This window comes from Brugia malayi (assembly GCF_000002995.4).
Source record: "Brugia malayi strain FR3 genome assembly, contig: Bm_013, whole genome shotgun sequence".
Taxonomy (NCBI): Eukaryota; Metazoa; Nematoda; class Chromadorea; order Rhabditida; family Onchocercidae; genus Brugia; species Brugia malayi.
In genome coordinates this window covers 12,076-84,164 of record NW_025062290.1, presented here as the reverse complement: position 1 = coordinate 84,164, position 72,089 = coordinate 12,076, and the positions used below count along the sequence as shown (strand labels likewise).

Genomic DNA, 72,089 nt, shown 5'->3' with positions numbered 1-72,089 from the left:
ATGGTATGAGTTAATGAATTAATCAAAACATCATCTGGCGATATTGTTATATCTGTTGAGAAATGATGTGAGTTAATGAAGTAATCAAAATGTCTTCAAATGATATTGTTGCATTTGCAGAGAAGTGGCATGAATCTATCGAAATATCTTCTAGTGATATTGTTATATCGTAGAATAATGGTATGAGTCAATGAAGCATATAAAATGTCTTCTAATGATATTGTTTTATTTGTAGAGAAATGATACGAGTTAATGAACTAATCAGAAATTCTTCTAATGTTATTGTTTTATCTGTAGAGAAATGGTACATGTTAATGAAGCAATTGAAATGTCTTCTAGTGGTATTGTTATATCTGCAGAGAAATTGTATAAGTTAATGAATTAATCAAAATGTCATCTAATGATATTATTATATCGGTAGAATAATGGCGTGAGTCAATGAAGTAAATAAAATATCTTCTATTGATATTGTTATATTTGAAGTGAAATGGCATGAATCTATCGAAATATCTTCTAGTGATATTGTTCTATTTACAGAGAAGTGGCATGAATTTATAGAAATATCTTCTAGTGATATTGTTATATTTACAGAGAAGTGGCATGAATTTATCGAAATATCTTCTAGTGATATTGTTATATTTACAGAGAAGTGGCATGAATTTATCGAAATATCTTCTAGTGATATTGTTTTATCTGTAGAGAAATGGTATGAGTTAATGAATTAATCATAATGTCTCCTAGTGATCTTGTTATATTTGCAGAGAAATGTCATGAATTAATCAAAATATCATCTAGTGATATTGTTATATTTGCGGAGAAGTGTCATGAATTAATCAAAATATCTTCTAGTGATATTGTTATGTTTGCAGAGAAATGGCGCGAATTATTCAAAATGTCTTCTAGTGAGATTGTTATATCTGCAGAGAAATGTCATGAATTAATCAAAATATCCTCTAGTGATATTGTTATGTTTGCAGAGAAATGGCGTGAATTATTCAAAATGTCTTCTAGTGATATTGTTTAATCTGCAGAGAAATGGTACGAGTTAATGAAGCAATTAAAATGTCTTCTAGTGATATTGTTATATCGGTAGAATAATGGTATGAGTCAATGAAGTATATAAAATGTCTTCTTATGATATTGTTTTATTTGTAGAGAAATGATACGAGTTAATGAACTAATCAGAAATTCTTCCAATGTTATTGTTTTATCTGTAGAGAAATGGTGTGAATTAATTAATTAAAAATGTCTTCTAGTGATATTGTTTTATCTACAGAGAAATGGTATAAGTTAATGAATTATTCAAAATGTCTTCTAATGATATTATTAAATCGGTAGAATAATGGCGTGAGTCAATGAAGTAAATAAAATATCTTCTATTGATATTGTTGTATTTGAAGTGAAATGGCATGAATCTATCGAAATATCTTCTAGTGATATTGTTATATTTACAGAGAAGTGGCATGAATTTATCGAAATATCTTCTAGTGATATTGTTATATTTACAGAGAAGTGGCATGAATTTATCGAAAATGTCTCCTAGTGATCTTGTTATATTTGCAGAGAAATGTCATGAATCAATCAAAATATCTTCTAGTGATATTGTTATTTTGCAGAGAAATGGCGTGAATTATTCAAACTGTCATCTACTGATATTGTTGTATTTGCGGAGAAATGTCATGAATCAATCATAATATCTTCTAGTGATATTGTTATATTTGCAGAGAAACGGCATGAATTTATCGAAATGTCTTCTAGTGATCTTGTTATATTTGCAGAGAAATGTCATGAATTAATCAAAATATCTTCTACTGGTATTGTTTATATCAGCAGAGAAATGGATGATTTAATCGAAATATCTTCTAGTGATATTATTTTATTTGCGGAGAAATGGCGTGAATTATTCAAAATGTCTTCTAGTGATATTGTTTAATCTGCAGAGAAATGGTATGAGTTAATGGAGTAAATAAGATGTCCTCTAGTGATATTGTTATATCTGTAGAGAAATGATATGAGTTAATCAAAATATCCTCTAGTGATATTGTTATATTTGCAGAGAAATGTCATGAATTTATCGAAATATCTTCTAGTGATATTGTTATGTTTGCAGAGAAATGGCGTGAATTATTCAAAATGTCTTCTAGTGATATTGTTTATCTGTAGAGAAATGGTATGAGTTAATGGAGTAAATAAAATGTCTTCTAATGATATTGTTTTATTTGTAGAGAAATGGTATGAATTTATCGAAATGTCTCCTAGTGATCTTGTTATAATTGCAGAGAGATGTCATGTATTAATCAGAATATCTTCTACTGATATTGTTATATCAATGGAGAAGTGACATGAAATAAAAAAAAATGTCTTCTAGTGATATTGTTGTATTTGCAGAGAAGTGGCATGAATTAATCAAAATATCTTCTAGTGATATTGTTTAATCGGTAGAGAAATGGTATGAGTTAATGAATTATTCAAAATGTCTTCTAATGATATTGTTTATCTCTAGAGAAATGGTATGAGTTAATGGAGTAAATAAGATGTCATCTAGTGATATTGTTATATCGGTAGAGAAATGGTATGAGTTAATGAAAAAATCATAATGTCTCCTAGTGATCTTGTTATATTTGCAGAGAAATGGCATGAATTTATCGAAATATCTTCTAGTGATATTGTTGTATTTGCAGAGAAATGGCGTGAATTATTCAAAATGTTTTCTAGTGATATTGTTTTATCTACAGAGAAATGGTACGAGCTAATAAAGTAAATAAAATGTCTTCTAATGATATTGTTTTATTTGTAGAGAAATGATACGAGTTAATGAACTAATCAAAAATTCTTCTAATGTTATTGTTTTATCTGTAGAGAAATGGTATTAGTTAATGAATTAATCAAAATGTCTTCTAATGATATTATTATATCGGTAGAATAATGGCGTGAGTCAATGAGGTAAATAAAATATCTTCTAGTGATATTGTTATATTTACAGAGAAGTGACATGAATTTATCGAAATATCTTCTAGTGATATTGTTTATCTGTAGAGAAATGGTATGAGTTAATGGAGTAAATAAAATGTCTTCTAATGATATTGTTTTATTTGTAGAGAAATGGTATGAATTTATCGAAATATCTCCTAGTGATCTTGTTATATTTGCAGAGAAATGTCATGAATTAATCAAAATATCTTCTACTGATATTGTTATATCAATGGAGAATTAATTAATTAAAAATGTCTTCTAGTGATATTTGTTTATCTACAGAGAAATGGTACAAGTTAATGAAGCAATTGAAATGTTTCTAGTGGTATTGTTATATCTGCAGAGAAATGGTATTGGTTAATGAATTAATCAAAAAATTTCTAATGATATTATTATATCGGTAGAATAATGGCGTGAGTCAATGAAGTAAATAAAATATCTTCTTAGTGATATTGTTGTATTTGCAGAGAAATGACGGTGAATTAATCAAAAATGTCTCCTACTGATCTTGTTAATATTGGTAAAGAAATGGTATGAGTTAATGAATTAGTCAAAATAGTCTTCTAGTGATATTGTTATATTTACAGAGAAGTGGCCATGAATTTATCGAAATATCTTCTAGTGATATTGTTATATCTGTAGAGAATGGTATGAGTTATGAATTAATCATAATGTCTTCTAGTGATCTTGTTATATTTGCAGAGAAATGTCCATGAATTAATCAAAATATCATCTAGTGATATTGTTATATTTGCGGAGAAGTGTCATGAATTAATCAAAATATATTCTAGTGATATTGTTATGTTTGCAGAGAAATGGCGCGAATTATTCAAAATGTCTTCTAGTGAGATTGTTATATCTGCAGAGAAATGTCATGAATTAATCAAAATATCTCTAGTGATATTGTTATGTTTGCAGAGAAATGGCGTGAATTATTCAAAATGTCTTTCTAGTGATTTTGTTTTATCTGGCAGCAAGACACGCGTTACTAGTTAATGAAGCAATTAAAATGTCTTCTAGTGATATTGTTATGATCGGTAGAATAATGTATGAGTCAATGAAGTATATAAATGTCTTCTTATGATATTGTTTTATTTTGTAGAGAAATGATACGAGTTAATGAACAATCAGAATTCTTCCAATGTTATTGTTTTATACTGTAGAGAAATGGTTGAGTTAATTAATTAAAAATGTCTTCTAGTGATATTGTTTTATCTACAGAGAAATGGTATAAGTTAATGAATTATTCAAAATGTCTTCTAATGATATTATTAAATCGGCTAGAGAAAATGGCGTGAGTCAATGAAGTAATAAAATATCTTCTATTGGATATTGTTGTATTATGAGTGATAATGTGATGAATCTATTCGAATATCTTTCTAGTGATATTGTTATATTTACAGAGAAGTGGCAATGAAGTTATTGAAATATCTTCTAGTGATATTGTTATATTTACAGAGAAGTAGGCATGAATTTTATCGAAATATCTTCTAGTGATATTGTTATATTTGCAGAGAAATGGCGTGAATTATTCAAAATGTCTTCTAGTGATATTGCTTATATCTGTAGAGAAATGGTATGGTTAATGAATTAAATCATAATGTCTCCTAGTGATCTTGTTATATTTGCAGAGAAATGTCATGAATCAATCAAATATCTTCTAGTGATATTGTTTATATTGCAGAGAAATGGCGTGAATTATTCAAACTGTCATCTACTGATATTGTTTGTATTTGCGGAGAAATGTCATGAATCAATCATAATATCTTCTAGTGATATTGTTATATTTGCAGAGAAACGGCATGAATTTATCGAAATGTCTTCTAGTGATCTTGTTATATTTGCAGAGAAATGTCATGAATTAATCAAAATATCTTCTACTGGTATTGTTTATATCAGCAGAGAAATGGCATGATTTAATCGAAATATCTTCTAGTGATATTATTTTATTTGCGGAGAAATGGCGTGAATTATTCAAATTTGTTCTAGTGATATTGTTTAATCTGCAGGAGAAATGGTATGAGTTAATGAGTAAATAAGATGTCCTCTAGTGATATTGTTATATCTGTAGAGAAATGATATGAGTTAATCAAAATATCCTCTAGTGATATTGTTATATTTGCAGAGAAATGTCATGAATTTATCGAAATATCTTCTAGTGATATTGTTATGTTTGCAGAGAAATGCGTGAATTATTCAAAATGTCTTCTAGTGATATTGTTTATCTGTAGAGAAATGGTATGAGTTAATGGAGTAAATAAAATGTCTTCTAATGATATTGTTTTATTTGTAGAGAAATGGTATGAATTTATCGAAATGTCTCCTAGTGATCTTGTTATAATTGCAGAGAGATGTCATGTATTAATCAGAATATCTTCTACTGATATTGTTATATCAATGGAGAAGTGACATGAAATAAAAAAAAATGTCTTCTAGTGATATTGTTGTATTTGCAGAGAAGTGGCATGAATTAATCAAAATATCTTCTAGTGATATTGTTTAATCGGTAGAGAAATGGTATGAGTTAATGAATTATTCAAAATGTCTTCTAATGATATTGTTTATCTCTAGAGAAATGGTATGAGTTAATGGAGTAAATAAGATGTCATCTAGTGATATTGTTATATCGGTAGAGAAATGATATGAGTTAATCAAAAATATCCTCTAGTGATATTGTTATATTTGCAGAGAAATGTCATGAATCAATCAAATATCTTCTTGTGATATTGTTATATTTGCTGAGAAATGGCGTGAATTATTCAAAATGTCTTCTTGTGATATTGTTATATCTGTAGAGAAATGGTATGAGTTAATGAAAAAATCATAATGTCTCCTAGTGATCTTGTTATATTTGCAGAGAAATGTCATGAATTTATCGAAATATCTTCTTGTGATATTGTTATATTTGCTGAGAAAATGGCGTGAATTATTCAAAATGTCTTCTTGTGATATTGTTATATCTGTAGAGAAATGGTATGAGTTAATGAAAAAATCATAATGTCTCCTAGTGATCTTGTTATATTTTGCAGAGAAATGGCATGAATTTATCGAAATATCTTCTAGTGATATTGTTGTATTTGCAGAGAAATGGCGTGAATTATTCAAAATGTTTCTAGTGATATTGTTTTATCTACAGAGAAATGGTACGAGCTAATAAAGTAAATAAAATGTCTTCTAATGATATTGTTTTATTTGTAGAGAAATGATACGAGTTAATGAACTAATCAAAAATTCTTCTAATGTTATTGTTTTATCTGTAGAGAAATGGTATTAGTTAATGAATTAATCAAAATGTCTTCTAATGATATTATTATATCGGTAGAATAATGGCGTGAGTCAATGAGGTAAATAAAATATCTTCTAGTGATATTGTTTATATTTACAGAGAAGTGACATGAATTTATCGAAAATATCTTCTAGTGATATTGTTTATCTGTAGAGAAATGGTATGAGTTAATGGGTAAATAAAATGTCTTCTAATGATATTGTTTTATTTGTAGAGAAATGGTATGAATTTATCGAAATATCTCCTAGTGATCTTGTTATATTTGCAGAGAAATGTCATGAATTAATCAAAATATCTTCTACTGATATTGTTATATCAATGGAGAATTAATTAATTAAAAATGTCTTCTAGTGATATTGTTTTATCTACAGAGAAATGGTACAAGTTAATGAAGCAATTGAAATGTCTTTAGTGGTATTGTTATATCTGCAGAGAAATGGTATTGGTTAATGAATTAATCAAAAAATTCTAATGATATTATTATATCGGTAGAATAATGGCGTGAGTCAATGAAGTAAATAAAATATCTTCTAGTGATATTGTTGTATTTGCAGAGAAATGACGTGAATTAATCAAAATGTCTCCTACTGATCTTGTTATATTGGTAAAGAAATGGTATGAGTTAATGAATTAGTCAAAATATCTTCTAGTGATATTGTTATATTTACAGAGAAGTGGCATGAATTTATCGAAATATCTTCTAGTGATATTGTTATATCTGTAGAGAAATGGTATGAGTTAATGAATTAATCATAATGTCTCCTAGTGATCTTGTTATATTTGCAGAGAAATGTCATGAATTAATCAAAATATCATCTAGTGATATTGTTATATTTGCGGAGAAGTGTCATGAATTAAATCAAAATATCTTCTAGTGATATTGTTATGTTTGCAGAGAAATGGCGCGAATTATTCAAAATGTCTTCTAGTGAGATTGTTATATCTGCAGAGAAATGTCATGAATTAATCAAAATATCCTCTAGTGATATTGTTATGTTTGCAGAGAAATGGCGTGAATTATTCAAAATGTCTTCTAGTGATTTTGTTTAATCTGCAGAGAAACGGTACGAGTTAATGAAGCAATTAAAATGTCTTCTAGTGATATTGTTATATCGGTAGAATAATGGTATGAGTCAATGAAGTATATAAAATGTCTTCTTATGATATTGTTTTATTTGTAGAGAAATGATACGAGTTAATGAACTAATCAGAAAATTCTTCCAATGTTATTGTTTTATCTGTAGAGAAATGGTGTGAATTAATTAATTAAAATGTCTTCTAGTGATATTGTTTTATCTACAGAGAAATGGTATAAGTTAATGAATTATTCAAAATGTCTTCTAATGATATTATTAAATCGGTAGAATAATGGCGTGAGTCAATGAAGTAAATAAAATATCTTCTATTGATATTGTTGTATTTGAAGTGAAATGGCATGAATCTATCGAAATATCTTCTAGTGATATTGTTATATTTACAGAGAAGTGGCATGAATTTATCGAAATATCTTCTAGTGATATTGTTATATTTGCAGAGAAATGGCGTGAATTATTCAAAATGTCTTCTAGTGATATTGTTATATCTGTAGAGAAATGGTATGAGTTAATGAATTAATCATAATGTCTCCTAGTGATCTTGTTATATTTGCAGAGAAATGTCATGAATCAATCAAAATATCTTCTAGTGATATTGTTATATTTGCAGAGAAATGGCGTGAATTATTCAAACTGTCATCTAGTGATATTGTTGTATTTGCGGAGAAATGTCATGAATCAATCATAATATCTTCTAGTGATATTGTTATATTTGCAGAGAAACGGCATGAATTTATCGAAATGTCTTCTAGTGATCTTGTTATATTTGCAGAGAAATGTCATGAATTAATCAAAATATCTTCTACTGGTATTGTTTATATCAGCAGAGAAATGGCATGATTTAATCGAAATATCTTCTAGTGATATTATTTTATTTGCGGAGAAATGGCGTGAATTACTCAAAATGTCTTCTAGTGATATTGTTATATCTGTAGAGAAATGATATGAGTTAATCAAAATATCCTCTAGTGATATTGTTATATTTGCAGAGAAATGTCATGAATTTATCGAAATATCTTCTAGTGATATTGTTATGTTTGCAGAGAAATGGCGTGAATTATTCAAAATGTCTTCTAGTGATATTGTTTATCTGTAGAGAAATGGTATGAGTTAATGGAGTAAATAAAATGTCTTCTAATGATATTGTTTTATTTGTAGAGAAATGGTATGAATTTATCGAAATGTCTCCTAGTGATCTTGTTATAATTGCAGAGAGATGTCATGTATTAATCAGAATATCTTCTACTGATATTGTTATATCAATGGAGAAGTGACATGAAATAAAAAAAATGTCTTCTAGTGATATTGTTGTATTTGCAGAGAAGTGGCATGAATTAATCAAAATATCTTCTAGTGATATTGTTTAATCGGTAGAGAAATGGTATGAGTTAATGAATTAATCAAAATGTCTTCTAATGATATTGTTTATCTCTAGAGAAATGGTATGAGTTAATGGAGTAAATAAGATGTCATCTAGTGATATTGTTATATCGGTAGAGAAATGATATGAGTTAATCAAAATATCCTCTAGTGATATTGTTATATTTGCAGAGAAATGTCATGAATCAATCAAAATATCTTCTTGTGATATTGTTATATTTGCTGAGAAATGGCGTGAATTATTCAAAATGTCTTCTTGTGATATTGTTATATCTGTAGAGAAATGGTATGAGTTAATGAAAAAATCATAATGTCCCTAGTGATTTGTTATATTTGCAGGAGAAATGTCATGAATTTATCGAAATATCTTCTTGTGATATTGTTATATTTGCTGAGAAATGGCGTGAATTATTCAAAATGTCTTCTTGTGATATTGTTATATCTGTAGAGAAATGGTATGAGTTAATGAAAAAATCATAATGTCTCTAGTGATCTTGTTATATTTGCAGAGAAATGGCATGATTTATCGAAATATCTTCTAGTGATATTATTATATATGCGGAGAAATGGCGTGAATTATTCAAAATGTCTTCTAGTGATATTGTTTATCTGTAGAGAAATGGTATGAGTTAATGGAGTAAATAAAATGTCTTCTAATGATATTGATTTATTTGTAGAGAAATGGTATGAATTTATCGAAATATCTCCTAGTGATCTTGTTATAATTGCAGAGTGATGTCATGAATTAATCAAAATATCTTCTAGTGATATTGTTGTATTTGCAGAGAAATGGCGTGAATTATTCAAAATGTTTTCTAGTGATATTGTTTTATCTACAGAGAAATGGTACGAGCTAATAAAGTAATAAAATGTCTTCTAATGATATTGTTTTATTTGTAGAGAAATGATACGAGTTAATGAACTAATCAAAAATTCTTCTAATGTTATTGTTTTATCTGTAGAGAAATGGTATTAGTTAATGAATTAATCAAAATGTCTTCTAATGATATTATTATATCGGTAGAATAATGGCGTGAGTCAATGAGGTAAATAAAATATCTTCTATTGATATTGTTATATTTGAAGAGAAATGCATGAATCAATCGAAATATCTTCTAGTGATATTGTTATATTTACAGAGAAGTGACATGAATTTATCGAAATATCTTCTAGTGATATTGTTTATCTGTAGAGAAATGGTATGAGTTAATGGAGTAAATAAAATGTCTTCTAATGATATTGTTTTATTTGTAGAGAAATGGTATGAATTTATCGAAATATCTCCTAGTGATCTTGTTATATTTGCAGAGAAATGTCATGAATTAATCAAAATATCTTCTACTGATATTGTTATAACAATGGAGAATTAATTAATTAAAAATGTCTTCTAGTGATATTGTTTATCTACAGAGAAATGGTACAAGTTAATGAAGCAATTGAAATGTCTTCTATGGTATTGTTATATCTGCAGAGAAATGGTATTGGTTAATGAATTAATCAAAAAATTCTAATGATATTATATATCGGTAGAATAATGGCGTGAGTCAATGAAGTAAATAAAATATCTTCTAGTGATATTGTTGTATTTGCAGAGAAATGACGTGAATTAATCAAAATGTCTCCTACTGATCTTGTTATATTGGTAAAGAAATGGTATGAGTTAATGAATTAGTCAAAATATCTTCTAGTGATATTGTTATATTTGCAGAGAAGTGGCATGAATTTATCGAAATGTTTTCTAGTGATATTGTTATATCTGTAGAGAAATGGTATGAGTTTATGAATATACAAAATATCTTCTAGTGATATTGTTATATTTGCAGAGAAATGGCGTGAATTAATCAAAATGTCTTCTAATGATATTGTTATATTTGCAGAGAAATGGCGTGGATTAATCAAAATATCTTCTAGTGATATTGTTATATCAATGGAGAAGTGACATGAAATAAAAAAAATGTCTTCTAGTGATTTTGTTATATTTGCAGAGAAGTGGCATGAATTTATCGAAATGTTTTCTAGTGATATTGTTATATGTGTAGAGAAATGGTATGAGTTGATGAATTTATCAAAATGTCTCCTAGTGATCTTGTTTACATTGGTAAAGAAATGGTATGAGTTAATGAATTAATCAAAATATCTTCTAATGACATTGTTATATTTGCAGAGAAGTGGCATGAATTAATCAAAATGAATTATGATAAAAACTTCTACTGATATGTAATACCAAAAATAAAATTAAAAAATAATTAAATTTCCTAAAATCTTTTAGACCACAACTAAATATTTAAACACTGAGAATTTAACCTAATAAATATCCTAAAGACCAAGCTTTTCAACAACTCCAAAGCAATAGGCATAAAACTACGGTTAGCACCGCAAATTTCAGAACATTGATCATAAAACAAGCCACAACAAGAAAAATTAAAAGTAATTTTAGTTAATAAACCATTTAAAGCATCTATTATAACAAAACACTTAGGTACAGCAAAAGAATGAATTACATCACTAGAAGTACAGTAAAGACCAACAGGTAAAACACAACGATTATCAACATCAAATAACCGAAAATCACCTAAATTTAAATCATCAACAAGCTTTATAAAAGAATCAAAAATTAACCTACTATTGTCACTATATTCATAACTCTAATATCATTGGTGGCCAATAACTTTTAAAGTTAACTTTGATTGACGAAACATACGACCTTGATGTCGCGAATTATAATTTCGCAAAAACTAACTATTTTCATACTATCATAAATCATCTCTTCTTTTCGTTGTAAACAATTCCAATTCTTTACACAGATACTTTTTCTGTAAAATTGAAATTAGCTTTCATTTTAATCTTTTTGTTTGTAAACACTTCCAATTCTTTACACATATACTTTTTCTGTAAAATTGAAATTAGCTTTCATTTTAATCTTTTGTTGTAAACACTTTCAATTCTTTACACATATGATTTTTATCCTAGACACGCCCAATCCCCACTCATATAAATTCAATTCTAACAAAAAAGGAATCATTATCATCATTGTCGACTATTACTCTGTTAACCAATATCAATTCCTCCGATCTTCTTCTTTAATATAAATTTCTTCTCTCTTAATTTTATTGCTCTGTTTATTAATACTACGTTTGCGAAAAATAAAGGTTCATTAGTCTTCCTACTATATTGCAACTATTCGAATATCAACCAGACAAACCTTTCACGACACTTGATATTGAATTAACCAAAATCCGGGCCAGCTATAATAACTAAAAAATTAACAATCAAAACTTGCAAATTAATTCAATTATACGGCTATACTACGTTTTAATTTAACATAAAGAATTACCATAAAAATACAAACCAAAACTTACTAAAAATATAATAAAAAAACCAAAAAAAATAACATGAGAATAATAAATATGAATAAAATAACAACAATAAGAATTACTAGGGACAGGAAATAGATAATTTTGTAAATAAACTATTAGCTTAAAATCCTTTTGTTTGGAAAACAAAAATACCAAAAATACTAAAAAGCTTAAAAAAAAGAAAATTATAACAAACCATTGTTCTATTAAAACAAAATTCTAAACTTAAACTACTATAATAAAATAAAACTAAATCATATTTAATAGAAACATACAAATCAAAATTAAAAAAAATATAACTTTGTAAAAAAGCAAAAAACAATTCAATAGGTACAACAATAATAAAGAAAAAAAAGAAAAAAAAACCTAAATCTAAAATAGTAAACATTAAAAAATGACCAATTAGAAAAATAATACTAATACGTAAAGTCAAAGCGACACCGCTCATCAAAAGCCTTAACCAGTGAGAAAAAATATAACTAATCTAGAAATTCATTCCCAAGAATGATCCTCTTCAAAAAAACCATAAACCTATCAATAGCCAAAGTAAAAGTGCGAACTCCAAGTCAAGAAAATTAGTAATAAAAATAAAAACCAACACTAGCCCAAGGACTGAATAAAGGGAAAACTAACCCACAAAACCAAAACATAGTAAGAAAAAATACGGTAAACTTAAAAAAAAATCTAGATTGAACACTCTGGTGACTAAAACTAGTCACCAAAAAATTAAAAAATTAACCCAAAAATCCAAATAACCAAACCTCAATAATTCCATATAAAATAAATAAAATAATATCAAAAATCAAATAACAGATAATAAATCGCTTAAAAAATCTATATCTTTTCAAATATTATTCAAAAAATTAAACTAAGTAAGCATAACATAAAAACAACAAAAGAAAACCCAAAAAAAAACCCAATAGGTAAAAATAAAATCAACACACATATATTAAAACATCAAAACGAAAACGAGGATAAGCACTAAAAAAATAATTAGACAAACAATAACATAAAAAAAAAATCTTATACAAAAAAGAAACTAGAAGTAAACAACTAAATACAATAAATTACCATATTCACCTAAAAATAACGAAGCAAAATCCACACTAGAATATTCTACATTAAAACCTCTAACTAACTCTCTCTCACATTCAGATAAATCAAATGGAGCACGATGCAAATCAATTAAAACTAAACAAAAAAAAGGTAAAAAATAAAAAAAAAGAATAAACAAAAACTAAAAGACAAACATAATCTCTTGTTAAATAACAAAAAAATAAGTAAATAAACAGAAAAAGCAATTTCATAAGAATAACTTTGGGCACAAGCTCGTAAACCGCCAATAAAAGAATATTTACCTCCACTAAAAATTCCAGATAACATAATAAAATATGCAGAAACACCCATTAAACAAAATAAAAAAACACCAGAATAGTCAAAAGACATAAAAACAAGAAAATAAGGCAAAGTAAACCAAAAAAAAAATCATCAAAATAAAACCACAAATAGGCATCAATAAAAAAGATAACCAGAAAAAATAAAAAAAAGTTGTTCTTTCTTTAATAACTTAAGACCATCAAATAATGCTTGAAAAACACCAGAATAACCAACTTTATTAGGTCCAATACGACATTGAGTTCCACCCAAGAGCTTGTAAAATAAAAATAATTGTAAAAAAAATACCAATATAATAAAAAACAAGCAAAGTGAAATGCAAAGAATTTGCAGTTCTCTATTCTAATATAAACTAACACATTTAAACATAGACACAAGTTTCCTTACCTCTATTATACTACAAACTTACGCCCCTGTAGACCATTGACGGATGGTTTGTACCACTTTGTTTATTAAATTCCTTAATATATAAAAAAAATTACTTTCTTCTCCAATTTCAAAAAAAAAATAAAATAATCCAAAAAATTTAATAATAGCAACACACGATTATAAATCTATAAGCCAAATATATATCTGTTTTAAATGACAAACATAAAAGCATTACAAATAAAATAAAAACTAAACAATCATGCATGTGCCAATAAGATATACTAAAAAAGAGGACTCTCCATACGTTCCAAAGAAAAATCCAAAGTCAGTCAATATTTTTTCGGTTTAAATAAAACTTTACTCTCGAATTAATTAATTTTGATTACCTGGATACTAATCCAGTTCAAAAACCAAACTTTAAATGTGTTTTAAATAATAAAAAAAAAAAGTAAAACATTTTACAAAAATAACATAAAAATAAAAAGATAAAAAGAAGATACAACAACAAATAGTTAAAAATTAAAATGTATTGCCGATTACTCTGGAACACTTATAAAACAATTAAAAAACTAACAGTGAACAAAAAACTGCACATTAAATAAACTAAAAATAAGTAATATTATCTTAATACAACCAAAACCAAAAGCAAACTTAATATTATAAAAAATAAAACATAACCTTATCAACACCAAAATTCTTAACACTAAAAAAAATAAATAAACCAACAACTCCGGATATAAGACCAAAACACAAAAATAAAAAAAAAATAATAGAATTAAAAAAAAAAAACATAAAAAATAAGCAGAGAAAAAAACAACAACTCAATACGAAGCAAAACAAAAATTGAAAAATATAAAAAAAAAAAAACAAAATATAAAAAACAAAAAAAAAAAAAAAATAAAAATACCTAAAGAAAAAACCTTTTGATTAAGAGTCAAAAATTTTAAATTTAAAATAATCCTTTAAAACATATTAAAGAATTTTCAACCTACTAATCAACAGTTAGTTATACAAAAATTATACTTAAAATTCTATTGGCTTAAAACCAGCCGCGCTTAAAACGAATATGCTTATTATACTAAAAAGCCCTTGTGTGTATAAAAATCTTAAGATTGCAAACCAAATATAATAATTTTATAATATATACACTGTAAAATTCTCTTATTTGTTAATGAATGAAATATTTGGTTTATTAAATAAATACAATTCTACTAGAGTATTATAACTTTTTTGTTATAATACTCTAATTATTATAAATAATTATTTATAATTATATTGAACAATAAAAAAAAATAAAGTAAAAAAAAATATAGAAATAATAAAAAAATCGTCATTAAAAATAAGCTATAAAAAATAACAAAATAAAACAGATATCTTACAAATAAAAAGAACTCAAACGTATAATAAACAAAACATAATACCCCACATTCACTCTAAAAAACGCCAATAATCAATAGATATATCATATGCTTGGTACCAATTAAAATTATACAATTTAACACGAAAAAAATTAATAACAAGAAAAAAAACACCAATTAATACATGACTTCCATGCAATCCAATGCCAATATAGAAAACACTACCGTAAATTCTATCATTTATAACAAAACAATTATGAGTATACTCAAAAAATTGAAAACACAAAAAAAATGCACCAATAAAATACACAACAATAGTTTTTCACATTTATTAATATTCAAACACAAATAACGTCGAGAATATATTAAAACCTTACTATTCATTATCGAAAATAAACTAGCTATACCATTAATACCTAGATAGTCCGGCGATAAAATACCAACAGGAGATTAAACCCCACCTAACCAAGTCAAAGGACACAAAGAAGAATCTAAAAAAGTTCAAAAAATAGAAAAAAAATAAAGTCAATTCACTAAATAAAAATAAACGAAATCCTTGGCTAAATATTCGATAGTCATAAAAAAAATATTGACCACTAACATCTTCCAAAAAAACATCCTTTATCCATAAAAAAGAAACGTACAAAAGATACAAAAAACAAATAAAAAAAACAAAAAATACCCATACTCATAAACAAAACTAACCCAAAATCAATCCCTAACACACCCAAGCCAAATATAATAGGATAATAACTAAACTCCATTTTGTGGTACTTACGAAATTTTAAAAAAATTATATTTTCTACCTATAAATTCTAAATTTATAATACTTATTATAATAAAAATATAATTAAATAACTTAAAACTTAAAAAATTAACAAAACACATAAAAAAAATAAAAATAAAATAAAAAATAGTACAAATCAAATTAAAATAATTAAAAGGATAATCAGTTGGATAATGACCAGCCCAAGTTAACCAAAAAAAAACTCAAACAAAACATATGGATAAAAAAATCAAAATATTGTCCATCATAACCTGATAGTTATTAAACCAAACAAAAACTAACAAAACAAAAATAGATCCAAACATTAAAACAACACCAAACAATTTATTAGGTACAGAACGTAAAATAGTAAAAGCAAATAAAAAATATCATTCAGGAACTACATGAGCTGGTCTAGCTATTGAGTCAGATTCAACAAAAATCATTGGATCACTCAAATTAAAAGAAAAATACAAACTAAATAAAACTAAAAAAAAATATCAAAACCATCCTTGAACCAAAAACTAGGAAAAAAATGAATCTTATCGTAATCACCGTGACAATATAACCTAGAACTAGACCCGGTGAAATGTAAAAAAAATAAATGAAAAACAACCAAAACCAACAATAATCAAGGAAAAATAAAATGAATAGAATAAAAAAATTTCAAAGTATTTTCGCAAACACTGAATCTTCCTCAAATTCACCATACTATATACTTACCTAAATAAGGTACAGAAGTTATCAGACTAGTAATAACAACCGCTGCTCAATATCTTATTTGACCCCAAATTAAAACATACCCAGTAAATGCAATGCCTATTAAAACTAAATACATAGCGATACCACTAATTCAAACACTAGAGAGGCGGTAGCTACTATTAATTAATCCCTTAAAAATATGTAAATAAATAAATAAAAAAAATATAGAAGCACCGTTAGAGTGCATGATACGAACAAGCCAACCCAAATTAACTTCAAATATAATATACTGAACTCTACTAAAAGCATCACCAGCTGTATAGTAAAAAGTTAAAAAAAAACCAGTAATAATTTGGGATATTAACATAATACCCAACATACTCCCAAAATTTCATATATAACTTAAACTAAAACTAGCAGGAAGAAAAATTAAAGAATTTAAAAAACCAACTAAAATTTTGGAAAAAATCTTCTAATCCAAAAAAAGAAATTTTAATTTAAACTAAATCCAAAAAAAAAAATATTATTCTAGCTGAGCCGTAATCAGATATAGTAAAATCTATTTAATATTTTACAAACCACGTATAAACCTATCACAACCCAAATTAAATCTAATTAAACTTAATAAAATAAATAAAATCAAAACCACCCAAAAAACATAATAAAAATTAAAATCATAGCAAATACTTAAAAAATCATAATCAAAATTAAAAAAAAAAAAATCATAATCAAAAAAAATAAAAAACAAAAAACAAAAAAAAATAAAAACAACAAAAAAATAGCCATAATTATAATAATAATTACAGCCAGAAATACTACAAAAATAAGTTAACAAAGAAAAAATACCACTCAAAAAAATCAATACAATAAAATAAGAATATCACACATGAACACCCAAAGAAATATAACAACTTATAAATAAAATACCTAAACATATCATGATGCAACTTTTCATAGGATCCCAATCTAAAAAACTTAAGCAAAAAAATAAAATAGATAAAAAAAAACTAAAATAAAAAAAATATAACAAAAAAGTCAAAAAATCCAAAATAAAAAATTCTATAACTTTAAAAAATAGAATAAAATCTTTAGTTTTGAAAACTAAAAGTTTAAAAATTTAACCTAAATCTACAACTACTTACTATAATAACCATAACCAACACGACGGTATCTATAACTAGGGGTATTCTTACAAAAAACCTTTCAACATAGACCATAACCTAAAATATCTTCCAAAAAAGAATCAGGTAGAGGAGGGACATTAGAGACATAAGAAGGACTATGACCATTATAGAAAGAAATACCTAAAAAACGAGAAAAAAAAATAGAATCAATCATCAAATAATTAAATAATATAAAGCCAATAAAAGTAATAACAGAACCTAAAGAAGAAAAAACTTGAAACATAGAATAGCAATCAGGATAATCTAAAACCTTACGAGGTATTCCCTGTATGCCAGCAAAATGCATAGGAAAAAAAGTCATATTAGTACCAATAAAAAAACAAAAAAAAATAGCAATCATCAACAAACCATCGAAAGAGACACCATACATATAAGGCAACCATAAACAAAATCCACAAAAAATACCATAAACAGCTCCCAAACTTAAAGTGTAATGAAAATGAGCTACAACATAATAAGTATCATGTAACACCACATCTAAGCTAGCCGCTCTCAAAATAATTCCACTTAAACCACCAACAGTAAAAAGAAAAATAAAACTATAAGTTCAGCATCATAACGGCTGCATTTTTTGGTTTGAACCAAAAAAAGTACCCAACCAATTAAAAATTTTCACAGCTCTAGGAATAGCAATAATTATAGTGGCAGCTCTAAAATAAGTACGAGTATCAATATCCAAACCAGCTGTATACATATGGTGACCTCAAACAGATGTACCTAGAACAGCAATTCAAATAGAAGCAAAAGTCATACTAGTTTGACCAAATAAACGATCCTTGTCAGTTAGAAACAAAACAGCCTCACTAATAATACCAAAGACAGGTAAAATAATAACATAAACTTCTGGGTGCCCAAAAAACCAAAATAAATGCTGATACAATAATGGATTACCACCATTTTTAGTATCATAAAAAGAAGTATTAAAATTACGATCAAACAGTAAAAACAACAAAGAACCTGCCAAAACTGGAACAGATAACACCAGCAAAAAAGAAGTCAAATAAGAAGTCCAAACAAATATACTTGCCTGATCTAAAGTGACAGCAACAGAACGCATATTTTGAGTAGTAACTATAAAATTAATAGCACCAAACAAAGAACCAATCCCTACAGTATGCAACCCCAAAATTATAACATCTAAAGAAACTTCTGGCTGACCCTCTACTCTTAAAGGAGGATAAAAAGTTCAACTACTTCCTGGTCCACCACCAATAAAAAAAGACTGATAAACCATCAACAAAGCCACAAAAGTAAACCAAAAAGATAAAGCATTTACCCGAGGAAAAGCCATCTCTGGAGCACCAAGTATAACAGGTAATATTCAATTACCAAAACCGCCGATCAAAATAGGCATCACTATAAAAAAAATCATTAAAACCCCATGCATAGTTAAAACAGAATTATATACTTGACCACTACCAAAAAACAAATAACCACCAGGCCTAGAGAGCTCAAAACGAATAATTATAGATAATAAAGATCCACCTAAGCCTGCCCAGTAACCTAAAACAATATAATAAGTACCAATAGTCTTATGATTAACAGTATTAATAATCCTCTGCTTTAATACATTACCAAAAGTCATACCACAAAAAATATTCATATTAAATAACAAAAATAAACCAAAAAAAATTATAAACCATAAAAATTAAAGGTAAACAAACAACAGCCCGGCTATCACAAACATACCTAACTTTATTGCCTACCATAAAACAAACCATAACATAAATAGAATAATAAAACGAAACTAAATAATAAATAAAAAGAAAAAAAACACTAAAATAAAAAACAGAACTAAACCAATTTAATATTAAATACTCAGAAAAAAAAGAAATAGAACTAGGAAAACCAAAATTAGAAATCATAGTTAAACAAAAAATCAAACAAAACAACAAATTAATACTAAAATAACCTCGCAAATAATAAACTAATCGACTTCTAGCAATATGATAAAACTCACCAATAAAATAAAATATCAAAACAGAAGTATATCCATGAGATAATATCATAATTAAAGCTATAGACTTGCCGTAATACAATATACTAATCTCAGATAATAAAACAAATCCTATATGACAAATAGAAGAATAAGCAGCCAAAGACTTACAATCACTTTGAAAAATACAAATAAAAGAACAAAAAACTATCCCAATTAAAGAAAAAAAAACTAATAATTCAAAACCAAAAAAATTCAAAGATTTCCTAATACGGTAAATACCGGCTCCACCTAATTTCAATATCACTCCAGCTAAAACTATACTAGTTCTAGTGGGAGATTCAACATGAACCTTAGGTAATCAAGCATGCAAAAAATATACAGGAAATTTAACCAAAAAACATAAACTTAACAAAAAAACCAACTCAAAAGATATAAAAAAATCATAATAAACAAAATTAAAAAAATTAAAAACATGGCTAAAAAAAAACAAAAATGGTATACCAAAAAATAAGGTATAAAATACCAAATAATAACAAGCCCTGATCTTCTCAACCTGACGACCATAACCTAATAAACAAAATAAAACAGGCAGCATAGTTAATTCGTAAAAAATATATAAAATCAAAAAACTTCCAGAAAAAAAAAAACAAACACTAAAAAAAACAATAAGACAACTATAAAAAACTAAGCCACCCAAAACCTCAGAAACACAAATAAAACCTAAAATAAATACACTCATAAAAGATAAGAAAACAAAATTAAAAGAATCAAAAAAAAAAAAACAACCACACCAAGAATAATCAAAAAAACCTAATAAAACAAAAATAGAAAAAAAAACAAAAAACAAAAAAGGACTAAAAAAAAATAACAAAACAATAAAAAAAAACAAATACAAACTGAAATCAATCTTCTAATTACAAGTTAGAAATTTTAACAAAAATTAAACTAAAACAGCAAAAAACAGATAACAAACCAATACAAAACAATAAATAAAAAAAATAATCATAATATTTCAAACCAAAATTGAAACCAATCATAGAGACACAAAAAAACAAATAACTAACACCCAAAGATATTAAACACATAAATAACAACAAAAAAAAATAAAAAAACCCAACCATACTAGAAGTGCCAAACAATAACAAAACCTTCAAAAAAAAAGTTAAACTCAAAGGAACATTAAAAAAAATCATCAACATCTCTAAACTAATAAAATTAATACCACTATTATAAATATAAGAAATAATTAAAAACATAACAAAATAATAAAAAAAAAACAAAACAAAAACCTCATTAAAAGAAAATATCCCCAGCAATAACAATCAATTAAAAGACTCAGTAGAACCAATAACAACTATATCCAAAAAATTACGTAACAAAAAAAAATGAACATAACAAAAAATCATACCAAAAAACAAAAATAAAAAAAAAAAATCCCTACAAAAATTCAATAAAACTACAAAATAAGGTAATTTCTGCAAAGTTAAAAACCATAAAATAGATCAACCCTTTAAATTTGACAAAACACTAAACAATCAAAAATGAAAAGGAGCAGATCCAGACTTCAATATAAGAAAAAAAAACTGAAATTTCCAACTATCAAAAACCAAAAAATAATAACCACAAACCTCCTGAATAACATAATAATTAACTAAACAAGAAGTTCTACCACCACCAATTGTTAAAAAAACAAAAACAAAAGTGCAGATAACAAAAACTCTCCATCAAACAATATAGTCCAACACACAAAAATTAATAAAACTTAAAAACAACATAAAAAAAAAAACAAAAAATAATAAAAATAGACGAGTAAAACCCAAAAATAGTTTAGAAGACTAAATAAAATCTATCTATAATATATAATCTTTTAATCGAAAATTAAAAATAATAACAAAATTATACTAATATTACAAAAATAACTAAAAAAACAAAAAAGATACCATAAAAAAAAAAACTAATAAAACAGCAACATGATAAAACCCACGAAACAAAGAAAAAAAAAAAAAAGAAAACAAACGAAACAATCCCACAAAAAAATAATTAAAACCTAAAATAAAAACATCAAAATAAAAAAAATTAGGAACAAATTTATAAATAAAAAAAGAATAAGAATCTATAAAATACTTATTAACAAATTCAATAACAACATAACGAAAAACATAATTAAAAAAACAATAAATAAAAAACAAATAAAAAAAACCCACCAAAAACTCAAAACGATTAAAAACAAAAACCAAACCTATCATACCAGAAATTCATCAAAAAGTAAAAACAACAGAAAAAAAAACCAGCAAAAAACAAGAATAATAAAACAACTTACTAGAAAAACCAACATAGTCAAAAAAAGAACACCCTACACGAAACAAATATATCATACGATAACAATAACAAAAAGTTAAAAAAACACCAAAAAAATAAAAGAAAACCAAAAAAAAATTGAAAGAACTATAATAAAAACGAGACATAAAATACTCCTTACTACAACAACCACTAGTGAAAAGTAGGCCACATAAACAAACTACAGACACAAAAACCTGCAATTGAACTAAAATCGGAGCACAAATACCTAAATAAGAATAACCACGGTAATCCTGGTTACCACAATTAATATAGATCAAATACCCAATTTGCATAAATAATAAACTCTTAAAAAAAGAATGCCTAATTATATGAATAAAAGAAATATAATGTAACCCGCTACCAATAGCCAAAAAACAAAAACCAATTTGAGACATAGTGCTCAAAGCAACAACCTTCTTTGCATCCTGCTCAACCAGTGCGCATAATCCAGAAAAAACTATAGTAAAAAACCCGACATAAAAAACAAAAGTCAAAACATCAGAATTTAAACAAACATAAAAATAACAATCCATCAACATAACGCCGGCAGTAACCAAAGTGCTACTATGAACTAAACAACTAACAGGAGTAGGGGCAGCTATGGCCTTAGGCAACCAACTGCCAAAAGGATATTGTCCACCCTTAACAAAAGCAGAAATAAATAACATAAAAACTAATAAAGAACTAAAAAACTGATAAGAAAAAACACCAACAGAAAAAAAAATAAAACCATTAAAAAATAAAAAAATACAAAAATCCCCAATACGATTAGTAAAAACAGTACTTATAGATCTACTACGAGAAACTACATTATTATAAAACAAAACCAAAAAAAAACTACTAACACCCAAAAAATCCCAAAAAATTAAAACTAAAATAATACTACCTCTAAAAACAATCAATCCACCTATTCTTAAAACAAACAAAAATAAAAAAAAAAAAAAATAAAACAAACGAGAAGCACCCTGCATATAAAAAGAACCATATACAAAAACTATAAAAGAAACCAACAACAAAACAAAAAAAAATAAACAAATTTCAAAATTATAAGTAAAAACAAAACTAAAAAAATCACTAAAACCACAAACATAAATTCACTTACCATAAGGAAGTAACAAAATTAAAAAAATTAAAAAAAAATAAAAAATAAGAATATACCAGACAAATAATAAAAAAAGCTTAAAAACCCTTTTATCGTAAATAAAAAATTCAAAAAATAAACTAAAAAGCTAAAAGACCAAGAAATGGATGAAAAAATGACACATTTGAGGAAGAAACGCAAGAAGGAATCACTAAAAATGATGATAGTTTTGCATATTTTTCCATTGCTATTAAAATTTCATTGTTTAATAGTCAAATATGTTTACTATTTCCTATTTACCTATCTATTATTCTTTTCTTTTTACACCATTAAATAATGCTAATAAAAAAAAAAAAGAGAAGAAACGAAAACAAATATTTGATGAATGTTTTTTCATATATTTGAAGTTAAAACTAATCATAAATGATAAGTAATCATAGATAATATAAATAAATGCTTCATATATGTAAAAAATTTCAATTAATTTACACAAAGAAAAAAAAAACTTTTAAAAAATGCTAATGTTGCATTAAAATCAAAAATAAAAAATTTGCAAAATTTTGTTACTTATTTTTAGTAAAATTGAAAAATTATTGATTGCTATTGATTAGTGCATTTCTATTAAAAGCTTTCAATGATTGATATGATCGAATAATGAAAATACCATTCGTTCAAATTTATGAATCAATCTCGATCATTGATGCATACAGTACTAATACATTAAATGTATTAGTGCATAAGCTTCAATGTTTATTACTCATCCATTTCAACTTTCCTGTTTTAATGCATTTTTACTTTCATAATTTCTGTAATAAAGAAAATAACGCAATTAAACAATAATAATAATATCAGTGATATAAAAGAATTTATTCTTTAACTGATTTGTTTCCATATTATCACATTATCATTATCATATTTCAATAAAATGTGAAAAGTTCACAAAAAATACATTTTAAAATACGGCGCAAATTACCGGAAGAAGTAAAACTGCAATGTTAGCAAAGTATTTAATGATAACAGTACAGTAATTAGTAACGAATTAAAAAAGAAAAAAAAAAACGAAATGAAATTCTGATGCTATATGATTATAGTTGTAAGATTCAATAAAATTTTGCTCAAAGTGAATTTTCAATTGATTAGATTTCTGAGAAAACAAACCGAGGAATAATTTCTAAAAAAAGAATGGATCGAATTTTTTGATAGTTTGCATGATAATAAAAATAAATTTATTATTTTAACTTTTAACATATATTCTACTTCTATGATCATCAATTTCATACTCAGATTCCTTTCATTTTGTCCCTTTTCAGTTATTAAATCATATCAATCAAATCTATCAAAAAAACATAATCAACGCACAACTTCCATACATAATTTGGGTATGAATTTCTTATGTTTCTTATGTTATCACAAACATTTAAATGAAATAAAATTTAATTGAAATGAATAATTTTTTGAATGAAAGTTTTTTTTTTTTTTTTTTTAAATCAATGAAATAATGAAAAACTAGTATAAATATCTATGGTCGAATCACTCGACAATAGATTTAATCATTAATAAATATTCAAGAAGATTATCTAACATTCCAAAAAGCTTTCTTTATCAAGGTAAAAATAAGTGTAATGTGTGACTTATAAAATTTCTTCCACTGTAGAATTTCTCCAATTCTACGTTATATTAACCATATTCATTTATTTTACCAAAATTTAAAACATTTTTAAACATCAAATAATAATTTCGTTTTTCTTAAAGTTAAAAGTAAGCGGTGATTCAAATCCTTCCATCATAATTAACACTGACTAATTTCGGTAATTGTTTTATTATTTGCGTTGCAGCACATAATATAACGCAAAAAATTCCATTTCTTAAATTCATATCGCTGATAAATTTTGTATCTCATTGTAAATCTTCGACCAAAATAGCAATCTGTGATCGCGTAGATCCATCCAATATTTCAGCAAGCCAACAGGACTCCAAAGTTATATGTTCCCGATAGGACTATTCATTAGATCTCAAACTATTAACAAAATATCCAGTTTCATAAGTTGAATTTCTATACAACATCAGGTTTGAATATTTGATAGAGCACGCGGACCCGAACAAGTTCTTGTGAATTATCACTCATTAATTATTATAATTTAAAGGAACTGTTTTACACAAGTTGACGCATATTTGTTTGATAAATTCCAACATAAATTCTTGAGAAGCAACTTAAAATCAAGCGAAAATACTAGAAAAAAATCATGAAAACATCTAGGTTTTCCTGAAAACTGCATGACTTCAAAAAAGATCTAGATTAATCTTAGATTTTAGGATGCTTAAGCTTGTGAAGATGCATTGAACGTTAATCATTTAATAACTGCAAGAAATTTTTTATAAAATTATTTAGCAAGAAATTTTCTACACGACAGTTACTTCATTGTTAAAAGCATTATGCAATGAATTTGGAAATTATGTCGTGTGGAACACATTCAGTTCCATCCAATAATCTTACATTGTTGTAACAGATATAATTCAAAGACAGTCTTCAAATCTTATTAAAATCATACACTCCTTATGACTTAATTCTAACAAAACAATTAGCAAGCCAAGAAAAATTCTTTTCTTAGTAATCACAAACTTTTTGCGATAAAACTTTGGTAGCATCATAAATTTACATTTCCCTGACCCTACTAAATGATTTGGTTATATGCCAATGAACCCTATATGCAATTTACAACCCAGTTCAGTGAAGAAATCTACATTATATTCAGAGTTCGATTTGGTTCTTCGATATTTCATAAAAACCAAAGCAGTAAAAAGCGATCATTGAATTACAATCACTAAATAACGAATAACGAAGAGAGATCATATATTCACTGTTTATTTGCTGTACCTCTGACATAAAAAACGATAATTGAATTTTACCACAATAAATGAATTCTACCAATCTTAAATTTTGCATTTAAGATTTCGACATAAAAATGATCCAGATGAGGTATATTATTAATACCCAATTTGAACAAATAACAAGAAAAAACCTTCTTCTATTATCAAGAAGCAAAAACTGTGTGCAACAAATTAGAATGATACAAATGAAGCGCAGTGTTTCAAATTGTTTTTTGAAAACCGCATCACAAAAAATTCTGAATTAACAGAATTGAAAAAACTTTTTAAAACTTTTTAATATAGCAGTTCTTCTTTCAAGATCACTCTTAAGATCTTCTGTATACCTATCGTAAAAACGATCCAACTTTTGACTGAATTTACGGTTCCTTCCACTAATATAATCAATTGGTGAATCTGGATCGAACATTCGCCGACGATGGTATTGATCGTGTTTCTTTTCTCTGAAGAATAAACAAGTATGGTCAAAATTGCGTCATCACTTAGTATGTGACGCTGGACAAATCGGTGACAAGTTAAATTTTTTTTAACTCATTTATATACTCATTTATATAACTGTTTAAAACTCATTTATATAACTGTTTACTACAAACTTAAGATTTCATAACATCATTACTCCACTGATAATATATACTACATTTATACATTTTTGAGAGCGTACAACTCATTCAAACTAAAAACGTCAATTGACAGATTAAGATTAAAAACAAACAAAAAAAAAAAAAAAAAATTCACTTTCTGTGCTTTGATTCTTCTGCTAGCCTATTTAAGAAGCATTGGTTGGATAATGAGTTCCATAAATGAGTGTGTCTACTCCAGGATAAAATTCGTTAGTACCACTAAAGTCTTAATGTTGTTTTTGAACAGAAAAATAAATGGTTAATTCCGCTTTTCATTCTTTAAAATAATACCTAAATATAACTACTCAAACAGTTTATTGATTCCATTATTTTGCTATTATAATCAATTCTCTCGCCATTTTTCAATGATAATTGGTACAAGAGATACAACCAAAAAACAGTGTTTAATCAAAATAATACTAAGAAAAAACACTTACATAACTTCTCTCATTTTTTCATAAGCTTTTATGTCAGGTTTAATATTTCCAGACAATCTTTGATACTGACGTAAAGTCATTGCTTCGTAATCTGGAATATTCATTTCAATAATCTTTAAATTTCAACAACCAGCTTAGCAAACAAAGACATATTAAGTTCCATGTCTTACAAATGTTAGAAAAAAATCATCGTTTATGAACTTCTTTGTAGATATTGCGAATCGGTCAGTAACTTTACTACCAATAAAAATTACAACTTCCCCATTCTAGGAAAAAAACCACCACAAAAGCCTCTGTCTGGCTTCTTCTTTCTCTTGATTGCCTTTTTGCGCGCGATCAAATCTGCCTGGGTTTTTAGAGCTTTTAACCTTCCATAATTTTCTCCCCGCTCCTCACCAGCCTGAAAAGAAATTTCTACAGCGAAACATTAATCGATAAGAAGGTAGCCAGGAGACATTATTAACAAGACCAACACTGTCAGTTACAAATTCTGACTAACTTCAGCAATAACTTCTCACATTTCTGGTGCAAACTCACGTGAAATGGAACGAATTAGCAAGAAATAGTGACTATGCTGTTTGGATTCCGATTAATTCTATAGCTTGCACATTTCGTTCCCTTACAGCTCATTAATATAGCGATATAATTGTTGTTATTAACAAAAACTGTTGTCTGGAGAGAGCAATCTAACCTTTTTCAACTCCATCTCCTTATGCTCCCATTTTTGACGTTTTCGTTTTAAATCGTAATTTTTCGGCAATTTGAGGTCCTCTTCCACTACTTATTGATTTTTTAATTTACAAGACTCCTGCTAAAAAATGAAACACTGATTTTTCTATTTTTTCTGGGAAACTTTAGGCAATCCGGTTATTTTACATTCATTTTGTTAAGGTTGGTTGGTCACTATTTGATAAAGTTCAATTGATATTCTGTTATTATAGCAAATACCAGTCTTCAACTTCCAATCTTCAACTTATGATGCAAAATTCTGAATTTCTCTTTGAGAGAATCTTTCGATGGAAGTTTCGAAACAGAAGCAAATGATTCCGCTAACGCTATCGAGATGACAAAATTCCTTAAACTACCGTATTTTATTCAACATCATCAACACTTAAACGATCTATCCCAAATTCGTCGCTAAAATTTTACGCAACTGAGACATAGCGTAATATCACAGAAACCATTTTACGCATTTCATCTACCACATACACATTCTTCTGGGAATGAAATCATCTTGCAGTGTTTGTAGTCAGAACGGTTCATCCTTACGAAACAATAGATAGAAGCAAATTATGAAATTAATGGGTCAGTGATAGTTAATGACTATAATAGTTGGCATATGATGACTCAGACCACCGTAAACCAACCCCAGATGACCTCCCCAGCGATATCCCCAAATCGACTAAACTCCCGGTTGCTCCCGATGTACACGGTCGATGTCAAAACGATGTACTTGTTGGCGGCTTGTCCATTAATCGATTGAGTGCTGTAGTGACGGAGAATGAAGTGCATTTTGTCTGCACCTCTCTCTCTCCGTTTCATATGTTATCATGCATAGTATCCATGCATATCTTTTTATGCCTGCACATGCGTTTATGTTTATATGTCTTATCGTGTTTGCATATTACTCTGTCTGCATTCTGAAAGGACGTAATGAATGATAGGACGGAGCATTTGCTGCGAGGAGAGCAGATAGAAAGCGGTTGGATCGTTGTCGTTGAGCTTCGGCTCGTTTTTTTTTTTGCATTTCTACCGGATTTGGACTTATCGGATTTGGAAAAAAAAAAAACGGTGGAGGATATACCACCTGCTAAACAGATTGATAGGTGTTGGTCGAGAACAAATTGATTAATTAAATAAATTGAAGTGAAGAAGAGTGAGAATCGTGTATAAGAGCTGAGATTAGTTCGCTGATTTCAGTAAAAATGGAAATTGAGGTACGACAAGACAACGGATTGTTTTACAAGGTTAGTATTTGATTTATTGATGAATTATGTTATGATGGAATGAGCAGTGATTAAGATCAGCTATGTTTTGTTAAAGATTCTCATATGATTAGCTGTAAGTGATATATAGTGAATTTAGAATGATAAAATTAATCGAGTTTTTTGCTGAAAAATACATTTTTAGCAAATAGCAAATTTTTTTTTCCATGCTTTTTGATGTTCACTTGGTTGTAGTTATCTTTTGGTGATTTGATACTTATTTGCGTTTATTTATTACTTCCTCTCATTATATTAAGCTACTCAATTTTTTATTATCATACCCTGTAGGAATTTCACATTGTCAGTAATTGACTGATGCCATCTATTAGCGAAGATGATGAATTAAGATGATTGTGATGAAGAAGGGATAGTGCTGGTCCTTTATTAATTGGTGTAAAGAAGATTTAGTGTCTTGATTTTAACAATAATTTAAATAACTCTAAGCTTTGGTTTTTTGCAGGCTTTCGTGAAATCTATCAAGACAGATACTGTCATTGTGAGTTATGGGAACGATGCGAAAATTGAGGAGGTTTAGTTCATTTTTGTTTATATATTCACTGGTGTTAAATGGCTGATTGTCTGCTGGATTTTAGAAATTGTTTTTTGTTGAAAAAGAAAATGATATTGAATTCCAATAAAATTTAGGTGAAATTTGATGATTGTCGCTTGCCACCACGTTCCGGAAAAGCTGAGACATTAAAAGTGGGTGATACTGTTGAAGCACTGATGAAACAGGAGGATGATGCTGTCTTCGGTTGGCAGATAGCCAAAATCAAAGAATTAAAGGTAAAAGTCTTGTTTTGCTTGTCTTGCTATCGCGAAATAAATTATTGGATTGTTCAAGTTTCCACTTGTTCGAACAAAAAACTAGAGCAATAATTGACAGAGATTTGTGCCAAATGATAGCTGACATGATTCGAACTCATCCACCAAAAATCTGATTATAAATGCTTGATTTCATCAAGGTTCATCACGATTATGCTGTATTTGTACATGTTGTTGAGCACACTGACAAGATGTGCGTATGGCTTCGTTAAATCAGTTTCAGCATTTTTAAATGATTCCTTGAAATTCCCCAGCGATGGTCGAGGATTTTTTTTTCCACCACTTGTGTATAATAATCTGTTTGAAACGAAATTTCAGTAGATTTTATTAGTTAGAATGTTTTTGGGACTGAGTTGTTTTTCTTCATACATAAACATATGATAATTTGTAGGGGGATTTAGCGGCAATTGAAAGCGTTGAAGGGCCGCACCATATGGATATTGTTTCACTAGAACATATACGTACGTTGCTGGTCAAATGTACTCCACTAAAAAAAAGTCAATTCAAACATGCTAAAATCACTGTACCTGAAGATCTCCGGGCATATTTCAAACGACCTGAGTCATATGCTGATTTCGCAGCCACTGTCAAAAGTGTATTTGTCGAATACGACGAGGAAAATGGAAATCTTCTTCTCTCCGTCAGTTGTTTTTATACATAACGGTCGTAGTAACAAAATTTTCTCATTAATAAGATTTTTTCAATAATATTTAGAAAGAATCATTTTCGATAAGTATCATGTTGTGCAAACTGATGGAGTATGGTTAGCAAATGATCGGGTAGATTTTTGTAACAGCGGAACCAGTGACTTTTAGAAGTTTACATTGTTTTTAGACATTTGAAGAGCAAGCAGTAAAACGTGCAACGATTCTTTCTGACATGTACTTCAAGGATTCTCGACAGAAGATGCAACTTTTGCAACGCCAAGAGGTTTATTTAAGAAGCTTCTCAATTTTTCTTCCTCTATTTACTAGTAGCTTTTTGGTGAGATTAAGTAAAGTTTGGTGTCACACACGTTTCAGTAATTCATGCATCATTTGTTAGTGCAAACAGCGTAAGTCATTCATGAAATCGTTAAAAAAGTGCTGATGATAATTTATTTGTTTATATTATGCATACGGAGAAGGGAAAGTAACAAAAAAGGACCTATTTTTCTTTTTTATGGTACATAAATTCAGGAAGCTGCTCGTTTGTTAGAGAACACATCAATGCATACGTCGGCTCATATGGAAGAATTTACGGTACCTTTCAACTTAATGGGTCTTGCGATAGGGTCACATGGAGCTAATATTCAAAGCGCACGAAACATTGATGGGGTCGAAGATATACAGCTCGTGGAAAATAACGATGGTCATACACCAGTACTTTTCAAGGTTAGCAATAACTTAAGCATCAAGTGGTTTATGACTTATATCAGTTTATAGCAATATTTGGATAGGCTATCTTTCGTGATATTAAATTATATCTATTAAGAAAATTCTGAAAAACTTGTAGGTATTTGCCCAAAATGCTGAAGCCGCAGCTGCAGCACGTTCACAATTGGAATATGCAGTGGAGTCGTTCGAGGTACCACGTGGAATGGTTGGCAAAGTGATCGGTAAATCGGGTAAAACGATTCAGGTGACTTCAGATTTCTACATAGAAAATAGTGTGTGAGCTCAGACTGTATTCGATATCATATTATGTTCATTGATTGTTTAGGATATCGTGGATAAATCAGGTGTTGTACGCGTGCAGATTGAAGGTGGTGATGATCAAAATCGAGTTGATGAGAATGTAAGATCGTTTTTGTTTTTTTTTTTTTTTATTTTATTCTTTCTAAATTAGAAAGTTTATCTGAATTTACTTTTATTTATTGTTCAAGTTAGTACTTTCATTTAGCCTGATGAACCAGTGCCATTTGTTTTTACGGGTACAAAAGACGCAATTTCCATGGCAAATCTGTTGATCGAATATCATTTGCGCCATTTGAAAGAAATGGAGGAAATGCGATTGAATGTAGATGAGATGCAACGACAACTCTATTCCAGGTCGACTCCTCCTCCCGCTGGAATAAATGGCAATGGGTAATTTAGAATTTGATGAAGCACAGCTGAAAAAATTTGATTGCAGCTTCTGATTAATTTAATTTAGGAATTTTTTTAATTTAGGATTGAGAATTTGCATATTTCAGTCTCAAATTTTGCAAACTTGTGTGAATGTTGGCAAAATTTGGTGTATTGCTTTTTCCTATTTATTATGTGAGTTGTGAAATTAAAGTTGTTTCAAACGGAGAATTTTTGCATGTAAATGGGATATTTGGGAGGTGAAACAGGTAAGAATGGAACTGGTTTATCTTGGCAACAAATTACAGAACAATAAGCATAATTTTTTGCCTCTGTGAGGGATGCTCTTTACTTGACTTCAAATTAATTCTGTTATCTACTTGGCAAAAAAAAATTCAATGTCATTTCTTTTAGCTATCGTTTTGAACGCGCTGGCTATGAAGGGGGAAATTTTGGAGGTGGACGTGGTGCGCCTTACAGAGGACGTGGACGCGGTGGTTCTTTTCGTAGTGGCTTTCGTCAAAATAGGGGTATATTTTACAAACATTTTCTGAGTTTCCTAAGGAATGGGATGCATGATGGGATACTTTTGGGAATTCTCAATTTCTAAAATTTGTTCTTGATACTTAAAAACGTCTAACTGCAGGTGGTGGAGATCAGGATGATCGACGTCGTCCGTTGGATGATGAAAAAGGAGACGAAAAAGAAGAAAACGTAGAACGAGATGCTCGCCGTATTGGCTCTGGTCATATACGTGGTGGCCTTCGACGCGGAGGTTGTTTTATTGCACTTTGCAAAAATATATTCTAGACATTGTGTCTTATTTCAAGTCGAGCTATCACTGTGAGAAATAGAATGAACTTCGTAGATGAAGTCAGTTTAACTGTGAAACTAAGGATCATGCCGATTGTTTGGAAAGTGTTCAAAAGGCCTTGGTTATTGAGAATAGCGAAAGTGATCATAAGTATATAGTGTTGAAGTTTATCAGCTCCGGATTTTGTTTTAAATTAGTTTTCACGTTCTTCACTGACATTTCTTCACTAGCTTTAGATGATATAGATCTGGATTGCCAGAATCAGGAGTCGTTTTAATCAAACATGGCTAATATAATATATATATTTCAGGCAGGGGCCATCCAGGACAGGTAGTAAATGGAAGTGATTAAGACGTGCGTTAGAGTTATTATGATCAAATAATGGAACTTGTTTAAAGAATCAACCTCGAAATTTTAGTAAATGTAAGAGGAAGAAATTTTACCACTTATATCATTCATGTGCATTTTTTTTTTTTTTTTTTTGCTGTTTTAACTAGTTGTTATGCAATAAGTTTTATTGGTTGTTTTTTCTCTTTTTCGTAAATTTATCGCACTGGTTACCATCAGAACAAAGTCATTCTTTCCAAATTAAGACGTATTAGAGTTCCATTTGTATGTGTGTTTTTCGATTGTTTTGTTTGTTTTACAATTGCTATTTATAGTATTCCAAAGACAGTGTGTTTCATAGTTCAAGGAAATTGTGAAAAAAAATTAATCCTATTGCATTTTTGATGTAATATTCATTCCACTTACAGCAAATTCTTTTCTGATTAATTTTAAGAAACAATAATGTATTTTCCAGCTGCAAATTCTCTAGCATACAGTTGCTGTCATTTGATTTTAAAGCATTTTTTGCTTGCAGTGCTTTTTTGTGTTTTCGAGTTTGTTTTTTTCTTCATTACATGATTATTTTATTATTGCAATTATGCAGTATATGCAGATTCACGGTGATCTCTTTCTCACCACTCCTCGTATTCTTAAATCCGAAAAGTCTCTGGAATGTTCCAGAGCTTTCGCCAGTTTCCTAGTTGATTTTGCCTTAGTTGCCCAGCCGCATTTTAAAATAGCTTTCAATATAATCCAAATTAATCCAATTTCGAGAAATGTTTGATGGGATCGTTCTTTTCTTTTTGCTAATAAAATATGAAATAAAGTTCGTTCTTGTTGTATGGTCGATATTATTCATCGATAATGGAATTAAGTGAGCAGGCATGAATTGTCTCAACTGCACTCGAGCATTGTAGTGTCACGTTTCCCATAATTCCTTTCGACAATGGCTGCAAAGAAACTATTGTAATTGGACACATCAATTAGGACTGGGGAAATCGGTTGCAATCGTGGCAAAGTTTGGGGACGAGTTTTTACATTAGTAGCGGTAGTATAATGCCTTATAAAATGTTTTAATGTCAAGGGAGGCATGGTAAAATGAAAAGAAATACATGAATTTTCCATAAAGAACATGAAACAAATGTGAAATGAGTTAAAATACACAAATAAAACTCCATGTTGTACTAATAAGTTGTGATAACAAAAATAAGGTTTACAAATATCTGCAAAAGCTAAAGTTTAGAAAACAGTCGTTTAAATTATTATTAACTCACATGCAAGGATATTAACTCTTTCCTGCATTGTATTATCCAATAAAGGATTTAGTCAGCCATCCTGATTCAACCTTAGAAACTAAATGACATCAATTATTAACAAGAAATTTTTATAAGGTATGACAATGAGAAATTAAGCAAATTAATATAACGGAAGGAAGTAATAAACAACGCAAATGAGTTTCAAATCAAAATGGCAAGTCGGAAACAAAAAATTGTAAGCCCAGCAATTGAACAACAGAAAATATGGGAAAAGAGTCGAATTATTCTCAGCGGAATACTGAGAAGTATTCCAATGAAAATCGGTTAGTTTTATTATCCAAAATTCATTATATACCATTTACAGCTATCCATAAAGAAAACCTTACATGAAATATAGCTGGACATACAAAAGATAAACCAAGAATTTTCAAAAAAAAAAAAAAAAAAAAAAAGCAATTCAAGCTCTCTGGTGGCAACTATTATCCTTAAAAAATATTATCATTATTGTTGTTTAAAAAATATTATCACTACATGAAAAAAAATTGTTTTCACGAGAATGCAGATCTAACTAAATTTTATTGCAAACATTCCAAAAGAAAAGTAAAAAAAAATGGACTTTCACTATTTTTAAACAACAGAAAAAGACTCTATGTTACAACTTCTAATACCATCATACTTTAGAAGATGTATTCCTTTAAAAAAAAAAATGAAGAAAATAAGTTGCAGTGAATGCTTATGAGAAACACTGTCTTTCTGTTGCTGAGCGATAGCATGCACAGATCGCAGTGTGAGTCCTTCTGAATGTTCTTCTGCTTTCAGCACTGCTCGTGGCTCCATAATCTTCACCGACGATGAAGTTGTGTGTCCATTCCTAGGACCACTGATAGCAATCATTCATCGATGCATCACTACTATTCGATGAACTTAAACATTTCAAATAATCACTCACAAATTTTCCACAGAAGAAATATCACTATAACAGTATATGATCATCATTAAATACATCTCAAAAATTTTAAAAGTCCTAACCCGCACAACTACTGACTTTATCTACTACAGCTTTCCTCCTCAGTCTTTCTCATCAACATATTCTTGGAATAAACTAAAAAAGATACTGTTTCTTTGCAATAACTGCCTTCCAGAAATTTCAAAACATTGCGCTTTCTTGAACTATTCGGGAAAAACCGATGATCCTTGAGATGTAGAATTGAATGCATACAGTTTTCCATGATTTCTGGACCAGCACATAATTCATGGGTCTAAAAACAGTAGCAAGGGATAAAATCAATGCAGTACTAAAGATTTGTTTAACTTGAACCTATAATTCCGAAGCATTCAAAACTCAAACAACAATTATTTGAAAATAAATTCTAACAGTCACATTTCTTTATAGACTAATTATATAGAGGGAGTGCGTTCATTTAGGTTTTAATTTATACACCGCTAAATTATGAATAAACAGTCAAGATTATCTTGTCATTCTTTGCTAACCCTATAATCACAAATTTAAGAACAAAAAAAATTATCAGAAGTTATTTTTTTTATCCAACTTATCAGTTATTCAACTTATCAGAAAATTATTAAAAAATTATTTAATTATTAAATTTAATTATTAAATTATCCAACTTATCAGAAGTGAACTAATTCGCATTCCACGACAATAGAAAAAGGATGGCAATACTTCATCACTCTCCTCAATCACTGCAACTTCTTCCGCTTTGCGAAGATAACATGAAATCGATCAGAGTGTAGCTGATCAAACATAAATACCTAAAAATAAACTCCAGACAATTTTTTAAGAAAAATGTAGAAAAAATGTTCTTCTAATGATAGAAAGCTCCTTTAGTTTTTGAAATACTTTGATTTCGGATAAGAATGCAATATGCACCAAAAATCAATCGATTTATTACCGATATCTAACTATGAAAAATTATTCTCTCCAATGTGGACAATAAAAAGTGGTCAGACATTCTAATTCGTAGACATCCTTTTCCCACAACAACAATAAATGTCGTTTGCTATGTATTGACCTCCATACTATCAGCAAAAAATAACCAAGCCATATTTTCTACTAGATAAAATTTACCCACATAAAAACATTGCTTAGCATCCACTCAGACAAACTTGTGCAATTTTTCTATCAGGTGTTTCATATACAAATTTAATAGCTTTGCACATCTTTTCAGCTGTTGTCATTATTTATCGAAAGGAAGCGCAAAACATCACCATTTCATTAACTCATACCATTTCTCTACCAATACAATATCACTAGAAGACATTTTGATTACTTCATTAACTCATACCATTTCCCTACCAATATAACGATATCACTTGAAGACATTTTGGTTAATTCATAATCTCATACCATTTCTCTACAGATATAACATTATCACTAGAAGACATTTTGATTAATTCATTAACTCATACCATTTCTCTACAGATATAACAATATCACCGGTTTTATTAACTCATACCATTTCTCTGCAAATTTAACAATATCACTAGAAGACGTAATTGATCAATTTATTAACTCATACCATTTCTCCACAGATTCTAGAAGACATTTTTAATTCATTAACTCCTACCATTTCCCTACCGATATAACAATATCACTAGAAGACATTTTGGTTAATTCATTAACTCATACTATTTCTCTACCGATATAATAATATCATTAGAAGACATTTTGATTAATACATTAACTCATACCATTTCTCTACAGATAAAACAATAATTACTTCATTAACTCATTCCAATTATCTACAGATATAACAATATCACTAGAAGACGTAATTGATTAATTCATTAACTCATACCATTTCTCTGCAAATTTAATAATATCACTAGAAGACATTTTGATTAATTCATTAACTGTCGTGAAAGACGAAATATTTAAATTATTATAACCAAAACTAACAAGTTCCTCTTATCTAATTCCTAAATCTAATTTACATTTACAAAATTCTTCTCACACATGATGATTCAATTTCCGAATATTTTTACATTGTAATTCAGCTATGTCTCATACTAATTTATTTCCTCGTTTCACACACTAAAACTAATCTTGTTAACAATCTTCTTTGTTCATCCATGAGAAATTCTTCCATCTAATTTCCATTTGTTAAATCAGTCTTATATATAAACCAACCAATCCTTCTATAACCATCATTTGCTTTATGTTTTGGGTGGTATTGGGATGCGTCTAATACTTTATAATTTTGTATTATTTCACCATTTTTACATTATTGCATTTTATATAATTTACGCGTTTGTTAATCGGTGAGGCATCCGTATGATATGTATAAAGCGCTATTATTTGCTTCATGGATTTAATAAAGGTTTAATTATCCAAGTTTGAGGTTTCACGACACTGACATTGAAGGGAACTCTTTCAAAACGTTGCTGAGAATATGGTGAATAAACATAACAGTTTCAAACAATTTTCGATTCTTCTACTCAATGTTTTTTTTTTTTTTTTACTGTATGACATCTATTAATGCAAAATTCAATACAAATCACCAAGAGAATCATAATGATGTCAACGGGAAGATAAACCTTCTAAACGCAAAGAAATAATTATTAAAAAATCTTGAACTTTTGCTTCATTGGGTATGTATCAGTTAACTATTGGTAAAACGGAACATTCGCCGAGATATTATAGAGGATTCAGTTGAAGAAAAGATCGACGTCTTGAATAACTAATTACTTTTCATGAAACTAACAGTTTTTGTTACAATTCCTTAAATATCGGTAATGTACAATTAAGTAGATCTTAGATGCAAAAACTTTTTACTATAACATACTTTAATGCGATTTTCTTACGAATACTTTGCACACTTTAAGACATAAGCTCTTGATAACACATAATCTCTAAAACATTTCAGCATCAAAAATCAAACAAAAAACGATTCACAGTCGAGATCAGAACTGAAAGCTCTTTTTTCGTGATGGCGCACATTCGTAACTCGGCATATCGCATTCGACTTACTCCAGATAACAAAACATTCTTCGTGAAAGCCGGTGGTTTCTGTTGTAATTCTTTAAAATCGATAATCTAAAATTAAGAATCTTCATATTATTAATGGGAATGATTTTCATGTACTTTCATATACATGTTCAAGTATTTTCTTGAACAGCAATAGACTATTAAGTGAAAGAGTAAGGCTGACAAGACGAGTGATACCTGCAAACAATGATTCATTGTTTCGTAGGTTTTTTTTTTTTGGTAATATCCGGGATCTCCCAATATTGCAAGCATTCCCTTCTTAGTTTCTCTTGATCTCGATCAAGCTGACCAATATTCTGAGCAAAAATTCGATATTTATTCAGGCAACTTATTTGTCTTTTTATCATCCTGCAATGACGCCATATACATCACTTAGGTAAAGTTATTCTACAAATACGCATTTCAAAATTGCATTATTAATAATCAGTAATTATAAAACGAGAAAATTATTCGGATTCTTCATAAAACCTCCTTTTCGTAAGCACTACTGTCACAATCGAAATTTGAAGACATAAGAAATAAGTATTTCCAATTTTTGAAATTAGAAAGATAGAACATATACTTTTCTTTTTCAATTTCCAAGGGTTATACACTTATTCATTATTCCCTTACGGGATTCCAATAAAAGTTCAAAAGTAAGCGAGATCTTTCAATATAAAGAAAAAAGAGATATTAAAATTAATGATTTCAAAAATAAAATAAAATGATAAAATGCATCAGTTGTTCTCCAGACTAAAATGCTAGAAATTTTAATAAGCATTGATGTTAAAAAATAAACCTTTCATTATATTCCAATATATATGCCATAAAAATTTTATCCGAATAGATCATATTTTCAGAAACAACTTCTATTACATCTCGTACTTTAGTTTCCCAGAACAGATCCAATTCAGTATTAATTTTAATCATATATTTTTTCATTTCTGAGACGTAACATGCCAAAAGATTATCACAAACAATATATCTGCAAAAAAAAAAAAAAATTAATAAAAGCAAATTCGCGATGTTATTATTAATATATTACTCAAATACTTAAACAGATCAACAATACATTTTGCGTGATTCCAATATCAGTTTTTGGAAAAATATCCCGAAACTATTTGATTATTCCACAGAATTAGAACACCCATTATACCACCAAAACATAGCATCATGAGCAAATGTAAACTGTAAAACAAAGAAAAAAGCAACCTTTCCGAATTAGTTGGACAACTAGTGATATTCCTTCAAATACAATATATATCAAATAGATGAGGCCGATACTAAACTGTGTGAAAATGTCGAATAACTTACAAACAAATTTCCCACCACTTCCTGTATCATGGTTTTTCACACGCAGAACTGAGATTTTACATAAAAATCATATGTGTGAATACCGTAGGATTGTTTACAATTTAAAAAGGAGAGATGATTTATGATACTATGAAATTAGTTAGAAGTTTTCGCGAAATTATAATTCGCGACACTCCCAAAGGGGAAGAGAAATTGTTTTAAGAGGTAATTTTGAGAGAGTGATTTTGAGGTATATAATTAAATGTATGGAGTTTAATAGGTGGGATTTCTTCTTTAGTTAGAAATTGAGTGTGTGGTGCTTCTACAGGGAGAGTAATGATGGTAGTTTGATTTGAATTTCGTTTTGAAGTATTACAAAAGAGGGATTGAACTAATTTAAATTTACACTTAATAATAACTAAAATAGTTAATATTGTCACTATAATTATACAGATAAAAATCAATTTCCAATGTGTTATCACGTTTTCAAATTCTTCTTCTATCGGTAGAACAATTTCATTGAATTCCTTTTCCATTTGTTTGATAATTTCTTCTCCTTCTTCAGAGATTTCTTGCCAAAAGAGTTCATCCTTCATTTGATGTGGTATTGAATTAATTGTTTTTTGAGTTTGAGTTAGGATTTCCAATTCTGCATTAATTCTCTCAATTCCAAACTTACTTATTAAATCTCCTTTGAATTCGATATTTTCAATTGTTGATTGTTCTGATTTGCAAGGAGCCACCATCAAATTTCCGTTAATTCTTTTAGCTATCACATCGTTTCTTTGAAGTATTAGTTTCGTGGCAAGGGTAGGATTGCTGATTGATAGCCATTGGTCAAAAGTAATAAGTTATTTCTGTTTTGGCAACTTCTCTGCTGTGTTTCTTTGAGTTGTTGAAGGAATTCTTGTCTTAGTGAATCAGAAAGGTATTGAAGTTTTACATTTTCAGGATCGTATTTTCTATCTGGAGACTTTTCCATCATCAATAGTTTATTTGTTACTCTTCGTTTGAATTTTGTAATAGAGTTCGAGTCATCTTCAATGTCTAGTTCAATAACTATATCGCCCTGCATTAAAATTGGAGAGGTGAATCTACAATTTTTGGTGTTTAATACAGGGGGGTTTTATCAATTATAAGCGATGCTTGTATCTCATCGATGATGAAGTGGTTGTTATACTTTGTAGCCTTGAATCTTCCGATCTTTCGATATAAACAATGATTGGTCGTATCATTGCTATTCCATATGATAATGCTAGTATTCGTTATGCATTCACCCTTTTGTGTCGAACAGTCTTTTATATCTTCAAGGTTAGAGACTAACCCTCTTCCATCGTAGATGAGAATTTCTCCTTGAGTTAATATGAAGTTTGAAGTTGATTGACAGTTAACTCCTAACCATCCATAGGAGTATTGTATTTCCTTATTCGTTATCCATTGATTAGGAGAAGATTGAATCAGTCCAATTCCGTTCATTTGTTTTCGAATATTTAAATATCTGCAGAATTGTGAAGAAGTTGCGGTAGTAGACGTATGGTCTGACACTACCGATAGCGATATTCTGAGAAAAGCTTTCGTGCATACAGTCCGTGTAATGTTGCTACATTTTATAGCTGGTATTCTTACATGGGTGCGTGTGTACACATCCACTTTGTGATATGTAGCATTTTTGTGAATAATTTCTTCACAATTCCATTTTTCAGGAATATTAAAGGGTACTCCAGTAATCCAATTACAGCTATTGTTAGCTAATACCTGTCTTGGTATTAATGACATCATCGTTATTAATGATAAAGTTTTTATCAAAAGATTAGACTTGTCCTTAGCGTAGATTGTAGTTTGTGATTTTTTAGCACTTCTGGTTCGTCGAGCAATGGGTTCTTCTGGTTCATCTTCCACTTTTTCTTCTTTATCTTCAGTAGCATCTATTTCCATAGGATAAAGCATATTTATTGATCGATCGATTTGTTTTCCATTCGGTAATTGTATTGTTGCACTCCTTATTTTTCCATCCCATCCTCGATTAATTTTTATTATCCTTGCCAATTTCCATACACCACGAGGTATTTCTGGTTCATTTAGTAATACTATCTCATTTTCATGTGGTACTCTTTTTTCTATTATTCTAGGTGATTTTAATTCTCTCTGTGTGCGTTCTCTAAGACTTGTAAGATATTCTTCTTTCCACAACTTCCAAAAGACATCTAATGTGTTAAGAGTGGTAGTCCAATACTTGACTAATTTATCTTTAGTCTTTATTGTATAAGGGGTATATTCATCTTGGTCACTATCATAATTTATTGGTAGATCTAATGAAGCCATAGGTGATATAAAATCAATTGGACGAATGATTCTGTAGTCGTCAAACCCTACATAAGTTAATGGACGGGTATTAAGGATTCCTTCTATTTCAACTATTAATGTTATTAATTCTCCTTCCTTTAGAAGTTTTCTTCCTATTGCTCTTCTTAATGCTCTTTTTGTGAGTCCTATAAGTCTTTCATATACACCACCACCCCATGATGCTCTTGGTATAGTATTTTTCCATATCATACCCTTTGTAGCCAAAAAGTTAGCGTTTTCTTCCATAATGATTTTGAATACCAGTTGAAATTGGCTTGCATTATCGCTTAATATTAATTTTGGATATCCACGTCGAGCGATAAATCTTCTTAAAACATGCGAAAAATTCTCGGCAGATAAATTCTCCGCCATTTCAAGATGCACTGCTCTGGTAGTGAAGCACGTAAAAAGTGCTATCCATCTTTTGACTAGACCAGTATTAGATTTGACTGAAAGAGGACCCATATAATCAAGGCCGACTTGTTCGAAGGTCCTGGATCGTTTTACTCGTGTTTCTGGTAAACTTGGCATCGCTGGCAGTTTAAACGGTTTAGCTTTCCAGCGAATGCAATAACAGCATAGGTTTATAATTCGTTTTACAGCAGCTCTTCCTTTCGGTATCCAATATTTTCGTCTTAATTCAGATAACGTATGTGCAATACCTGCGTGATATAATTCATTATGCTTGTGTAAAATAATAAGATCAGTAGTATAATTATGATCCGGTAAATATATAGGATATTTGCTTTCGTCCATTAATTCTGAATTTTCCAGTCGGCTCCTTAATTTCCATAAGTTATCACTTTCATCTAGATATAGATTCCATTTTTCCTTTTCGTCCTCCGTTAGCAATCGTGATTGGGCCTGTCTGATCAGCATAGTCTCTGCTATATCGTAATCAACTTTAGTCATATATTTTTTTTTACGGATAATGGTTCTAGCCACACTAATTTCTTTTTGCAGGTTTGTTTAATAAATCTAAAAGTCCAAACAGTTACTCGAACTAGTTTTGTCCAACTGCTGAAGCGACATACGTCAATAAATTCAATTGTATTCCTTTTAAAAGTTTGAGTCATCTTTGTTAAATTCAAAGCAATTGCTTCTGCAAATTCATCGTTTCCTGAATAGCGAAGTTTGCACTTTGGCCATTCAGATTTCTTGAGTTCCAACCATCGAGGTCCTTTCCACCATTGTTTACAATTTTGGAGTTTAAGTGGTGATACTCCTTTGGTGGCTATATCTGCTGGATTTTGATCACTTGGTATGTAATTTAATTCGAAGTTAGATTTCCTTATTTCTTCGATGCGATTTTGTATAAATCTGGGAAGCAGCTTTGTATAATTCTGTATCCAGTAAAGAACACATTTTGAATCCGTCCACAAAGTAACTTGATTATTTTCAAGATTTAATTGTTTCAATACGAACTGAGCTGCTCTTACTCCAATTAGTACAGATAATAATTCAAGTCTAGGAATTGACATACCTTTAATTGGAGCAATTCGAGATTTAGCATAAATCAAAAATGAATTCGAATATGTGTTTTGATATCCATGATTGAGAATATAAATAGCTGCAGAATAGGCAACTTTCGAAGCGTCAGTAAATATATGGAATTCTGTTAATTGTGAAGTTTCCATTATAAATCTTGGCAGCTCTATTATATTTGTTGGCCATTCTTTGATGAGATTTATCCACTGTTGTTCGTCCTGTTTGTTTAAAGATTGATCCCATGGAATGTTTTCTTTCCATAAGTGTTGTATGAATAATTTAAGTTTGATCATTATAGGAACGAGAAGACCCAATGGATCGTATTGGGAGGCTATGAATTGTAGGATAGTCCTCTTTGTTAAACTTTTTCCTATCCATGGTTTCAGTGTCACACGGATAATATCTCGTTCATGGTTCCATTTAAGACCAAGAAAATTTCCTGGTTTGTTTGGCTTAGGTCGCATTCAGCTATTCTTTCATTAAATTCTTCGTCATTTGAAAGAAATTCTCTTATGTTCATCGATGCTTCACCAAAAATTTCTTTCGTTCTTTCATATTTATATAAGGCCTCTTCTGTTCCATTAGCTGATATAATAACGTTGTCTACGTATAAGTTCTTTCTTATCTCCCATGCCAATTCACTACCATGATTTTCTAGGTGGTAATTTAATGTTGCTGCTAATAAGAAGGGTGAGGATATTATTCCAAAAGGAACTCTCTTAAATCGGTAACATTTTATATTTTCATTGGTTAGTTCTTTATCAATATCATCCAACCAAAGAAAACGTGTACAATTTCTTTCCTCATTTTGTAGTTCTAGTTGTAAAAATGCCTTTTCGATATCAGCGGTTATTACTATTTTCATCATCCGAAAACGTAATATTACTCCAACTAAATCCGGTAACATTACTGGACCTCGATATAGTACTTCATTTAAGCTTTTAAAACCTTTGTGATGTGCTGAGGCATCATATACTATTCTTAATTTAGTTGTTGATTTACTGGGAGTTAATACTTCATGATGTGGTAAGTAATGAATAACGCCTACCTCATCCTTTGGAGGTACTTCTTCAATTATACCTGAATGTAGTTGATCCATAAGTATTTGATGATATGAATGGAGATTTGAATTATGTTGTAGGCGGTTGATCAAATTCTTCAATCGTCCCAGACATAATCCATAATTATTGCTTAATTTTTGTTTGGAGTCTTTCCATGGCCAACAAACCTGATATCTTCCACCCTGCTTGATGATGGTCCGTTTGAAATGCTTTAAAGCTTGATCATCATCATCTTGAGGTGATTCTTGGATACCAATCGTCTCTAATTTCCAAAAATTTTCTATCTCCGAGTTAATATTGACGTTTGTTGAATACTACTTTACTACTTCTTTAGGATATAATTCGTTCTTGCAAAGTTTCTTAATACTTCCAACAATCATAGGACCAACTTTTGATTGAACCAACATATGCCCTGATTTCAATTCTTTGATTTCTCGTAGACTAATAATTTGAAAAAATAGTCAGCTCCAATCAATACGTCGGGTTTTTTCCAATAATTCGTTAAATTTTGAATTTGAAATTCATTTGATGTCTCCACTATCTGCAGTTCGTTCTTTAGATAATCAATTATATTTGCTTGTAGTGGTACGATTTCGCTTTCGTTAGTTAGCACATTTACTTGTATGCGAGCAGTGGGACATGATTTCGGTTCCTTCATACCAAATGGAGCTATTCTCATAATTTGAGTTTCTGTTTCGGTTAACTTTAATTGACGTGATAATTTTTTGGAGATGAAGGAGAGTTGTGATCCAATATCAAATAATGCAAGGGCATTTTGTTGTAGTTGAGGTTGTGATGGATTAAAAACCTTTATCTCCTTACATAAAAGTAAAGTTTCCTTTGTCTGTTTGGATCGAGTTGTTAATGTCGAGTTGTAGAGAGAAGTTGAACAATCCTTTCGTTTCGAAGGTCCAATTCTTTCTTGCTCTTCATTTCTTTGAAACATTGTATTGTTTAAAGAAAGTGAATTCCTTTTATTACATAAAGCCTATTATGTAAGCTTTTGCAATAAAAAACATTGTTTTTTGACATTACAGTTCTGTCCTTTATGACTGTCTCTAAGACAAATAGTACATTTCTTCAATACTTTGAGACGATTAAGACGAGCATTGAGAGTTGTGTAGTTCACGCAATCGCTGTCCCAATGATCTTGATTGCAGAATACACATGGTCGTTTTTTCATTGTTGTAGTTTTCGAAGTATTTTGATTATCTTTTATTGTCGACAGTGCTGAAGTTCCTCCAGGATTGTATCGTTGTTTTTGTTCCGGTTTGGTAGTTGTAGATTTAATATTGAGTTGAGTGAGTAAATGTTGACAGTTTCTAATCTGTTCATTCACATTGACTAAAAAGTTTCTTAGTTTGAGAATTGACCAAGGCATGTCCTTCTTCTTATGTTTATATATTTTATTTAATATCCATAATGGTAACTTGCTCTCGATCAAGATTTCAATATTTGAATGTTCGAGGCTTTCTCCTAGTGGCATAGTACTCGTTTTATATTTTCAATTGTTCCAATCCATTCTCTTTCATTTTGTTTAATTGATTGGAGTTCGTTGTATAGTAATGTTGTTACTATTGAGTGATCGCCATATTTCTCATTGAGCAGTCTTCTGATAACTTCATAATTCTCTGGAGCTATATTATATCCAGATATTGCTTGTAGAGCCTTTCCTTTAAGACATGAGTACAAGTAATTCAATTTTTGTATTTCTGGAATAGCTTGTGTGTGGACTGCTGCGTTAAAACTGCTCCAAAATTGTCGCCATTGTCTAGGGTTTCCATCGAAAGTAGGGAGCGATAAATGAGGAATATTTACATTAATATTTGAAGAAGGAGTAAATTTTGCCTCTTCTTTTGTTTGTTTGTTCGTCAACTCCTTTGAGAGTTGTTTTAAGTTTTGGTCGACTTTATCCTTGTGCATTGTTAGTGTTATTACTGCTTCCTTTCCTTCGTGTAATAATTGAAATATTCCTTGGTCACCTTCTGTTACTGTTTTGTATTTTTCTTCCTCTTCTTCTCTTCTTTTCATCGTGACGATTTGTTGAGTATATGTGAACCATTTATCGTTGATAGATTCAAGCGTAGTTACGCATAATTGGATTCTTCGAAGTTTATCTTCTAACACTCTTTTTCTTATTATATAAAAATCTTCTTTTTCTTCTATTGTCATACTTGGATCTGGAGATTTGATCTCCAGTTGATTTACTTCTTTAAGAAGACTGACTAACCTTTCCTTTGCCGGTTGAAAGCTCGCGATAATGTAGCTTGACATGTTCCCGGCTCGTGACACCAATAAATTTCTTGTCGTGAAAGGTTTTCTGGTTGATACTCGAATAATTGCAATACAGTAGGAAGATTAATAACCCTTTATTTTTTGCAAACGTAGTATTAATAAACAGAGCAGTAAAAGAAGAGAGAATAAATTTATAATAAAGAAGAAGATCGGAGGAATTGATATTGGTTAACAGAGAGTAGTCAACAATAATGAAATTTTTTGTTTAATAGGATAAAATTCTCATGTGAAGAGTTAGAAGTGTTTACGAAGAAGAGGTTAAAATGAAAGCTAATTTATGAGCAATAAATCTTAAGAAGACAAATTTAAGAGATGATTTATGATACCATAAGAGTGTTTACAATTTAGAAAGGCGAGTTGATTTATGATATTATGAAATTGGTTAGAAGTTTTCGCGAAATTATAATTCGCGACAGTATATGAAAGATTTGTAGATACTTTATAGAAAATGAAATTTCTTTTTGCAGTATTGTCGGTGGAAATGGAATTAGAAAAAAGCTTAAAGAAAGGTTTACCGTATTCAATTTTGAAAGTATTGGAATATCTAAGTGTGGATCGAGCGAGATTTATTTGGGAAAGACTTACTGGCCATTGCACCGTATATTTACTATGGTAGGGATTTTTCACAAACTTCTTATAGAAGTTAGCGAATAGTTGGTGATTGATTGCTCAAGCACCCATTAGCATATTCGATAATTTAAGTATATTTAAATTGCATTGAGTATATTAATTAAAAATAATTTATTCTTTTGTCATAATTTACATTCACAATTATAACTTAAAAACATTTGATTATAAGTAATTTACACATTAGGGAAAATGAAGTGGTAATTTTTTATTAAAACCACTTTTTGAAAGTTCATAACACTAAAGAATAAACTAATTCATTTCGTTTCATTAAAATTATTTATTATAATAATACAATAGTTTTAGTAAAAATATGCGGATTGGATATGGAAGTACTTTTTGAAACAAAAAATTAATCGATTTTAATTTCTTTTAAGAAGTGGAAAAATAAATTTTCTTTTAAGAAAGAATCTAACAAAAATTTGAGGGAGTAAATTATAACACGTAATGTAATAAATGATTTCTCAATTTACTTTAGTATTTTATTTTTTTAATATTTTTTAGTATTTTAAGATTAGTATTTATTTGAGATTCTGAAATATAATAGGAATTTTTTCTTTCATTCTCATAATTTTAAAATACATACCAAGTGATCAAAATCCAGCAGATATAGCCACTAAAGGAGTATCATCATTTAAACTCCAAAATTGTAAACAATGGTGGAAAGGACCTCGATGGTTGGAACTCAAGAAATCTGAATGGCCAAAGTGCAAACTTCGCTATTCAGGAAATGATGAATTTGTAGAAGCAATTGCTTTGAATTTGACAAAGATGACTCAAACTTTTAAAAGGAATACAATTGAATTTATTGACGTATGTCGCTTCAGCAGTTGGACAAAACTAGTTCGAGTAACTGTTTGGACTTTTAGATTTATTAAACAAACCTGCAAAAAGAAATTAGTGTAGCTAGAACCATTATCCGTAAAAAAGAAATATATGACTAAAGTTGATTACGATATAGTAGAGACTATGCTGATCAGACAGGCCCAATCACGATTGTTAACGGAGGACGAAAAGGAAAAATAGAATCTATATCTAGATGAAAGTGATAACTTATGGAAATTAAGGAGCCGACTGGAAAATTCAGAATTAATGGACGAAAGAAAATATCCCATATATTAACCGGATCATAATTATATTACTGATCTTATTATTTTACACAAGCATAATGAATTATATCACGCAGGTATTGCACATACGTTATCTGAATTAAGACGAAAATATTGGATACCGAAAGGAAGAGCTGCTGTAAAACGAATTATAAACCTATGCTGTTATTGCATTCGCTGGAAAGCTAAACCGTTTAAACTGCCAGCGATGCCAAGTTTACCAGAAACACGAGTAAAACGATCCAGGACCTTCGAACAAGTCGGCCTTGATTATATGGGTCCTCTTTCAGTCAAATCTAATACTGGTCTAGTCAAAAGATGGATAGCACTTTTTACGTGCTTCACTATCAGAGCAGTGCATCTAGAAATGGCGGAGAATTTATCTGCCGAGAATTTTTCACATGTTTTAAGAAGATTTATCGCTCGACGTGGATATCCAAAATTAATATTAAGCGATAATGCTAGCCAATTTCAACTGGTATTCAAAACTATTATGGAAGAAAACGCTAATTTTTTGGCGACAAAAGGTATGATATAGAAAAATACTATACCAAGAGCACCATGGGGGGGTGATGTATATGAAAGACTTATAGGACTCACAAAAAAGGCATTAAGAAAAGCAATAGGAAGAAAACTTCTAAAGGAAGGAGAATTAATAACATTAATAGCTGAAATAGAAGGAATCCTTAATACCCGTCCATTAACTTATGTAGGGTTTGACGACTACAGAATCATTCGTCCAATTGATTTTATATCACCTATGGCTTCATTAGATCTACCAATAAATTATGATAGTGATCAAGATGAATATACCCCTTATACAATAAAGACTAAAGATAAATTAGTCAAGTATTGGACCACCACTCTTACCACATTAGATGTCTTTTGGAAGTTGTGGAAAGAAGAATATCTTACAAGTCTTAGAGAACGCACACAGAGAGAATTAAAATCACCTAGAATAGTAGAAAAAAGAGTACCACATGAAAATGAGATAGTATTACTAAATGAACCAGAAATACCTCGTGGTGTATGGAAATTGGCAAGGATAATAAAAATTAATCGAGGATGGGATGGAAAAATAAGGAGTGCAACAATACAATTACCGAATGGAAAACAAATCGATCGATCAATAAATATGCTTTATCCTATGGAAATAGATGCTACTGAAGATAAAGAAGAAAAAGTGGAAGAACCTATTGCTCGACGAATCAGAAGTGCTAAAAAATCATAAACTACAGTCGATGCAAAAGACAAGTCTAATCTTTTGATAAATACTCTATCATTAATAACAATGATATTGTTAGTAACACGACAAGTATTAGCAAACAACAGCTGTAATTGAATTACTGGAGTGCCCTTTTAATATTCCTGAAAAATGGAATTGTGAAGAAATTATTAACAAAAAAATCCTACATATCACAAAGTGGATTGTACACACACACACGCATGTAAGTATACCAGCTATAAATGTAGCAACATTACACGGACTGTATGCACGAAAGCTTTTCTTAGAATATCACTATCGGTAGTATCAGATCATACGTCTACTACTGCAACTTCCTCACAATTCTGCAGATATTTAAATGTTCGAAAACAAATGAATGGAATTGGACTAATTCAATCTTCTCCTAATCAATGGATAATGAATAAAGAAATACAATACTCCTATGAATGGTTAGAAGTCAACTGTTAATCAACATCAAACTTCATATTAACCAATGAGAAATTCTCCTATACGATGGAAGAGGGTTAGTCTCTAACTTGACGATATAAAGGATTGTTTGACACGGGGAATGTATAACAAATACTGGCAACGATACAACCAATCATTGTCTGTATCGAAAGATCAAAAGATTCAAAGCTACAAAGTATAACAAACACTTCATCATCGACGAGCTACAGGCATCGCTTATAATTAATGAAAACCCCTATATTAAACACCAAAATTGTAGATTCACCTCTCCACTTTTAATGCAAGGCGATATAGTTATTGAAGTAGATGTTGAAGATGACTCAAACTCTACTACAACATTCAAATGAAAAGTAACAATAAACTATTGTTGATGGAAAGTCTCCTGATAAAAGGTTCGATCCTGAAAACGTAAAGCTTCAATACCTCTTCGATTCATTAAGACAAGAATTCATTCAACAACTCAAAGAAACACAGCAAAGAAGTTGCCAAAACAGGAATAACTTATTACTGTTAATCAAATGGTTGTCAATCAGCAATCCTACCCTTGCCACGAAACTAATACTTCAAAGAAACGATGTGATAGCTAAAAGAATTAACAGAAATTTGATGGTGGCTCCTTGCAAATCAGAATGACCGACAATCGAAAACAAATCGATCGATCAATAAATATGCTTTATCCTATGGAAATAGATGCTACTGAAGATAAAGAAGAAAAGGTGGAAGATAAACCGGAAGAACCCATTGCTCGACGAACAAGAAGTGCTAAAATTTGCAAACTACAGCCGATGTAACAGATATTTAAATGTTCGAAAACAAATGAATGGAATTGGACTAATTCAATCTTCTCCTAATCAATGGATAATGAATAAAGAAATACAATACTCCTATGAATGGTTAGAAGTCAACTGTTAATCAACATCAAACTTCATATTAACCCAATGAGAAATTCTTCTATACGATGGAAAGGCGAAACTAATACTTCAAAGAAACGATGTGATAGCTAAAAGGATTAACGAGAATTTGATGGTGGCTCCTTGTAAATCAGAACGACCGACAATCGAAAACATCGTATTCAAAGGAGATTTAATAAAAATTTCTGAAGAAGGAGAAGAAATTATCGAACAAATGGAAAGGAAATTCAACGAAATTGTTCTACCGATAGAAGAAGAATTTGAAAACGTGATAACACATTGAAATTGATTTCTGTTTGTATAATTATCGTGACGATATTAACTATTTTAATTATTCTTAAATGGAAATTTAATTAGTTCAATCCTTTTTCTGTAATACTCCAAAACGAAGTTCAAATCAAGCTATATCATTGCTCTCCATATAGAATCACCACATACTCAATTCCTAACTAAGAGAGAATGAAATCCCATCCATTAAACTCCATACATTTAGCTCAAATCAATCTCTCAAATTACATCTTAAAAAATAATTTCTCACCCCCTTTGGGAGTGTCGCGAATTATAATTTCGCGAAAACTTCTAACCAATTTCATAGTATCATAAATCATCTCTCCTTTTTTTTAATTGTGAACAATCCTACGGTATTCACACATGAACACCTCCAATTCTTCATGCATGTAATTTTTTCTGTAAAATTGAAATTAGCTTTCATTTTAATCTCTTCGTTGTAAACACTTCCAATTCTTCACACATATGACTTTTATGTAAAATTGAAGTTAGCTTTCATTTTACATCGAATTCTTCACACATATGATTTTTATCTTAGACACGCCCAATCCTCACTCATATAAATTCAATTCTAATATACAAAAAGAATGCATTGTCATTATTGTCGATTACTACTCTATTAACCGAATTCAATTCTTCCGATCATCTTTATTATAAATTTCTTTTCTCTTTTTATTGCTCAGCTCGGTTTATTATTACTACGTTTTCAAAAATAAAGGTTTATTAATCTATCTACTGTATTGCAACTATTCGAATATCAACCAGACAAATCTTTCACAACATGCATGATACTCAGATATATACAATCATGATTAGCAATTCATGTATATATGATACTCAGACCGTTATTCACAAATCATGGATGCATGATACTCGGACATATACAATCACAATTCATGTATGTATGATACTCAGATATATACAATCGTTATTCACAATTCATGGATGCATGATTCTCAGGCGTTTATAATCGTGATTCATAATACATGGATGTATAATTCTCAGACATATATAATCATGATTAACAATTCATGTATATATGATACTCAGACATATACAATCGTGATTCACATTTCATGGATTTATGATACTCAGACATATACAATCGTGATTCACATTTCATGGATTTATGATACTCAGACATATACAATCGTGATTCACATTTCATGGATTTATGATACTCAGACATATACAATCGTGATTCACATTTCATGGATTTATGATACTCAGACATATACAATCGTGATTCACATTTCATGGATTTATGATACTCAGACATATACAATCGTGATTCACATTTCATGGATTTATGATACTCAACATATGCAATCGTGATTCACATTTCATGGATTTTTGATACTCAAACATATGCAATCGTGATTAACAAATCATGGATGTGTGATACATAGACCGTTATTCACACTTCGTGGATGTATGATACTCAGACATGTACAATGGTGATTTACAATTCATGTATGCATGATGCTCAGACATATACAATCGTGGTTAACAATTCATGTGTATGATACTCAGACACATGCAATCGTGAATAACAATTCATACATGCATGATGGTCAGACCGTTCGTTATTCACACTTCGTGGATGTATGATACTCAGACATATAAAATGGTGAAATTTTCACTTAATTTTTAGGGTGTGCTGGAAACATTCGTCAGTCTTGGCAGTACCGCAGGACCTTTATTTGGTGGTGTACTGTATGAATTGGGTTTCAAGTTGCCATTCATTGTGCTATCCTACCCTTGCCACGAAACTAATACTTCAAAGAAACGATGTGATAGCTAAAAGAATTAACGGAAATTTGATGGTGGCTCCTTGCAAATCAGAACAATCAACAATCGAAAATATCGAATTCAAAGGAGATTTAATAAGTAAGTTTGAAATTGAGAGAATTAATGCAGAATTGGAAATCCTAACTCAAACCAAAAAACAATTAATTCAATACCACATCAAATGAAGGATGACTCTTTTGGCAAGAAATCTCTGAGAAGGAGAAGAAATTATCAAACAAATGGAAAGGGAATTCAATGAAATTATTCTGCCGATAGAAGAAGAATTTGAAAACGTGATAACAAATTGGAAATTGATTTTTATCTGTATAATTATCGTGAAATTTTTAACTATTTTAGTTATTATTAAATGGAAATTTAAATTAGTTCAATCTCTCCTTTGTAATACTTCAAAACGAAATTCAAATCAAACTAACATCATTACTCTCCCTATAGAAGCACCACACACTCAATTTCTAACTAAAGATCCGTTCATTATTCACACTTCGTGGATGTATGATACTCAGACATATAAAATGGTGAAATTTTCACTTAATTTTTAGGGTGTGCTGGAAACATTCGTCAGTCTTGGCAGTACCGCAGGACCTTTACTTGGTGGTGTACTATATGAAATTGGGTTTCAAGTTGCCATTCATTGTGTTAGGAATTATTTTATTCTTTCTTGGATTACTAGCAAATTTTTTGGTCGAAAATATGGATGGTGTAATTTTTTTTTTTTTTTTTTTTTTGCTATCATTCAATTAAAATTTATTAATGAAATCAAATTATCATTTTTGTTGATGATATTTATTAGTTAAATAAATTAAAATTGAATGAATGTATTCCATAATAGATTAGATAGAGCCATCATATTTCATAGAATGATCAAAGTAATGGACGGTAAAGCATGTTAGGTATGTTGAAGACACCACTATTATGGATTATGATTCATGCAGTGCTTATGTGCGCAATATCATTGTCTTTTCTCGATCCAACCTTAGCAGATCACTAAACATCTGTATGTCTTTTTGGCCATTTCTTCAGCATTGTTGAAAGACAAATACAGATTCATTACTTTCCTTTGTAATATCTCAGTTCTTCTAATTGTCTGTCATATCTTTTTCAAGTAGATAATTTATCCGTTTTTACTGATCTCTCATAAAATTTAAAATGACCTCAAAAAAGAATCCATCATAGATCAGTCTAATTCATGTACGTCTTTGAGTAGAACCGTATAAACTTGCAAAACTGATACTTCACTTTCTTTTCAAATAGTCAAAGGATAGCCAAACTTATTTTACAGTTCAAACTTAGCCATCCATTATTGGCCTAATGTTCTTACTATTTGATGAAATTTATACGATAACAGCACCTTTCTGGAGCATAATTATCGATAAATTTAACTGCAGCAAGGCAATTATAATGTTTGGCATTATAGCAGTAGTGATTAGTATGATAATCATTAGTCCATCACCTTTTCTGAATACCGAGAAGTAAGTGTAAACTATAAATAATGTATTTTCTTGAAGTTCGAGATATCGGCAGAGCAAATAGTCAATTAGACCACAATTCTATTAGATCTCTGATTTTAAGACTAATATAATACATGAAATAACGATTTATTCAAATTATTGCTGCTATATTCATTTAGTAATTATTCTATTTACAAATAATAAATATCTTTCTACGTCATTTTGTCATTATTACAAGCTAACTCGGATATCTTTTACTTGATAATTCTGAGAACTGAGGAAAATGCTATATATCATAAAATCTTTTTTTTTCTTTCGAAAGATTTCGCTTATTTCATATTAGCACAATTTCATGTCTTGCAGGAACTTAGGATGGATAGAAGTTGCATTAGATATATTTGGTCTTACTACTAGTGCTTTATATATTCCGACTTTTCAAATATCGATTGATACATTATAGTAAATTATCATTTCAATTAAAGACTTTATCAATCTTAGTTTTATCGTCAAATTAACATATTAGTAAATAGGAGCAAAGTTTCTTAAATTTATTCTGATTGTCGAATTTTTCTGGATCAATTGTAGCTCTAGTGTATTTAGGTACACGCATATTTCAGCTTTGAGAAAACTTTCGATTTCCAATTTAAATTTCGAAAATGTTTTCAGTGTAAAAACTTCATTACAGCGAATACGGATACGGTAAATAGTTACAAACGTCAGGTTTATTTCAGTCTGCCTATTCCTTCGGGTAGGTAAATAGTACCACATATTTTTGATGAAGGATAACGAAATGATGAAAATATCCCTTCTGAACCAAACCACCTTTTCAGATCATTTTTTGGACCAACAGTTGGTGGCTTTGTGTCCAGTGGATTGGTTTTTCACGAACAAAACTAACAAAGATAATATTTAGCTTTATTAAATATTATCTTTGTTAGTTTTTCTTTAAATTTCCTCATAATGAAGATGACTTTTAGCAGGAATTGGTTATCAAAAACATAGAAGTGAAGTATGCTGCTTAAGGAAATATATTTGACCTTTCCTAATTTCAAAAATTCAATTACAGATTACTGCAATTCTATGTTTTAATGCAATATGTGATTGTTAATGATATATAAAAATATAATAATGATATATATTAGAAAAATCCATCAGATGAAAATATCAATGTGTAACAGCAATAAGTTTAAGGAGGAAAACTTATTTTTTAATTTTATTAAATGAAAATCTTTCAAATATCTGAATTATTAATCTCAAAGTCCAATTTCTGCATAATAAAAGAAATGTTAAAAAAGATCGAACTTCAAATTATAAATAAATTTCAACAATAATTTTTCTGCATTATATTTAATAATTTAGTTATCTTATAAAGATTGAAAGCAAAAAATAAAAAGGTTATTTGACTATTTTCAAAAAAAGTATCGTAGTCCTAAAAATATATTTGTCTCCTATTATTATTATTATTATTACTGTTATTATATTATTATCATTTTTTTTTATATTGCTGTTAACGGATTATATTCTTTGCTTTTACTTTTTTTTCTATTCATGTAATAATCATAATTTGCAGTAGACAATTATAATTTTTGCACCAATTTAGATTATAAGTTTCATGTAAATTCAATTAATAATTTTTAATGTTCATGTTTATTACATACATATATTATTATTTATTTCATTAATTAAGTTTTCTTTTTTCTTTTTTTTCTAATTTGTTTAAATTAAATTAATTAAATGTTAATTTAACACCTTCAAGATGCTTATATTGGTTAGAAATGACAATGTAATATTTATTGTAAATGTTTCAATTGCTTTCGAATATTTTCTTATTTCTGATAGTCCGACGACTATTAATTCAACTTGTAGCAATTATTCAAAAAAAAGAAAGAAGAAAAGAAAGAAAAAGAAATTGCGCACTTTACTAGTGGTATTTGTTATTCGGCATTTCAAAGCTAATGTTTAATACAATCTACATTCCGCCATTCCTTCGTTTGTCCTTTTTTCTTTTCTTTTTTTTGTTTTCATTTTAATTCTAGGAAAAAAAAATTGTCATTCCAGAATTTTTCACTTTAGTTTTCTGATGATAACGGAAGGAAACGATTTTAATTTTCCATTAAAATCATTTATAAAATGCTGAAAATTTTTTAATAATTAAAAAATATATACATAATGTAATAAATATTTGAATTATTTTAAAAAAATTGACACATTTTCTTCATCTTTTGAAAATTTTGATGAGAAGGAAATTGATATTTGCTTTTTCGTTAAAAAAAGTGTTAGCAATATTTGCATTTTAAAATGGTTAAATTAAATTGATAAATTCATCAAATGAGAAAAAAAGAAAAACTAAATTTATAAAATTTGCTGATACTAAGTACTTATTGGTCGAGAATTTAAAGAATAAATATTTAGAGATGTGAGGGTTAGACTTTTAACATTTTAATTATGGCAATTTCAACTGAAATAAGTTGAAAGAGGAGAAAAAACAATGTGAAAATGAAGAACTTCGAATTTCATTTTTTATTTATTTGGTTCTTTTTTTTGAAACTTTATTTTACAGTTTAAATAAGTTTAAGTGCCAAAAATTGAATGAATCAAGGACTATCAATCCTGATTATTTTATTAATAAATTCTTAAATTTCGCGAAATAATTCTGCAGATAAAATATTAAGCTTTAATCGGAAAGTAGTCCTAGATTTTTTCAAGCAAATTTTATTTTAAGGAAAAAAAAACATCGAAGAGTAAATTTATGAAGTGATTTTCAGTTGTTTAAATTTTTTCAAATTATTTAAGTATTTTAAACAAAAATTAGCTCGATTGCTTTGGCATTTCAATGATGCAAAAAGCTGTTTTGTGGTATTTTTTTATTCTCTCTAGTAATCGTTCCGCCAACAGACGAAGCGATTATTAATTAAATTAATTTAAAAAGTGGTTAAAATGAGCTGTAATAATTTTGACTATTTTTTGTTTAAAATTAAAAAGAAGAACCAGTTATCTAAAAATTCCACAATTTATGTTGCTTGATTTTATTACTCAAATATTTGAAAAAAAATCCTTTTCAAAAACATACAGTACAGAAAAAGAAAAACTGGAGAAAACCAAGGAACGGAGATAGAGAGGGAAAGAAGCGAAAAGAGAAAAAAGGGAAAAATAATGCAGAAAAAAGTCAAAATCTGAATCATCTTGAATATTGCAATGAGTTGAATTTTTCTACAACTTCAGTTGAAAAAGCTACACATTTATGGCATTGTTTTGAAATCCGAATTTCATTCTACAAGCATTTCAATCAGTCATTATATCATATATATTATTCATTTAAATAATTCCATCTAGCTTTCCAAAGTTTATCAAAACTCTACTATGTGCTTTCCTCATCAACAATTTCTTTCAATTACACTGCACGCTGTTACTAATAAAAGCCACATAAAAAAAAAAAAAAAAAAAATTGTAATTGTTCGTAAATTCTGTTTTAGTGATAAATTTAGAAACATAAAACAATTATATATTATTATTATCCTAAGCGAATGACTTAAAATGAACGGTACTCTCCTAATTTGTCTGCACATAGCTTTTACATGTGCAAGACGCAAATGAAAGGAAATATGGCGTTACACGTGTTAATCATAATGAAACAAGGCGCAGATTTCAACAATCAGTTACATTCCTGTATTTTATCTATTTTCGAAAATTTTAAGCTAAAACAAAAAACGAAACTCCTTCGATTTTATTTTTTTTTTTTTGAAAAATTAGTTAGTTGAAACATGAAAATATTACCAATCTTTTTATACTGACAAAATTTGTTTCTTTTAGCTTTTTTTTATTTTTCTTTCTCCAGCTATCGCTCCCTCTCCCTCTCCCTCCCGCTCTCCCTCTTCCTCTTTCTTCATTTCCTTTTCTTTTTTCTGCCATGCTAACAACAAAAACAAGAAAACAGTGAGAAAAGCACCCGCCTCATTAACTTTTTTTTTGTGTTTCAAAAAATATTCAAGGAAAAAAAAATAGCTGTTACTATTCCAAGTGTTTCAATACTAAATAATTAATTTTAAATTTTGTCAGTAATAAAGTAAAACATTGTTTCATTGGTTTCATTTAAATGAATTTGTTCCAGAGAATATAACCATTTTGTTCAAAATAAAATTGTAGTCTTTCTATTTTTAAATATACAGCAAGAAAAATTTAATTATAAAGTATATTTATTATATATATTACCAAATTCTCTTTTTGTTTATTAATTTGATTTTTAGTTGAATGTGCTAACTATCTTTCTAAATTGTTTAAATGTTCCTTTGACATAAGTTTGCGCCAAAAAATTCCCAGTTGACAGCGAGAATGATTAAAAATGAAAGAAAAACAGAATAGAAAAAAGGAAAAATAATAATATGCATAGGAAAAATAAAGAAAAGATAAAAACCATTTCTCATTTCGGATATTTGTTATTTGCAATTGTTATTTCTTCATTTAATTACTGTCGTTCACATAAATTATTAGATAAGATTAAGGTTAACTGCCGTTTTAAATTCGTCTTTTAAATTTTGAAAATTTTTGGATAACTAAAATGATGGAAGCTTAAAATTTAATTTGTTTTATTAATAAATATCTCTTAAATCTAATCCCATTATTCCCTTTTTTTTCCTTTTTTCTCTCTCTTTCTCTAAATGTTGTAATGCGTTTGATTTCCTTCGCTTCTAGGATTTATAAATTTCTGAAATTGTTAATTCTCTTTAATTTTTTCTTAAAAAAAATGCATAAAATAAAATAACATTGAACAAGTTGATTTGTTTGATCGTTCTGTAAGATAATCATATCAATTCAAAGAGAAAAATTAAATCATTCCATCTTGTCATAGCATCTATTACTTTAGTTTATAATATTTACCTAACTCCCATATTCGTTTCATTCACAGAGTAGAAGTGGATTATTTGAACATTTTTCGGAAATGTTTTCATTATCACAAAATGAACAGACCATTTCTTTTCTTTGATCGGTAATAGTACTAGTTGGATAATGCCCTGTTAAGTTTATTAAATCATTTAATTAGTTTTGACGAAAAAGTAATTAAACAAATGAAACAGGTTAGAAATAGATACAACTAATAAATTCACCAAATCATGTAACAAGTTTTCATGCGCATAAATCTTGGTTAAGGTCAACTAATCGTGTTATTTTAGAATTATTCGCGATTTTCCTAAAACAAAGTCCCTTTATCTCTCCAAATAATAACTAAGCCCAAAAAATAAAAAATGCATATGTATACGCAGTTCATTTTTGAACAAATCTTAAAATAAAAAAAATAACCTTACTAAGAGTTTATGAAATCATGATACTTTTAAAAATTTAAGAGAAAAAGTAGCGAATTACAATTTTCTCGATATACCCTTCTCGCCTCACTTTCTAATCAAACCGCGTATTCGGATCAAATTTTTTCTCAGTCGCTGGAACATGAGATCTCCTCAACAAATTTGTAGACAGAAAATTTCTTGGAAAGAGAAATTCAAAAGAGAAAAAAAAATAGACATCACTTCATCCAATCAAATATCATTTTCTGCTGCAACAATAACAAAAGATATTGTGTAAACTGGCTTTTATCACAACTTATTTTATCATAAAGCTAAATTATTTACTCATTAAAACATCTCCGAATCTCCAATGGACTATGCAATTTCAAGGTTTCCAAAAGATATTCAGTTTTAATATTAGCATTGCTAATAGTGCAAAATTTTTATATTTACTAAATTTCATATTCGTACCACCCAGTTCATCCAGCCAATCTTATAACAACTCAATACTGTCTTTCAGTACCGCCCATATTATCAAGCAAGAACCTGAAAAGATTGCTGTCCTGAATGTGCCAAATAAAAACCAAAAGAAGCTGAACAGCAATATCATCAACTGGTCAATGTGTCTTCTTCGTGATATGTTCACAGCTTAACTTTCATTCGTAACAAAATAATCCATTATCTTAAACAACACAAGCAAACGCTTTGAAGTGATTGCTTCAAACATCATCTTTGAAGCGTCCTCTAAAAAGAAACTACCGCATACTTGAAGGTGGCAAATATTTTCGAAATTCTCAATGTAAACACACATTGGATTAGGAATACATTTTCGACATAAAATAAAATGCTTCATAGTCATGTTGCACAATTACACTCTTTTAGTAGCTAAGAAAATTCCAAGTCTGTAAACATGCAAAAATCTATGAAAATTCCGAAATATCGCTTTATACTAAAACAATTCTTACAGGAAACAAATATATAAGAAAAGAAAAACAAGCAAAAAATAATGAAGTAAAATGACACAATCCGAGGCAATTTGTTTTCGTTGATAAATACGACACAATAACTTCAAATTTTAGGAGTTTCTGAGAAACATCTGAGAAACAGTTTCAGAATGATATCCAAAATCACGAAGACTGCTAAATTATTAGACGTCAATGTTGGATACAAATGCTGAATCTATCAATTCTTCCAGAGGGATGTTAACGATTTGGAAAATCCATTTATCAATGAAGTACTAACTACTAAATTCAAAAGATTCAGATTGCTACAGTATGAAGGAAAAGAAATATATGGAACGATTTAAGATAAAATTCACTGGTACTAGAACAGACAAGTTACCCTACGATGATAAAATGAATATGCAACCAACACAGAAAAGAGTCGCCATAAAGCAAAACCGTAAAATTTAGAAATCCAGAGATATTCCATCGCCCTTCATTTCTTAACATTGCATTTCATCAAACAAATGTGCAATTTCCCTGCATTTTCAAGCACTTTCTCCACTCCGAAATAAGTGACATTCAAACACTCAAAACTTTATTTAAAATCAGAAACTTTTTTTACATCTTTTATGTGGAAATGTAAGAAATGACATTAAGCATAAATATTGGAAAAATGAACTTCTGAATTTCCGAAAGATAGACTTCCCACAACTAGAAGAGATCTGAGAGATTAAATAATGTATAACATTTTCGAGAAGCATTTCCATTTTTATTAACACACTTTGAAAAGTGAAGATTGCAGACTTGTAACACTTTAAATGAAGTTGATGGTCATGCTAAAACAAAGAACTGTTCAATATATTCTAGTTATATTCATTTTTTCCCCATTAGAAATATTTGCATAAGAACCCAGAGCTTTATTTTATCCAAAAATAAAAAAAACAGGAAAAGAATCACGAATCATTTTATTGTCACCAGAAGTATATGATGATGAATTAACGAGATCTCTAACAAAGTAGATGTCAAAACAAATGAAATCCAGTATAAAACAGATCACAAGGATCATAAATGTAACCCCACTGTAACAAAAATTTATAGAAGACAGAAAAATCGAGAAAATGCTGCTTAAATATGAGAAATATTTCAAGTAATTCTAAAGGCAGTGCACAAACTGAACAAACAAGGGGCGAATGATCCGTAAGAAAAAAGAAACAGACAACAAAACCTGCCATAAACCTTACGTAGTGATTAATTAGCAATGATCAGTAAATATTTACAAGATTACAGTTAAAGAACAACTCTATTTCCATCAATATTAGTATTTTAACATAACTAATACAATAAAATAACATCACCAAAAAATGGATCTTGCTTTTCAAAAAAAAAAGGAACAGTTCAACTGCCCAATACTTTTAGGATCTTGCTTTCCAGCACTTATAAAAATCCATATTATTAAAAATCATAAAAAAAAATTCAATCCGAAACCGTGTAGTTAATATTAATCAGCTATCACTCTCATTACATCATCTTTACAACAACTCCCAAAGTTATCCGCGGATATTCTAGTTTACAACTACTTTCTGATTTTTTCCCCTTCAATTGTTTCCTTAGAAAAAACAATAATTCTTAAAAAATAAATTTAAAAAGAAAAAGACTTTATCAGACCATTCATTGATCAATGAATATTTGCAAATACAAACACTTAAGTATCCCACTTAAGATATTTGTATATATGGACGCTTCATTACTCGATTCCTGGTAGGTGCATCCTTCTGTGTTTCAATTGTAACACTCAATGCTACCGAAGATGAAACGGAATTCCTGAATGCATCACAGCGAATGTACAATAGCATGTACGCCTGTGTATTGTGCAGTTCAGACAGAGAAACTCTGTGACACTGGAAAAGCAAGTGTTTAAAATCATTTGTCACGGTGACAAAAAAAAACGTCCATCGGAGTGATTGTCATTCTAATTTAAGATCACTAATTGCAAAAATACTGAAGTTTTAAAATCTACAAAACTAAACATATCAGAACACACATTAGATAAATTGCTCATACTCTTTTTTTTTTGCTTAGTATCCCAAAACAAATATATACATGCTATTATTAAACACTAAGAGCCAAATTAGGAAAGTGATTTATGGTAAATGTTGTAAGCCTCCTTTACATACTTTCTGAAATTTTATGCGAATTACAAGAAACAATACTTATACACTACATGCCTGCTCGTCATCGAACATATAATAATTTCTACCATCAAAACCTCGTACAACAGCAATGTAATGACCATGTTCTGCTGCATTACCCATATGTTGAACAACACCAGTAAGTTCGTAAACATGCGGTTCCCCTGTACGATGAATATAACGTTCGAGATCTAGCCTCAACTGGAAAGTAAGAATAGTATTTTGTCTGCACAAAGTCACGAAATATAATAACGACAATAACTGCATAGTTTGTTTTACAAATACTATTTTACCACATATTCTGGTTTGTTTTATATAAAATGAAGGTAGCAATCTTGAAGTGGATTCAAACGGAAAGGAGACAGAAGCACAATGCAGTCATTCAAGATATGCAAATGAATATTCACGGCATAACACAAGTTTTTTTGAAACAACATACATTGAAATTAACATGAACGCCTATTTTTCCACCAAAGGAATTGAACCGCTTTATCTGGATAAGTAAAAGGTTCGGTGCACGCAGAATACATGAACTACGCTGAATTTGCGTCGTCCTTTTACAGCTGCAGATTTCATAATTACAGAGCATATCTCTTAAATCCGGAATACTCCTTCTCCTTGATCATTTTTCTGACTTCCTAACTACTCCATAAGGTATACACATCAATTAAAATCCAAATATCATTTCCTGATTTTAAACTAATCTTTCTGCCTTTTTTGTTCCCTTACTTACTTATTATTCTTCCAGAAAAGTTATTTTCAAGAATTTGTGAGCCAAATTTTTGAATCAAAAAGAAAAAATACTTAGTGCATTTAAAACTGTTCAACACTTCGCTGCCAAAATAATCGTTAAGCAAATCCTCCAAAGTTATCCGCCTATCATAACCTGTTTTCTTTATACCAAGGTTAAGCTCTCGAAAGCGCTCATAATTTATTAGTATTGCGGAACAAGCCAAACACTGAATTTGATTTCGTAATGTCCCAACAAAAAGTTGTTCCACTGGAGTTGAAAAGCATGGTTCACTAAAAAGGTAAAAACAAGTTTTCAGGGAATTTTCAGAGAACAATTTCTAATTTCAGATAAATTTTCTTTTATATTTTATAAGATATTCTCATACAATAACAACACAAAAAGTACTTTAATGGATTTAAGAAATTACGATCAGAAGAGGACATTCCATTCCGTGCTTCTGAATCGAGAGCATCCAGTATATGATTCAGAGCTTCATGAGCATCTTCCTGTGCACCTAAGAGGTGAGATGGAAATGTCTCTGGAAAACGATGAGTAACTTATGATAAATTAATAGGTTTCTAAAACCTTATTCATAAAAGCATAACTTGATTCACAAATATAATTCAAAAACATGCTAAACAAGAGGAAATCCTACTTTCCAGAATGAAATTAATCCAGGTTGGTTTGAATGGTTGTCTGCTCGACATTGAATGCCTTATAAATCTCGCTAGACCACAAGCGATACAATCCTTTACACCTACGATTTAAATTTAGCATAAAAAACAGATCAAAGAGAACCTGAGATACAGTAATGAAATAAGAAAGCTTACAAGAAAATAAGGGGAGATGCTCGCCAAGATATCGTGCAAACGGAATGCAATGCAAAATAATCTGAAGAACAGCGTTTAAAAAACAGTCATTGGAATAGTTACAAAGTCCAACACCAACATTACGACCATCCGGATTCTGAAAATAAAATAACGGAAGTTTCGGAAAACTCAAAACAATGAAATCACTTCAAAATTAATGGATATATAAATATTGCGAGCACTATCGAGAAAGCAAATTGAGACAGACCAGAACACAGCTGCCTTCCCATGTTGCATAAAATACTATACGACTATTTGAAGGGAATCTGGGTTCCAATTCGCTGCTTTCTGATATTAGTTGTTTCCCTTCAGCTTTACCGTCCGGAGTTCCATTACCCTAAATGAATGAGTACAAGAATGTCGCAACCGCTGAAAATCAGAGACAAACTTTTCGTTCATACGTTTTTCCCTAAAGCTTGGATTTTCCTGAATCAAAATTCAAGTTCTGCAAAAGGAAATGGACTTCAAAATAATAATAAACTTCCTTTTCTAATGAAAATACTTCCAAAAGTTATTCCGCCTGTTTGTTTTTTTTTTTTTTAAATGCAACATAGGATAACAGAAAAGAGAGATAAGTATAAGGAGAAATACCAAAAAAGAAATATAGAGCAAAACTGAAATAGTGTTTAAAAATTATTGCAGTCAAAGTTAACCTGAGATTTCATTTTCCCGGTGGAAGAATAACTAGTATTTATGTCTATACGCCGTTTTATTGAACTATTTAGTAGGATATTCGATCCCGATGTAAAACATTTAGACGTTGATAGCCTGTTATCATCATAGCTATTATAATTTGCAAAATGCAGATGAGAGTTAATAGAAACTGGGAGAGAGCTGAAATAAACAGAATAAATTCAACAGTTTGTAAGATTTCATTTTTGTTCTGAAAAAGCATAAAGATTTTTATGAGTTCTGTGTATCAGAGAAAAATAAATAACCATAACCAAGAAATTCTAACTATCACAACGGAATTAGCACACATGACAAAATTCATTTTTTAGAATTTCAAAAACCTTACTTAAGTCGCCTAACATTATTTGTGCCACAGAGCATGTCCTGAGCAAAATACTTATTGAATTTTGTCGATCCATCATGGACAGAATTTGCATTGTTCAGATGTTTTCCAGCATCTTTATGTGGAGTGTCGGAAACAACATGACTTTTTGGCAATTGATTATTGGGATTAACAGTTGCTGACAATGTATTACTGCTCACACTTGAGCTACGCGCTAACGATGTGGGTGAAATAATTTTTAACCGTTTGGCGCTAAAACAGATCTTATTTGCTACATAAACTGAATGTCTTTTTTATCTAACAGCATTATAACAAAATATTCCGTATTTTTTAAATAGTAAAACAGATAAGTTCATGACATTCAGGAATATATTCCCACTGCATGTTTAAAATGACTTCAAACACCAAATCATGTTAGATAAAATGTTTTGACATGCTTACGAAATTAGATTTTCAGTTGCTTTAAAAAATTGTATTACTATAATACCAACTAATCAAAAGGCATTTGCTATAGTGACGAATAATAAAACGGATCAAAGTGATAAATTAATCAGTTTATGAAAAATCGTTACTTCATCATACTGGAATATTAGCTCTGTTTATTTCCCAGACAGTGGGCTGGAAGGCTTCTAATGCATAATCGAACATCAAACTGTATTGCTCATCAGTATCAAATCAGCGACACATTTTTACCTTCTTTCTCAGCACAAGACCCTTTTCCACAACAAAAACTTCATGTTATAAATGTGTACAAAAGAAATGACAAACAATAAACCATCGAGCTGGAGGTGAACGTGGTGATGACGAACTATCTCGATAATTTGCTTGAATCATACGTAGTCCTGTAGAGTTAAATGACGATGGTGCATAATTTGAGGTTGACCCTAAACACATCTCTAGGCAATTAATTTCAAAAATTTTAGTTATTAATTTTATTTACACTCATCCGATAACTAATTCCACATCACATAACAGCGAGAATCTTACTGAACAAACTTCTTTCTTTTCAGTTTGTATAACACATCATAAATTCATATTCCGTCTACGAATTTTAAGATAAAATTAAAAGTTATAGCGCAATAAATTCGCTAGCTTTCCTGCGGTAACTGATTTTCAAATGAAAGGATATAATTATTTATATAGTTATATTCTATTAAGAAATTCAAAACAGACCAGAATGGGCATTGGAAACCATTTCGTATCCACGTTCACATTCAATTGTTCTTGATATGCTTTGTCCTGAACTAGATGCCGACGAATTTAGCACAGTGCAATTCTTTAAAGCAGATCCCACCATTGATTGTTTTTCAAAATCAAGACTTTGACTATAATAAATTTCATTTATCATAACAACTTGTGTGTATATTAATAACATAATAATTTGACCATCTTTGACCATCTTATATTATGTATAAAGAGAGTAAAACAAAAACCGAAAAAATGAAAAAAAAAAAAAAAAAACCAGAGAAAGAGTGCCACATAAAAGAATGAGATGAAATATACCTCTAAAAATAAAGAAAAAATGAAACGTCAATTAGTTAATAAATCTATTTGAAATTTTATTTTTAAAATGCAGCTATCCACATTACAAATTACTAAGCCAATAAGAATAATTCACTGAAGATACCCAATGACGGTTATCACAATTCATTTCGACCCAATGACGGTTATCACAATTCATTTCGATCCCCTTTTTTGATTTATTAGTCGATTCTTTTCTAACTTAACACTGCTTCGTACACATCTATTGGACAACTACAACCAATGCTGGTTTCAGGAGAGGCTTTCACGTAACCTCATTCAAACTTTCAATAGGTCAAACTCTCAATTTTTCTTTTTCCTCCCTCTCTCACTTTTCGACTCACTCCCATTGAGATAAACAACAATATAAAAGACGCGCATCTTAAAGAATGAAAGAATGAAAACAGTGACTATCTATTTCTTTTGAACATACTGTTTTTCTCCTTTTTGTTGTATGCAAATTAAACAGTTTGTTTTTAGGTAACCGTATCGTTTTATTAAGATATAAGAATTCACGGCCCTATTTTATCTTACATTTTCATCTTTTCACTGTGAACATTGTGTGAAGACTAAATCTATTAGAACCACATTTTATATTAAATTTCTTAAGCCATGACCTGCCATCGAAATTATCCTATATGGAATATATTAAGAAATAGAATAATACCTCGATTTAGCAAATGGAATATACGTTTGAATCAATGCAATGGGATCAATTTGCGCCATGAAATGATAGAAAAGCCAACAGCGATTGATACCAACAGAAATTTTTCACTTTAAGCACCCACCACAACACTACTGCATAAACAATTGCTGTCGATTGCTTTTGTTATAATACCTGCATTACTGATTAGGGTTGCTAAAGATAAATACAGAGATAAATACCATAAGGTAACTACAATGTCGCAAACAGAAAATCCTTGAAAATTCCTTTATGATTCATTTTTTCATTTATTCCTTGATTTTACCGCTGCCTACGGCTATCAACGGATCGGATTCCTCGATATTTTCGTTAGCATCAGGTATGCTAATCTTCAAACTTCTGGAAATCATTTAATTTATGTACTCAAACATTTTATCCAACATGAACATTTTATCCAAATACTTTATTCCAAGTTCAATTGGCATATTATTTTTTATGATAAAATGCTTAAGAGACAAAACTATTAACTAAGCAAGTAAAGAAATCTGTGAAATTATCTACTTAGCATGTATCAGTAATGTAAATTATTTTCTGTTCAGTTGGATATATACAATTATATATGAGTGAAGTATGAGCGACGTAACGAAAATGAAATAACTACATATATAGGTAATACTCGTCTTGCACATACACAAGCGAATAACTTAGGAAAATCTACATACTATGCAGCAAAGCTAACAGCATTAATTAGCCAACATCTCCTCCAAGACCTCATTTTGCTCTTGCAGTTAGCAATATACACACACACTCAATAGAAACAAAAGTGTAACGCATGTCAAGCAAAAAGAAAACGCACGCCCACACTCGTCTGAATTCCTGCCGTTAACCGTCCAAATAAGCGGGTCATCAAATGTTTTCGCTTCAAAACCTTTCCCTCTCAGATAATGATTGCTACTTAAGACAATGTTTATATTAATTCTAGTGCTAAATGAAGCTGCCAATCACTTAATCTCACTCCCCTATATCTGTTCCGTGTAATGCAATCCCGAAATTAACGTTATCTACACGTGCTTTAGCGCTGCAACAGTAGCCCTTCGCAGCGTATATGTGAAGTCATGTGACATTTTGCATTGCGGATGGCGCTGCGCATTTGGGTCGTGTCATGACCGAGAGTTAGGTGTGTGACAAAGTGAGTGGGTGGGTTTAGCAGATGCATAAATTCCCATTTCCATAACACGGAATAAATTTGCAATGATTTTTTTCAATGCCCTGTGTTAACTAATTTTTACCGAATTTCTTCTAGAAATTCAGTCAAGAAAAAAATATAGTCAAGTAATATACACAGCATGGCGACGGCTTCACAGAAAAGGATTTACGATGTGCTGACATAAGCACACCGCAGTGGATACAAGAGTGCTGGTGTCGTGAAACCTCAAACTTGGGTAATTAAACCTTTATTTAACATGAAGCAAATAATAGCGCTTTATACATATCGTACGGATGCTACACCGATTAACAAACGCGTAACGAAAGACATAATTATAAAACATTAAAATGATATCAAAACCACCCCAAAATGCAGAATGAACCACCGTATGGAGGACGATGGTTTATATGCAGAACTGAGCTGACCAGATATCCGGCAGAGGATATTTAACTGATGTGAAACAAAGACTGCTAATTGCTAACAAAGGGTTTGCTAACGAAGGATTTTTACTAACAAAGGGTTTTTGTTGTGTGAGGAAGAGGAATTAGATAAGAGGAATTTGTTAGTTTTGGATATAATAATTTAAATATTTCGTCTTTCACGACAGCTGGTTGTACTGTAGAAATTGGCCGTTTTGACGAAATGTAGGTTAAAGTAGAATTGGAACTTAACTTTTAACAGCATTATCTAGTTGAAAAATACAGTATAAAGCCCCAAAGAAAATTTTGATTTTGCAGTGGAAATTATCAACTTGAAATGGAGTAGACATTAAAATCGACAAAGGTTTTTGTGAAAAGATACGAAAAGATAGAAGTCGGTCCTGAAAGTCAGGGTTGCTTTAATGACTGGCATTTTCCACTTGGATTCTCAAATCTTCCCACCCATTCGCCTCCTGCCTCCCCCCAAAAAAAAGACCAATTTTCTCAGTATGTATTTGATATGTATGAGTCCTGAACACTTCGTTCTCCAAATGACATTTACATAGATTCTTTTCCTTCCGAATCATTGAATTTCTTGAAAAGATTGATAATTAAATAAATAACAAATCAAAGGAAACGAAAAATTCTTTTGTTTTCTTCCAGCATTAATTCATTGATCTGCAGGCGATGCTTTGTACCAAATATACAATTTGCCAATAAATAAGACGATGAAATACGCTTGCAATATAACAAATGTTAGGAAATGCTTCATTAATCATAAAGTAAGAGATCCCTACAGTGAGAAATGACCATGCAGAGGGAAATATCATATCGGAAGTATATAATTCCTGTCTGCACTTTAAAATACAAGAACCCTAATTAGAAAGAGTAACTATGTATGAAATTCGCAAAGATTAAATAAAAATATAAGCTTGATTTTCTGTTTTCTTCAATTTTCCAATCATGAACTGCCGCATTATTCACTTTCACATTTCATCAAAAAGAAAAGTTGAAGTATGAGGTCGAATCAGGAAAAAAAAAAAGTTGAAGCATGAGATCAAATCAGCATCTGAATCCACTATCTTTCAGAAATATCTGAGAAGAGATTGGAATAATTAAGAAGTGAGATATTGAGAGTCAAAGATTGCATATAGTCAAATTTTTCTACAAAATCAATAGATGATGAAAATAAAAGAAACACACGTCTAAACAGACCAGCTAATTACCATTCTTATGCAAATATTCTCTTTGCCTCCTATTATAATAACGCTTGAATTAATTGCAATTATTTTTCCTTTCTGAATATATTAATTGAATTTCTCATAAGTAGCATAGTATGAATTTGAAACTTGGTATTTCACATATAACCAAATTTAGCTGCACACCAATCAACAGTAAATTATAATTATAACCGTCAAGTCACATAAACTCAAATAATTGAAAAAAGTCCCACAACTAATTTAATAGAACTTAACAACCGTCACAAAAATTCGTAAAGGAGTAAATTTTTTTAATTTTTTTTTTTGTAAATTTTTGATGGACTGAATAGTTTACTTATAATTATTACTTGTCATTCTTAAGTAAAGAAATCCTAAATGCTTTAATACATCAAGTGCATACAATAATTTGATCTAATCAATACAGATAATTCATCATTACTCCGTAATTACTTTATATTTCCTTTGTTTTTGTAATTCCAATTTACGGCATAAATTTCTGCGCCATTTCGGAGATGAAAATTTTCTAAAATAAATGCAAAATATCTATGCAGCTTGAAAATCCAAGCAAATTAAAATCATAATTTAAATTAAATAGCCTCCATGAGATAAAATAGTTTAAATTTTTAATTACAAATACGAAATAATTGAAAAAGTGAAAGCAGGAAGCAAAACTTAGTGAGTATCTCAAACATAGTAACAGTGCGCTGGGTAAAATCGAGTTTTAAAAAGACAAAAAGGATTTCTAAGACAGCTAAAAGGGTGTGACAGTCAATAAAACTATTAAACTGAAAAAGATCAGTAATAAAGTGAAAAGGGTATAATAAACAAAAGTTAGTTCGCATCTCACCGTTCACGAGTACATCAGCGTAAAATAATGGAAGATTATTCAGCTTAGTAATTACATTTCATCTGACGCTTCATAATAAACTAATATCATGCATGCAATAATAGTAAACTACCAACCAACAGAATGCAGAATGTTTTACTGAGTATCTCAAACATAGTAACTCAAACACATTCCAGCAAATAACGAACAGCCAAATGCATAACAATCTAAAAATTTTTTCACGCCTGTAAATAATTTTCAAGATTTATTGAAAAGGAATATTCTCGTATATCATATTAGGAAGGAATTATACGACTAATTCTCTCTGCGAAGCAACAAAATTTCATTTTCATCAAATTTAAGAAGCCTGTATTGGTTAACAACTCCATCAAATATCATCTCAATAACAGAAAGATAAAAGATTGAGGCAAATTAAGGCCTTATTCATCTACCTCG

At 29.5% G+C, this 72,089-nt stretch overlaps 8 protein-coding genes and 1 further gene across 12 annotated transcripts; 3 read left to right on the top strand and 6 right to left on the bottom strand.

The window, feature by feature from the left end:
* Positions 1-17,882: 17,882 nt before the first annotated feature.
* Positions 17,883-19,448, bottom strand: Bma-ctc-1.2 (Uncharacterized protein; the record flags this gene model as incomplete). The annotated part of the gene is made up of 6 exons (XM_043082834.1): positions 17,883-18,402; positions 18,463-18,565; positions 18,626-18,934; positions 18,975-19,016; positions 19,058-19,156; positions 19,193-19,448. 6 exons carry the CDS (start codon positions 19,446-19,448, stop codon positions 17,883-17,885), a joined length of 1,329 nt encoding a protein of 442 aa, XP_042938768.1.
* A 19-nt stretch (positions 19,449-19,467) lies between these two features.
* On the bottom strand, positions 19,468-20,028 carry Bma-nduo-4 (Uncharacterized protein; the record flags this gene model as incomplete). The annotated part of the gene is made up of 1 exon (XM_043082833.1): positions 19,468-20,028. A coding segment is annotated over one exon (561 nt), but the record flags the coding sequence as incomplete, so codon positions are not given.
* Positions 20,029-26,353: 6,325 nt separating this feature from the next.
* On the bottom strand, positions 26,354-27,872 carry Bma-syf-2.1 (Uncharacterized protein; the record flags this gene model as incomplete). The annotated part of the gene is made up of 4 exons (XM_001892933.2): positions 26,354-26,552; positions 27,167-27,257; positions 27,449-27,566; positions 27,858-27,872. 4 exons carry the CDS (start codon positions 27,870-27,872, stop codon positions 26,354-26,356), a joined length of 423 nt encoding a protein of 140 aa, XP_001892968.2.
* A 947-nt stretch (positions 27,873-28,819) lies between these two features.
* On the top strand, positions 28,820-33,186 carry Bm8969 (KH domain containing protein; the record flags this gene model as incomplete). Of its 2 annotated transcripts, XM_001892931.1 has the most annotated exons (13): positions 28,820-28,994; positions 29,087-29,133; positions 29,612-29,680; positions 29,797-29,937; positions 30,368-30,616; positions 30,811-30,906; positions 31,155-31,349; positions 31,471-31,596; positions 31,678-31,752; positions 31,858-32,042; positions 32,436-32,551; positions 32,668-32,796; positions 33,146-33,186. In XM_001892931.1, 13 exons carry the CDS (start codon positions 28,820-28,822, stop codon positions 33,184-33,186), a joined length of 1,644 nt encoding a protein of 547 aa, XP_001892966.1. The 2 variants fall into 2 exon arrangements, with proteins under 2 accessions (XP_001892966.1, XP_042938766.1); XM_043082832.1 differs by lacking the exon at positions 28,820-28,994 and having other exon boundaries at positions 29,092-29,133.
* A 5,118-nt stretch (positions 33,187-38,304) lies between these two features.
* On the bottom strand, positions 38,305-38,676 carry Bm17127 (Uncharacterized protein; the record flags this gene model as incomplete). Its single annotated transcript, XM_001892930.1, has 2 exons — positions 38,305-38,472; positions 38,602-38,676. 2 exons carry the CDS (start codon positions 38,674-38,676, stop codon positions 38,305-38,307), a joined length of 243 nt encoding a protein of 80 aa, XP_001892965.1.
* Positions 38,677-48,325: 9,649 nt separating this feature from the next.
* Bm17124 (Uncharacterized protein) lies at positions 48,326-49,850 on the top strand (the record flags this gene model as incomplete). Of its 2 annotated transcripts, XM_043082830.1 has the most annotated exons (3): positions 48,326-48,359; positions 48,697-49,146; positions 49,213-49,850. In XM_043082830.1, 3 exons carry the CDS (start codon positions 48,326-48,328, stop codon positions 49,848-49,850), a joined length of 1,122 nt encoding a protein of 373 aa, XP_042938764.1. The 2 variants fall into 2 exon arrangements, with proteins under 2 accessions (XP_042938764.1, XP_042938765.1); XM_043082831.1 differs by lacking the exon at positions 48,326-48,359 and having other exon boundaries at positions 48,828-49,146.
* A 1,091-nt stretch (positions 49,851-50,941) lies between these two features.
* On the top strand, positions 50,942-53,930 carry Bm8747 (Uncharacterized protein; the record flags this gene model as incomplete). Of its 2 annotated transcripts, XM_043082828.1 has the most annotated exons (3): positions 50,942-51,099; positions 53,166-53,401; positions 53,863-53,930. In XM_043082828.1, 3 exons carry the CDS (start codon positions 50,942-50,944, stop codon positions 53,928-53,930), a joined length of 462 nt encoding a protein of 153 aa, XP_042938762.1. The 2 variants fall into 2 exon arrangements, with proteins under 2 accessions (XP_042938762.1, XP_042938763.1); XM_043082829.1 differs by lacking the exons at positions 50,942-51,099; positions 53,863-53,930 and adding an exon at positions 52,942-53,016 and having other exon boundaries at positions 53,166-53,315.
* Positions 53,931-58,510: 4,580 nt separating this feature from the next.
* Positions 58,511-58,630, bottom strand: Bm15554. The gene has a single exon (XR_006227942.1). The product of XR_006227942.1 is annotated as a pre-microRNA Bm15554 (primary transcript).
* Positions 58,631-62,706: 4,076 nt separating this feature from the next.
* Positions 62,707-68,044, bottom strand: Bm18127 (Uncharacterized protein; the record flags this gene model as incomplete). Its single annotated transcript, XM_043082827.1, has 13 exons — positions 62,707-62,889; positions 63,217-63,381; positions 63,620-63,743; positions 63,985-64,203; positions 64,319-64,451; positions 64,569-64,670; positions 64,744-64,879; positions 64,991-65,119; positions 65,436-65,616; positions 65,801-66,049; positions 66,573-66,681; positions 66,971-67,122; positions 67,986-68,044. 13 exons carry the CDS (start codon positions 68,042-68,044, stop codon positions 62,707-62,709), a joined length of 1,941 nt encoding a protein of 646 aa, XP_042938761.1.
* Positions 68,045-72,089: the final 4,045 nt, after the last annotated feature.